This window comes from Canis lupus, chromosome 10 (assembly GCF_048164855.1).
Source record: "Canis lupus baileyi chromosome 10, mCanLup2.hap1, whole genome shotgun sequence".
In the NCBI taxonomy this organism is placed as follows: domain Eukaryota; kingdom Metazoa; phylum Chordata; class Mammalia; order Carnivora; family Canidae; genus Canis; species Canis lupus.
Genome location: NC_132847.1, coordinates 35403678 through 35475766, shown reverse-complemented (window position 1 = coordinate 35475766; position 72089 = coordinate 35403678). Strand labels below are relative to the sequence as shown.

At 38.0% G+C, this 72089-nt stretch overlaps 1 long non-coding RNA gene across 3 annotated transcripts; it reads right to left on the bottom strand.

Moving 5' to 3' along the window:
- Positions 1–35019: 35019 nt before the first annotated feature.
- On the bottom strand, positions 35020–54776 carry LOC140640915 (uncharacterized). 3 transcript variants are annotated; one of them, XR_012037516.1, is made up of 5 exons: positions 54454–54776; positions 50821–50969; positions 49359–49626; positions 40526–40661; positions 38618–39996 (listed from the first exon to the last, which is right to left on the bottom strand). It is a non-coding gene; the product is annotated as an uncharacterized lncRNA (long non-coding RNA). The 3 variants fall into 3 exon arrangements; XR_012037515.1 differs by lacking the exons at positions 38618–39996; positions 50821–50969 and adding an exon at positions 35020–35241; XR_012037514.1 differs by lacking the exon at positions 50821–50969.
- Positions 54777–72089: the final 17313 nt, after the last annotated feature.

The following is a 72089-nucleotide window of genomic DNA, read 5'->3' as shown; positions in this document are numbered from 1 at the left end:
ATGTACGTAAATACATAGAAATGGAAGTAGAAGGACACATTCCAAATTCCTGAGAGACGATACTGTGAGAAGGGTAACTGGAATGAGAGGGTTTTATTTTTTTATTTTTTATTTTTTGAATGAGAGGGTTTTAATGCTACCATGTATACTATGAATGTTTTATAATTAAAGTAAAAATGAATTGATGGAACTTCTAGTTCTGTCCAAGATGGCATTTCAGCAAATGGATTTACCTTGCATCCTAAACAACCAAAAAATGACCAAAATATATGAAACAGTAGTTCCAAGATACTGGACATCAGCAATGAATGATAATAACCCCCGAGGAAAAAAGGAACAAGTGAAATGAACACTATCATTGTCTCACATCACTGCCTTGGAAAGTTTCCAGGATACAGCAGAAGATGGCAAGTTGAGTCTGGTGCACTATTGAGGAGATAGAGCTGAGAGTCTAGGGAGACTTTGAGATAGGAGTCTGCAGGACAGAGTACTGGAGAGGAGAGAGCTGCACAATGACTACTCTAGACATTTAAGATACTTCCCCTCCAGTATTCAGCTAAGCACTGGTAAGTGTAACCACATGAGAAAACTCCCAGTTTGGCAGTAGGATCACACAAAAGATTAGCAATAATTGTGCCCAGCACTCATATAGGACTGAAATAGTGCCTATTCTCGCCAGCCGGAATCTCAAGATTAATGGGGCATTGGGCAGAGTACACATGAGCATCTTGCCTCAATAGTTGGGAATTATCAGCCCCAGATTGACCACTACTTTGATTCCCTCTGACAAATCTTAAAAGCAAAATTCAAAAGGCTGAAGCTGTTTCAAGGAACTTAACCACACTGCAGAACAAAAGCCAGAAATATCTATGAGAATACAAAAATATCCCACACCTCAAGTTGTAAAATTCACAAGATCTAGCCTTTAATCAAATATTACCAGAAATTCAAGGAAGCAGGAAAATATAACCCACAATGAAGAGGAATATCAATTACTCAAATTCAACACAGAACTGACACAGGTATTAGAATTAACAAAGAAATTAAAACAGTAATTATAACTGTATTCCATATATTCAAAAACCATAAGTAGAAACATGAAAATATTTTTAAATACTCAAAGAGAAGTAAGTTTTAGAAATTAAAACTACAATTTGTGATTTTTAAAAATATACGGGAAAGGATCAATGAACCTGGAGATATACAATAGAAACTATCAAAAAAATATCACAGAGGGAAAAAAAAAGAAAGTGAGAATGGTACATCTGTGAGCTGTGGGAAAACTTCACAGTTTAACATATATGGTATTGTTGTCCCTGGAGAAGAGAGTTAGTGACAGAAAAAAAATATTTGAATAAATAATGGCCAAAGTTTTCCAAATATGATAAAAATGATAAATTCATGGATCTAGGAAGATCTACAAATCCCAAGCATAAGAAACATGAACTATATCAAGGCACAATATATCACATTGCTCAAAGCTAGTGGTAAAGATAAAAATCTTAACAGCAACCAGAGGAAATTTTAAGTCAAGTATCAGGGAACAAAGACAAGAATTATATGAGGTTTCTTTTCAGAAACAATGTAAATGAGATAACAGTGGAGCAACGTTTATTAAGTAATGAAAAAAACCCACACACACATCAACCTAGAATTCCATATTTAACAAAAAAATCCTTCAAAAAGGTCAGATAAAGATGTTTTTCAGACTTGACAATATGAAGATTCATGTAAAGGAAGGAAGGAAGGAAGGAAGGAAGGAAGGAAGGAAGGAAGGAAGGAAGGAAGGAAGTCCTTTACACAGAAGGAGAAATTCGGGTCTATACAAAGGAATCAAGAGCACTGGAAATGTAAACTCCATGAGTAAATCTGTATTTTTTTCCTATTATGTCAATCTCTTTATAAAATAATCAACCTTTTACACAAAAATCGAATGAGGATTCATAATATTTAGTATACAAAAACATGTAAAAATAAATATATGACAATAACATGGGAAGGTCAGGAAGGGGGAAATGGAAGTTACTAATATAAGTCTTTTATACATGAGAAGTGGTACCACACCACTTAAAGGATACTGTAATAAATTAAAGATGTATGTTATAATTATAAATGACAAAGTTATAGCAAATTTCTAGCTAATAAGCTACAAAGTAGATATAAAATTATGATAAAAATATTAATAAATTTTTAAAAGGCAGAAGATGAAGAAACCTGGAAGAAAGAACAAATGGAACAAATAGAAAGCAAATAACAAGATAGGATAGTTAACTTTAAACATGTTAGTACTCACATTAATTGTAAATGGTCTAAATACCCCATTTAAAAGGCAGAAATTTTCAGGACAAAAATAGCAAAACAAGATCCAGTTGTATTTTGCCTATAATAAATGTACTTTAAAACAAAGACAAAAATAGGTAAAAGTAAAAGGATGGAAATATACATATATTATGCTAATATTAATTAAATCAAATCTGGAGTAGTTATGTTAATATCAGACAAACCAGATTTCATAACAAAAAATATTATCAGGGATAAAGAAGACAATTTTATAATGATAAATGATACAATCAATCAAGAAAACGTAATTGAAGTCTATTGACCTAATAACAGAGCTTCGACATACATAAAGCCAAAAGTGATAGGACTTCATGAGAATCAGGTAAATCTCCAATTATAGTCAAAGATTTCAGTATTCCTTTCACCATAATGGAGACAACAAATAGAAATTTAGGAAGATCTATATGAATACTATCAACCAAGTCACTTCTTGACATTTATAGTAAACTCCACCCAACAACAGCAGAATATTCATCCTTTTAAAGTGCATGTAAGATACTTACCTATATAAACCATAATTTGTGTTAATAAATTTAAAATAATTCAAGTTATACAAAATAGTTCACTAAACACAATGGAATCAAATTAGAAATCAGAACAGAAAGATATCTGAAAAATCTGCAAATATTTGTAAACTAAAAATAGTTCACAACATTTTTAGTTTATAAAAATAGACTAATATACTACTTACATAATTAAAAATTATTTAAGATATTAAAAAGAAATGAAACTACTAGAGCATCATTAACATTACTCAAACATGTCAGGAGTTAAAAAATAGAAGGAACATAATAGAAAATCAGCTGATAAAGACAATGTTTCCAGTTCACAAAGAATACAGGAAAAAAAAAAGTGAGCAGAAATAATGATAGATAATGTAGCATGTAAATGATTAAGAGCTAAGTCTAAACTTCAAAAAATTGTATTTCTGGAGAAAAAAAATGGTACAAGTCTAGAAACATGTGTTCACATTAAAAGAAAACACTTTCCTGAGTGGACTTTGTTCAACAATTTTGCCAGCCTGTAGGAATGATGCCATTAAAAGCCATGGAAACTATCTATTAAAATCACCTCAAATGATGTAATGGAGGTGTGAAATTGAAACATCATGGCAAATTACTTTTATGACAGAAGATAGTATATACTATTCAGATCACCTCATTCATATACAGCAGAAACCTAGCTATAAGGTTGTTTCTGTTACTATCTTCAAAATGGAGCATGTCTTGATATGCAGGCTTGTGAAAAATAATCATCACTTAAGCTGTGTATTAAAATCTATGTAATAGCCTGTATCAATATTTTTCAAGATATGTATCCTGAGGCAAGGGAAATAAAAGCAAAAATAAATTATTGTGGCTACATCAAAATAAAAAGCTATGCACAGTGAAGGAAACAATCAACAAAACTAAAAAGCAACCTGCTGAATTAGAGAAGATATTTGCAAATGACATATCTAATAAAGGATTAGTATCCAAAATATATAAAAAACTGATGCAATTCAACAGCCAAAACTCCCCAAATAATCTAACTGAAAAATGGGCAGAAAACATGAACAGACATTTCTTCAAAGAAGACATTCTTTCAGATGGCCAACAGACACATGAAAAGATGCTCAACATCACTCATCATCAGGGAAATGTAAATCAAAACCACAATGAGATATTACCTCAAATCTGTCAGAATGGCTAAAATCAAAAATATAAGAAACAACAAGTGCTGGTGAGGATGTGGAGCAAAAGGAACCCTCATGCACTATTGGTGGGAATGCAAACTGGTGTAGTCACTGTGGGAAACAGTATGGAGATACCTTAAAAAGTTAAAAATGGAACTACCTTATGATCCAGTAATTGCACTACTGGATATTTACCCCCCCAAAAATAAAAAAAAAAAAACAGTAATTCAAAGGGATACATGCATTCCTGTGTATAGCAGAATTATTTATAATAGCCAAATTATAGAAACAGCCGAAGTATCCCTTGATTAGATGCGTGAATAAAGATGTGGTGTGTGTGTGTATGTATAATGGAATATAATGGAATATTATTGCACCATATAAAAGAATGAAATCTTGCCATATACAACAACATAGATGGAACTAGAGAGTAAACTGTTAAACAAAATAAGTCAGTCAGGAAAGACAAATATGATTCCATTCATATGTGGAACTTAAGAAACAAAACAAACAAGCAAAGAAAAAATAGAGAAGGACAGCGGGAGAGAGAGAGAGAGAAAGAAAGAAACATGTTTAACTATAGAGAACAAACTGATGGTTACCAGGGGGGAGGTAGGTGGGGGGGAGGTTAAAAAGATGATGGGGATTAAGAAGTGCACTTGTGATGATCATTGGATGATGTATGGAATTACCGAATCACCATATGGTACACTTGAAACTAATATAACAGTGTAAGTTAACTATTCTGGAATTAAAATAAAAAATTTAAAAAGTAAAAAAAACCTCCTATAATAAAATCTGAGTGGTATGTGTAATGTTATTTTGAGTACACAGTAAGAGGACAATAGGAAAACCACTTTGACTAGTCCTTGACTTTCTTGAAAGATTTCAATATTGGCCTCACTTCGAAATTAAAAGAATAAAATGTTAGTCTGACCTAGAGAAGACAGTCACTTCCAAGATTCTGGAAAATGCTCAGTAGAGTTGGCAAAGTGGTGGACAGAGTGCAATGTGCTAGATCTGTGGTTTTCAGTTCGGGGTAATTTTGTCCCCCAGGGTACATTTGGCAAGGTCTGGAGACATTTTTGGCTGTTACCACTCAGGGTGGAGGGGGTTGCTACTGGCATTTACCAGGTAGAAGCCAAGGATACTGCACAGCATTTAGCAGCATATCCACAGGTATGAAAGAAATTAAATATTATAAATGAATGCTATATAAAAATCTATTTGTAATACTAGTTAAGTAAAAATTTTATAATACAAAATAATATGGTGTATTTTTATGGAGGCATTTATACATAATCAAATATAAAACAATATTATATGCAGCCTCAAAATAGGGATTCCCTCCAGGGAATGAGAGAGGGAAGGATGGAGTTGAGACTTTAGCTCCATGTACAATAATTTATTTTTAAAAATAGGATGTGAAACAAATTCAACAGAATGTTACCATCTATGAAATCTGGGTGGTCAGTATTTGGGTGTCTGTTATTTCATGTTCTGACCTTTTTAGAGCATATGAAATGTTTCATAATTCAAAATAGAGAGAAAAATTTTAAATAGCTCTTGTCATAGAGTTTTGGCAATGGTCTTTTAAACAGCTACATAAATTAAATCTGCTGATTTTTCTCAGGCTATTTTTGCAAATAATTCAAATGGATTAATCAGTGATGATTTCTATTTTTAAAAAAGATATTACCTCGTGATTTCACTTTGATAAGCTGTAGTAGGTTAAGCATTTTCTGAGAATACTCATATCCAATAAATGTTACAGATTTAAATTATGAATCCCTTTCAAAAGAGTTGAGGTGTTTGATCTTACTGATTATTGGACCACCAAAACCAGGTATGAGCCAAAAAAAAAAAGAAAAGAAAAGAAAAAAAGAAAAGAAAAGAAAAGAAAAGAAAAGAAAAGAAAAGAAAAGAAAAGAAAGAAAAACAGGTATGAGCCAAGCTCCTAGTCTGTGGCAGTTACCATTAGTACTATCTCTCCTCTCATTAGCCATGTTCCTGCCAAGCCTGCCCTTGCCATCACTCAGGCATGACACTGTGTGAGGACAGAGTTGTCTGCCCCAACAGTCCTGTTGCCAACCCCAGATCTAATCACTAAAATCTTCACTACTGTTCTCAACACCTCTTGGTTAAATAGCTGACCTACATCTGTACTTTGCAGGCGCTCCCCTCTCCTCTTCTCGCTCCAAGTTCTGTCTGCCATTTACGGAAACTATCTAAGGCCTCTTGCTTCTCTCAGTCTGTGGGGATTTTCACCAACCTCAGGCAGACCACATTTTTCCCCTCTTTTTTACCTTCAGCTTTCTTCTCCTTCTTCCTATGAGCCATTCAGTTTAACTCATACCAAATATGCCTAGATTCTCCCCAAAAAGAAGTTTGGGTCAGGATCATGGTTTGAGTTCAATTTTCATTTCTGACTTGCAAAAGCTGTTAATAACTCCTTGGGGGCAAAAAAGCTCAGAATTCAGAGCACAAAGCTTGGCTTTTTTTCCTTGTGAAATCTCAGACATAGTACCCCTTAAATCAGCTTCTACAGCAGCCTGAACAAAAGTCTCAATAGATAATTCTATCATATTTTACATAAATATCACATGATCCCACCTCTTGTATGTAGTTTCTCTCAACTTTCCAGATATAAAATCAAATCCCGTTTTTTAGAAGAATCCTCTGTTACGGTTGCACATTTTGGTTGGGGAGAGCTCTTTGTCTCCTCCACGTTTTTCAACAAACTTGGTTGGGTGCCAGGATGCCAAGATACAAACCATATACCTTCAGTTTTTCAATTCATTTTAGCACACCTTGTGCTTTTAGCATCATTTTTTCTCTAACCTCTGACCTAGCTCTGTCAAAAGACAATTTCAGAGTAGGAAACTCCCTAAAGCCTTCCTCTGAAATGACTGAAGCCAAGAATTAATTGAGTGTTTCTACTATCTCCTTTCTTATTTCCTCGATGAACCTTTTGCACTATGTCCATCTCACTGGTTTTGGCTGGCTTGCTCCCTCCAATTTATTTAAAAAACTGCATATTCTGGGCTTTGCTGTTGCTTGCAGAAAGCCCTTTACATTTTTTTTGGTGGGGTCTGTTTACTGTTAAGTTTGCATTTGACTTCCCATGTTTCCTGGCTCCCTTATTGCTTTCCTAGGGCAGTCTTCTTACTTTTTAAAAGATGCTTTCCTCCAGAATAGTCTCTTGGATATTTAGCAGGAAGTATTAATAAAGCAGGAAGCATTTTATTCCAATGTCTGACTTTTAGATACATGGCCTTTATCTCTCCTGGCCTTCTAGCTTCCAATAGGTAACTGGTATTTTTAGAGGTCAGTAGGGTCTCCATAGGTATTTGGGCAAAAATATATGTCTGTATGTGTGTGTGTGTGTGTGTGTGTGTACATGTATGTGTCTGCATCTCTTCCTTTTATTTTTTTCCCAAAAGAATGCCTAAAGTTTTGTTATTGTTCCCTTTTCTAAAATTAAGTAATCTACTGCTTTTTTTCTTTTTCTTTCCCTCTGAAACATTGAATTCTTTTCTTTTATGATCACCACTGAAAACATGCCATAGCACTTCCCGAAGTAGCTCCTATTCATTTCTTAGAATCTAATCTAGCTGGTGTACTCATTAGTTATCGCTGTACTACAGGCTAACCCCAAACGTGTGGCTTCAAACAGCCAGCATTTAGAAATGTTCATGAGTCCAAGGGTCAGGTGAAAAATTATTCTGGTCTTGGCTGGGCTTACTCATGTATCTGTGATCAACTGTAGGTAGAGTAGGCAACTCTAGGCAGGGCTTTCACATATTTGGAGGTCAGCTGGACATAAGCTGGGGTGGAATGAACCTGGCTGAAACAACTGAACTTTCCTTACATGACCTCTCATTCTCCAGCAGACTGGTCCTAGCTGGAGATGATAGTGACAGAGTTCCAAGAAAATATGGAAATAGAAATTGCCTCTTAAAGTCTAGACTGAGAACTGGCAATTGTCACTTCAGCCACATTCTGTATTGGTCGAAGCAAATCACAAGGCCAGCCCAGATTCCATGAGTAGGGAAATAGACTCTAATTCTTAAAGAAAAAGCTACAAAGCCATGTTATAATAGTTGTAGATACAGAGAGGGAACTAATTGAGCTCGTTTTTATACTTAATCTGCCTGCCACACTTGGTTTCCTTTAATTCTTACTTCTAAACATCAAATAAACCTAAAAATATTTGTTGACCACTTACTATGAGCAAAACACCTCATTAGTCACCAATAGAATCCTATTCCAAAGAAATTTAAAATCTTAGGTAGGATATATGAGGGTGAAAATTAGACACTAATAGTCTTGATTTATGAGTAGACTGTGACATAAAATTTCTTTTTCCAAGTTGATTATTTAAAATCTGGAATATATTTTCCCCTTAGAAATATAAATGGTGATTTGGAATACAGAAAAAGCAATTTTTAAGCCATAATTCATGGTATACAATATAATGCCCAATTAAACTATAAATATTTTAGGAAACGATTATCTTTGGGAGAGGTTTATATTTAAACATTTGAAAACACCAGTAAATTTCTCACCAGCATCCTTCCAACTCTCTAATCTGGGGATAAAATTATAAAATGAATTACTTTGAAGGTAAAAATAAATTGCATTGCAATCTTTATATACTAAGCACTTTTGGATGTATTATCTATTTAATTTTTATAACATCCCACTGAAGACAGCATTAGTATATTCCTTTTAATAGTTGAGAAAATTAAGAATAAATGATGATATGTAACTTGCCTAAGATTACAATGTAGGAAATGATAGTTATGAGTACCCATCTGACTTCAAGGGTCTTGCTCTTCCCACTATTTTGCTCTGCTAAACAAATAATGTTACATATAGTATCTGAAATGAAATGAAACTCAAAGGCTAAAACTGAAGATATCTACCATATGCAAATATCACAGTTTCAGGGATGCCTTGTAAATATGCCACTGAAATGCCATTTTGCCTCCCACATCTGTATTAGAAGATGTGACACTGTCTCAAATGGAATTGGAGGATCAAAGTTATCTTTCAATTGATTCAATGTAAACAGTGTCTAACTTTATCCATTGTGCATCACTCAGACTATCAGAGCAATTGATATAAACATAGAAGTATTGGTGTGGAGGTTTAAAAAAAGAGAGAGAATTGAATAATAAGAATCTGCCAAAGAATGATCAGTTTAAAAATCACCAAGCCTAATAAATATGTTTTCTGGCTACTGGTATGGCATACAGTGCTGCTCAAAGTTTTCCATGGAAAAAAATAAACATTTTTTTATATTCAGACATTTCTTTTTACAACCCAATAGTCTTTCTTAGCCTACTTGCTGAGCTTCTCTAAGAAAATATATTGAAATTATTTTGGTTTTCATGTTACCTTGGAAAGAAGGAGCCCTGACTAGCTAGTACTCCAAATCCTGGAACCTTCTCTCATGGACCTAAATACCTACTTTTTTGTGTGTTTTATTGGCATATCTTAAAAATCCTTGTCTAATCAACTTATGGACTACAAAAGTTTGTTTCTAAGGGCAATTATTTGACCTTGAGATTGAATTGGTTTTGCTGCAACAATATTGTAAGTCAAAGGTCTCAAATTTTAATATCTACAGAAGAACAGGTAATGTATGTAAGTAAGTGAGGCAGAAGTAAGTGTCAAACAATAGAGGGTAATAGGGACAATGGCAAATAGAAGAATACAGGTCTCCATGGAAGGCACTCTAATCCTCAAACAAAATAAGCCTACAGATCAAGTTTCTTGCCAACATGCCATCTTGATTATTAATGCCATGTGATTTGTAGAGTAGACCAAAAAACCTTTCTACTCCTTAGCCATTAAAAAATAGAATAATAATCTTTTACTGAATCTTTAATACTCTAGAATTAAAAGTTCTGATCTTGCAAAGCTGAACTTCATACTCAAAATTAAAATGATCTCAACAAATACTGTCCCTCACAGTTTATGTCTAAGTAGCCTGCAAGCCTTCTATTGTTGGGCACATTAGGTCCATTAAACCTAAATATCAATTTTGGGAGAATATACATCTTTACTATGTACATCTTTACTATTCTTATAATTCATGAACATGGTATGTTTCTTAATTTATTTTTTAAAGATTTTATTTATTTATTTACGAGAGACACAAAGAGAAGGCAGAGACCTAGGCAGAGAGAGAAGCAGGCTCCATGCAACTCAACCACTAAGCCACCTAGGCATCCCTCTTAATTTATATAGATTCCTAATTTCTTTCATCAGAATTTTGTCATCTTTAATATATAAGTCCTGAATATATTTTGTTGAATAAGAGTAGTAAGAGCAGACATTCTTGCTTAATTCCTGATATTATGGGGGAAAGTATTCAATCCTTCACTATTAAGTATAATAATAGCTGTAGAATTTTTGTAGATGCACTTCATCCAGTTGAATAATTTCACCTCTATTTCTTATTTTTTAAGAGTTTTTTAATGAATGGATATTGAACTTTGTCAAATGCTTTTCCTGCATCAATTGATACAATCATGCCATATTTCTTCTTTAGTTTCTTAATATACTGGATGACACTAAATGACTTTTCAAATATAGAACCAGTCTTACATCCCTGGAATAAACCACAGTTGGTCATGGAGCCATATAAGTTTTTTTCACATGTTGTTGAATTCTGCTTATATTTTGTTACAGATTTTTATTCTATAGTCAGGATGGACATTGGCCTGTAATTGTCTTTTTTTTTGTTGTTGTCTGAGTATCATGGTAATACCAGCTTTATGAAATGAATTGGAATGTATACTCATTTTCTGGTGGAGTGTCCTAGTGCACCTGGGCTGCTATAACAAAATACCATAGACTATGCAGCTTATAAGCAACAGGAATTTATTTCTCACAGTTCTGGAGGTTGGAAGTCTGAGATCAGAGTGCCAGGATGGTTCGGTAATTGCCCTCTTTTGCTTGCAGGCTTCTCCATGTATCTCACTTAACAGAACAGGATAAGAAGCTCTGTGGAATCTCTTTTTTTAAAGAACTTTAATTCCAGAGTGCCTGGGTAGCACAGTTGGTTAAGTGGCCGACTCTTGGTTTTAGCTCAGGTCATGATACCAGGGTCCTGAGACCAAGTCCTTCATGGAAGTCCATGCTCAGCAGGGAGTCTGCTTGAGGATTCTCTATCCTCCTCTCCCTCTGCCCCTACCTCCTCACCTCCGTTTGCTCACTTGCTCTCTCTCTCTCTCTCTCAAATGAATAAATAAATCTTTAAAAACAAACAAACATTAATTCCATTTAAGGGCTCAACCCTCATGACTTAATTACCTTCCAAAGGTCCAACCTCCTTACATCACCATATTGGGCATTTGAATTCTAAAGTGAATGTTGGGGATGGGGAACACCAAACATGCAGACTGTAGTAAAGAGACTGTGTAGAATTGGTGCCAATTCTTCTTAAGTTTGGTAAAATTCCCCAGTGAAAGAATTTGGGCTTAGAGATTTCTGTTTGGGGGAATTTTTAAATTATAGGTTTAATATTCATTATAGTTGAAAGATGATTCAAATATGTATTTCATGTTAAATGAGTTTTGGTAACTTATGTTTTCCAAGTAATTGGTATATTTTATCTAAATTGTCAAATTTATACATGTAGATTTGATGTCTGCAGAGTCTGTAGTGTTATCTCTGTTTCATTTCTGATATTGGTAATTTGCATCCTCTCTTTTTTTTCTTTGTTAATCTTGCTAGAGGTTTTCTAATTTTATCAGTCTTTTCAAACAATCAGCTTTGCTTCATTGATTTTTCTCTGTTGTTTCTGTTTTTGATTTCATTGATTTCTGATATTGTCTTTATTATTCCTCCACTTGCTTTGGGGTTATTTTGCTTTCCCTTTTTTTTCTTTTTAAGTTCTTTAGATGAAAGCTTAGATCATTGATTTGAGACTTTTCCTTTTCTCTAATGTATATATTTAATTTCTTTGTCATCACTGCTTTAGCTATGTTTCACAAATTTTGATATGCTGTATTTTCTTTTTTTCATTTAGTTAAATGTATTTTTTAAAACTTCATTTGAGACTTATTTTTGTTCTATGGATTATTTAGATGTGTGTCATTCAGTTTCTAAATGTTTTGGGATTTTCTTATCTTTTTTATTATTGGTTTTCAGTTTAATTCCATTGTGGTTAGGGAATACCTGTTATAAAATATATATTTTTCAAATTCTATTGAGGTTTGTTTTATGTGAATTTTTCTATTTTTACTGTGAATATTTCTTTTCAGTTCTATCAGTATATTTTAGAGTTCAATTCTGTATTTATTTGTTTACTTTTACTGTACTCATAGTTCATCATTTCCCTTTTTTTCTTGGTTTTCTTTGGTTTGAATATTCTTCTTTAGTATCCCATTTTTTGATACATTTGTAGTGTTTGGAGTATATAACTTTTTATGTCTTCTCTTTCTTTGGTGGTTGCTTGTTTTATTAAATAATACATACACAACTTACAGTCAGCTAGTATTGTCATTTTACCCATTCAACTGAAATATAAAAACCTGACCTTTCTTTACCCTCTAGTGGTTACAATATAATTATCTTAACTATTTCCTTTACATACATTTAGAACCACATGATGATGCTATTTTTTTTGTTTTATATATCAAACATAATTTAGAAAACTCAATAGGAAAAGGAAGTCTATTGTATTTACTCATATTTTGCTTATTTTGCACTTTCATTCTTGCCAATATTCCAAGACAACTTCGTGTATCATTTCCTTTCTGCTTAGAGAAATTCCTAATTTTGGGGGGTAGGTCTGCTACCCTAAAAGTGAAAATTATCTTACTTTTTTAATCTGAGAATGTATTGAATCTATCCTCCATTTCTGAAGAATAATTTCATTGTATATAAAATTCTGAGTCAAAGAATGTGCATCACTTCTGGCTTCCATGAGTTCTAATGGAAGCCCGCTGTCATTCAAATAGTTTTTCCTCTATAGATAAAATGTCATTTCTTTCTCACTGCTTTCAATATTTTATTCTTTTGTCTCCATTTTTGTATGTTTAATTCTACTGTTTCTGTGTGTGGAATTTTCTGTTTATCATTTTAGGGATTTATACAGGCTTTTGAGTTCATAGGTTTGTGTCATTTGCTAAATTCAAAAGTTTTAAGCATTTATTCTTCAAGGGACATTTCAGGCCTACTCTCTTTTCTCCATGCAGGAGTCTGATGAAATGAATGCTAGATCTTTGCTATAATTTCACAGGGCCCTGAGACTATTTTTATTTTAAACCTATTTTTCCTCTTTTGTTCGGGCTGCATAATTTCTTTCTTTCTGCATTTCTCAAAAAAGGAATTGGTCCATATAGTATTGTTGAATTGGTGTCTCCATTATGCCATTCATTCTGTTGAGCCCATTCACTAGGTTTTTTTGTTGTTGTTTTTAATTTCAGTTATTGTATTTTTGGGTTAGCAGAGTTGCCTTCCAATCATCTCCTTCTTGACATATTTTTTGTTGTTGTTGTTGTTAAGAGAGAGAGCATACCTGTGTAAGCCAGCAGGGGGTCCGGATGGGGGCGCCATGGGCAGGAGGGCAGGGGTAGAGTGACAGAGCAAATCTTAAGCAGGCTCCACATCCACCCTGGAGCCTGAGGAGGTGGGGCTCCATCTCACGCCCCTGAGATCATAACCTGAGCCAAAATCAAGAGTCAGAGGCTTAACCAGCTGAGCCACCCAGGTGCTCCCCCTCCCTCCTGACATTTAGTTTATTATTTTTCAGTACTTTGGTTTCATATTTATTTTATTCCCCCAAACTACTACTACTTATTATTATTTTATATGGTCACTGCTTATTTAAATTTACTCATGTTTATCATTTTTGTTATATTACTATTATTTCTCGTGTGCCACACTTTGATGATTTTATATTTCTTCTTTCTGAATTAGATGGTAGAGTTGTTCCTTCAGCAAAGGTTTGAGTACAATCCTCTAAGTCTGTATACGAAAATATTTTTATTGAACTCTCTCTCTTGGCCGGGAATACCAGGCTGACAATTATTTGTTCTCAGCTCAATAAAGAAATGACTCTATTGTTATTTGGCTTCTACAGTTGTTGTTGGGAAATCTGTTTCTATAATTTACATTCCTTTGAAAATTATCATTTTACTCTCCTTGCATTGAAAATTTCTTCTTTGTCAGTTATGTTCAGAAATTTTAATAAAATGGTTTTGGGTGTGGATTTGTGTTTATTCCATGTAACTTCCTGCACTTCTTAAATATTAGAATTTTTCCTGTATGATAATTCTTGAAAATTTTCAGTGACTATCACTATTGTTCCACTTACAGACCCCTTTTCCCTCACGCCATTTCTTGCCTGTCTGGTTTTATTCCCTATCTTCAAATGATCGATTCCTACAAGGTACTTTGCTCAATTCCTTAATTTATGACTTTAATAATTTTAATATAGTTACATTGTAATCTTTAAAACCAATTTCCATTAACTGAACTTCTTGGGCATCTGAACTTTATTTCTTTGAATCTTTCAAGTCATATTCAAGTTGATTGGGATCATATGTATGTTGTAATTTAAGAGTGTGGCTTATACCTCGACAACCTGGGCCCAGAGAGTGTCTCTCTGGAGAGCTTTTGTGTTTCATGTTTTGAAGTGTAAATAGATAAAACAAAATCAGCTGGAAGATAATGGCTCCTGAAGTGAGATGGTGGGTACTTAGAGGTTATTATACAATTCCCCCTACATTTGTATATATTTAAATGATACTAAGATAAATAATTTAGCCAGTTCACTTCCTCCTGCAGTCATTGAAATCAATTTGATCTCCTAGGTAGTTTCGGTTTCTGTGTATAGATAGGGATGAGTTGCATTCTTAGGCTAATATACTGCATGATAATGAGAACTCCCTATACCTTTCTTTATTTGCTTATTCAACAAGTCCTCATTAACTGCACTATGCTAAGTGTGAATGACACTGACACAGTCCCTGCCCTTGTAAAGTTTATCTAGTAAGGCCATCAGATTATCACTAAAGACTATATGCCAAGAACAGAGGAAGAGAGTTGGAATGTGAGGGAGCAGTTCAGGCATGCACAGATATCGATTAAGGGAATATTAACTGGAAGACTAGTATGTGTTAAACACTGTGTGAGGTGCTGTCACTTGGATATGTTATTTAGAAGGATCAATGTCTTGCTGAAATGACTAAACAAATTCAGTTCAAGCAATGGGGTAAAATAATTCCGTTTTCACGAACAGAAAACACCCATCTTGGTGTTATTCTTGATCACCACCATCCAGTAGGCACGCTGCTGTGTAGTTTCTGTCACCATGTCCAGTCCTCACAAGACACTGCAAAGTAGGTGTTTTTGAAATGAGAAAACTAACTGAGAGAAGTGACTGAACAAGTTTATGGAGCTGTTAAGTGTATGAGCTAGGATGTGAATTCAGGTCTATGAGCCTCTAAATCATGTTCTTTCCACTACATCATGCTGCCTCCCAAGTAGACAAGTGCCTTCTCCATGGAAATGTGGGATCCTTAACTGCCTAGATATTTTCATATTGTGAGTTAAAGGCCTGCGTGATGTAGGTGCTGGGAAGCATTTAATTCATTATAATAACGGCTTTTTGTCGTTCAAATATTTTTATATTTTTTGATGACTTGCCTTGGTCCCATGTGAAGGAACTTTTGGAAGTGTCCTGCTGGAGTGTCAACATCATTGCTAAATGTTAGGCTCTGAATTTTATGATGTAAATATTTACAGGGTATGTGCCAGATCACCAGGGTAACCAGCCAGTTCTTGTCCTGGTTTTGGAATATTGGGGTCTGAAGACAGAGGAAGAAGGTGGAACAAACTTCCAATGGTTGGTGACAGCATAGTGTGGCTCAGAAGTTTGGCCCCTTTCATGTTCCATGGGTTTACCTTCTTGACCGGAATATGGTTGGTAATGACCGCAATCGTGATGCCCAACACCAGCCTCTCAGAACCTGCAGCTGTAATTTACAACTTTCCTCATGTCAGATGACCGGCTTTGACCTTGCCATGCTTTAATCCTACTGCCCACCTTGGGAGACTAAGGAATAGCCCATTTTTCCTTAGCAGAAAATTAGAAAAATAATCACATATTTGAATGAAAAAAATCAAAACCTCTACCAGTTCAGATCTTTCTCCAAGCAAGAGATTTCTGGAAAAGGAATAATCCACCAGACATTTTTCCAGAAACTCTCACTTCATTATCCCTGTAAAAGAGTTTAAATTGCTGAATTGCCTCCCTCTGTGCTGTGCCTGTTTAATTCTGTCAATGGTGTTATATAGAAATGCCCAGCATCCAAAACTTGAGATTTATTAAAACATAGCTGAAAATAATACAGACCCTTGCCAGTTACCAAAAATAGTTTTTTTTTTTTAATTCTTAGTTTGACCTCTCACAACCCTATAATTTAAACCATTTCAAAAACTTTCAAAAGATATAAGAGCATGGTCTCTTATGCAGATTCCCTCAATTTTTCTTACCTGACACAGTATTTTGTAGAATAACATATTTCCTTAGACTGTCAAATACATAGAGAGGACATTACTTCATTTGGGCTGTTTTCTGTTATTTTAATTAGAAAATTTTTCAATAGTTTTAATGGATATATAATTCCCTCATTGGGATTGTTTTAAAGTCCTTATGTAAGAAAGATACATATAGGGGATGATGTGCTGAATCTATACATTCTCAGAAATTTTCACATAAGCTTCCAGAATAAAAAAGCCTGTAGGTGAGTAGCCCTCATGAAAAAAAAAAAAAAAAAAATCACAGTAAAATCATTTTAAATTTGAGAACGTGCACATTTCTTGATTTGGTTCCACTTCTTCACATCTCAGGGGAAATTCTCTTTTGGTTTCAGTACTTAGTTGAGGCGATTTTCAAAATATTCTATTAAGCTGATTAAGATAATTCACTGCTGCAGGTGTTACCCTTATACAGTGAACTGTTAATAACATAATCATTCACACTTGCAAAGTGATTCAGCATCTGGTTCAAAGCTCCCTCTTCTAGGGGGCCTGATAAGTGCTAGAGAATTATTCTGGGGAAAAATAAGCAATATCACTAATGGTATGCACCACAGTTGTCACAGAATGTTTATTGTTTCCATCCCAACTTCACTGTGTTTAACTGGGGAAGCCCTTGTGAAATGTTGGTGGAGAAGCTGATGAGAAGACATCGCACTTCCATGGTCCCCTTCAGATCACGTATTGTTATTTTGAGCATTAATTAGCAAAATCACAGGCATAGTCAGGAAGAAGGGAGTGGGCATGGAGTTGAAACACACTTCAGAGCAAGACTCAAGGCACCAGTTTACAAGAGGAAGCAAAGAAGATTGTGTCTAATTAGAACTTCAGGGGTAATTTCAAAAGGCCTAGTGTAATTACCTGAGCGGGAAGTTAGCCAGATGGAGGATAACACCTCTAGTTAGGAGAGAAAGTTCTATTTATATTCACGAACTCATTCAACTATAATTTCTAAGTACCCATGAAGGAAAATAAGATTTCTACCTTTCAAAATGTTGTGTTAAGTATATTTCAAGTTTCCGTGAGCCATGTTTTTACTAAAATCTGACATCATTAAACAACAAATGATCTGCTAATCCAATATTAAATCCTGTCTCATTTTGAGATAAAGGTGCAAACTCTGAAATCTCTGTTTTAAGGGGTCTTGCCTTAAAACCTAATGAAAAATATCTAAGAAGTCATCACAGTTTTTTGATGTTTTGATCATTGTGTATGTTAAAGATGGTTTTCAAATTCATTCTTTTCTAAACAATCTTTTGAAATTTAGTTGGTAGAATATTATAACATAAATTATTTGGTAGATTTGGGGAGCCCAGGTGGCTCAGCAGTTTAGTGCCACCTTCAGCCCAGGGAGTGATCCTGGAGACCTGGGATCGAGTCCCACAACGAGCTCCCTGCATGGAGCCTGCTTCTCCCTCTGCTTGTGTCTCTGCCTCTCTCCCTCTCTGTGTCTCTCATGAATAAATAAATAAAATCTTTTAAAAAATAAAATAAATAAATTATTTGGTAGATTTAATTTAAAATTTAAAAATACGCTAATTTCCATTAGTTCATGACAAAAAGAAAATATTATTCTTAAAGAGAAAATTAATGTGAGAGAAGTGATTAGCTCCAATGTTGCATAACAGTGTGGTCAAGATAACTTAGAAACACAATCTATTTTTTTCTGATAGGCACACATGTAGCATCTTCCATGCATATGCTTCCAGAAAAGAAAAGCTTGCTCTGAAATTTAATAGAGCCATGTTGACAAGGAATAAAATGTTAGATTTCTTTATATTCAACATATATGGCACATTTAAATTTATTTCATATGCTAAGCCTAAGAATAGCAAATAATGAATATTTTAATATGCTATGTAGTGTAGCTGCTTGCTGCTTTTATATTCCAGGTGGGAATTATAGAGTCCTCTGCTTTTACTCATGAGCTCCTGAAGATGGTGTGGCCAACCATGATGTGAGTTTAACTACTTTCTCTTGTCAATGATTTTAACCTGACACTAGGTCAAGGCCATGGAACCACACCATTCTCTTTGGAGAAGACAGACATTTGTTTTGTCTACTAGGTCATGCTTATTGTATGGAGCAACTCTACAACATGAATTACCGTCTTCTGCTAGTCGCTGGAAAGTCTGCTCTAATCAGCAATGGTAAACACTGTTGCCCTCGGGGATAAAAAACAGAGAGGAGGAGGAGCCCAGCAGCTGCCTATGCATCCTGCTAACCAGTAGCAGGCATTGGGCCATGCAACAAGGACAAGTGTTGTGGTCAAGAACTTTGAGCAGAAGAACGATAATAGAAACTAGAATGGTCATGGCAAGAAAATGAGAAGGTAAGAAATGAGACAGAGGTATGCTTTCTCCAACCATGTCGTATGGTTTTAGAACTCACAAAAGTGGCATTTCCAGGAAAGACCTTTGTCTTTAGGACTCACTTGGCTGCTGTCTCTCTCTGCCTTAGAGGAGGCTCACTGTGTGGAGAGGGGTGGAAAGGAGCAAAGTTTGCAGAGTCCCAGGCACTACCCAAATTCCCAAGTCTAAGTTATATTTGAGTAGCAAAAGAAGTAGATCTCTGATTCTATGAGTTTCCGTGTGATGCTTGGTTCCCTGGGCTTCTGCTCAGGTGCAAACACCACTTTCAATTACCTGCCGGCAAGCTCTGGCACTTGGCTTCTCAGTTGCCATAGAAAAGGGCATGTGGTGGGCAGGGATGGGAAGGAACCCAAGAAGACAGTCAAAATATTGGCTTTGTGGTCATCTTCTGGCTTCATGAAATCAACTGTTGCATATCTGGTTAGGCAGAATTTAAGTTGCTGTTACTCTGAGACTTAGAATCAAGGAGAATAAGGTTGACATTCTCTTTTTTTCACAGGCTGAGTGTCTTCTTTAAACTGAGCCTCTTTGGCTTACAATTTCTGATTCTAATTATCCTTTCTCTTAACTATTATTAAAGCTTATATTGATCGGCCATAGGGTATGTAATAGCATTTCACTAAAATCAGAGGAAAGACTAGAAGTATTTACTGGAAATCTAATTTGGCTAAAAGCAAAGCATCTGGTGAGTTCCTGACTTCTTTAGCTTAAGATTTCTAGACCCAAGAGGTAGAGAGATTACAATGATCTGAATGTTTAGATCCTCTTTTTGGCGGATTGGGATAATGTGACCATGTAGCCTTTAGTAACTTGATAAATCAGGGAGGGAGAGGCTAAGCATAATGAGATAGGCACACTGATAGAGGAGGAGAGTAGGAATGAAAAAGGCAAAACAAACACACAGAAAAAGGACTACTTCCAGGGGCTAAAAATACCTTGAAAATAGAAGTGGCTGATAACAGTACAAAGATGTCAAAATTTAAACATGCCTGATAACAATAGGGAAAAAAATAGAAGCACATAAAGCAGGACGATTTATTGGAGGCATATGTGTAAAAGGCAACCAGGAAGCCTTCTGACCAGGAAGACTTTAGAAATGACACAAACCTTAAGAGAGTGTCAGAGATGCTAGATTGTAGGATACGCAGAAGCACTGAAAAATTAGGGGGAAAATGTAAAAGAATGCTTTAAAACCAATAAAATTATTTTTCAAGTTGAAACAAGCTTTAGAAGACAAAGAAATTTTATTCTCGATAGTAGGAATAGAGTGTACTTTTGTTTTAAAGATGTGGAAATGGAGCCCCAGAGGCAAAGGTATAACCAAGAGCACAGAGCAGATAAATGGAAGAACTCAGACCACAATGTAGTTCTTCTGAATGTGTGTCCTTTGTTTTCCCCACTGCTCAAACCATGACCTTCTTACCAGGTGACTTATAATATCTCAAGTGCTGCTCTTAGGACTAAATCCCAACTCAAGAAGTACTGCATAAGTGATCCCTGGCTGAGAAGCAGCAGATTTGAAAATAACTTCGCTTTTGGGGCCCCTGGGTGGCTCAGTGGATTAAGTGCCTGCCTTCGCTCAGGCTCAGGTCATGATTCCAGGGTCCTGGGATGGAGCCCCACGTCTAGCTCCTTGCTTAGCGGAGAGTCTACTTCTCCCTCTCCCTCTGCCTGCCCAACCCTTCCCCTCCGCCCCCCGCTCATGCTCTCTTTCTCTCTCTCTCAAATAAATAAATAAAATCTTTAAAGAAAAAAAAAAAAGAAAAAAGAAAAGAACTTAGTTTTTCCCACAGACTTACTAGTCTATTCCTTACTCAATATCGTGTAAACAATCTTTGATGGTACTTGTTCTACTATACTTTGGCTAGACAACTTCAAGAATGCTGTATCATTTACAAGTCATAGTTAAAGCAAAGAGAGGCTATAAACCTCATTCAGAAGAGTCTAGAATTAAGAAGATTTGAAATGATGTCATCTGAGCAAGTTCTAAAGCATGAGTTGCAAATTCAAGTACTTACAGTACCGAGGCTACCAATATAAATAACTGAAATGGGATAGGAGCAGAGAAATATTTCTCTACTGCTAGGGGAAAAAATCAGTGTGAGCCTGATAAACAAAACCTGGCAGTCTACCTCAGAGCACATACTCCAGGAGAGAATGACAGGGCTGTGGCACACCAACCCCAGGCCCATTCTAACAAAGGCAAGTACATCTACCTCCAGCCAATTACTACAGTATAGGAACGCTTACCCAGTGCTATCAGAACTCCTCATTTTTTCAAGGGAAAACCGAAATTTGGGTATTTGTATAAAATTGCCTAATTTTTATGTATTGGCACAATTAATAAATAAGCCAGTAACAACAACAACGACAACAACAGCCACAATCAGTGTGTGCAATGAATATGCCATTTCCAAACTTGATCAGGTCCCGAAGCCAACAATTTACTACCTCTGAACTGAAGGACTTAGGGATGTTTATTCTGAACAAGAGACATTGCTAATGGTAATTTCCATTTTTAAAAAGGGATATTAGGTAACAGAAGGAATCAGTTACTCATTCTACATGCTGAATGCAAACTGACACTTACTATGTGTAGAGGTAGAATCTAAGGAAGAACCTTCTCAGAGAGATGGCCAAGGATGTTCTCCAGAGGCATTGCCTCAGTGAACTGATTCTGTTGCCTATTGAACGACATAATACAATTAAGATGATAATCAGGAGAGATACACAAAACCACAGGAACATTGCCCTGTGTGTATCCAAACCACAACATATCTTTTTCTCAGATAAACATAGAGCTTCAACCACTGGATTTCAAGAAATGTCTAACTTATCTGAAGGAGGTGAAGAAAAGAAAGAGTAAAATGATAAAGGAAATGGGGCTACTCCTTTCTAGGAACAAATATAAAAGATGAAAAATCTTTAGTCAGTAAATAAGATGTGGAGGTGACATGACTATAGATCAGTCCTTAATATGCTAATGTGTAATCTGTATCTCTTAAGGTGTTATGGTGCTCTGACTTCCCTGGACTTATTTGCCCTGGTCCATTGGAACTTCTTGGCTCCCTATGATGTCTAGGGATGTTTATGGGGTTCCTAATTCCATGGAAAATGAATCTTTGGAAGCTTTGCTGTGGCTCATAATTTTGGAATATTTGAATGACAGGAACTCAGAGATCACCTAGTCCAATTTCTCATTTTCTGATGAAGCAACTAAGGCTTTGAAGAATTAAGTGATTTTTATCAGTTTCCCAGATAGAAGCAATGAAACTGGAACTCATTAATTCAACTCCACACCATTTCTTTAGGCCACGCTTCTCAGTCTTTAATCATGGACGAGGGCTCCAGCTGAATGTCAATTTCAAATCAAGGAGGAAGAAGGTGAGCACTCCTTGAGATTAAGAGAGAGAAAGAAAGTAGTAAAAAAATGGCAACTCTACACCAAGAACACTGAGAAACAAACATATAAATATTATTAGTAAAATAAATATTACACCAGGTCCCCGTGCCTGTCTGCCTTCTCAGTATACCTGTCACCGCAGATCTGTTCTAGAGCTAGCTTCTTGTCCAGCCTCATATTAGGTTTAAGTAAATAATAGGACCCCTGAGCTCAGGCAGATGTAAAAGTGTTGAACAGAAAGCATTCTAGTGTTCATATTTCTGCTTAGAAGGAGATCAATTTACAGATTAGAAGTTAAGCAGGAAATGACTCTTCTCATTAAATGGTGTCTTTCAGCATTGCTGTGACTAAAACCACTGATCCCACAGGAAAAAAATGCATGGTCCAGGAAGAAGGCAGACATAGTGTGGACTTAGAGACAGCTATTGCTATGCAACCGCACAGATGTTGTCATTAGCAAATGAAGCAGCTTTGGTCAAAGGAAGTTGGATGTAGGAAAATTTCTCTTATTCATTCGTTCATCAAATACTTATTGAGCATACATTCTGGGTGTGTTAGGGCTACTATAGTGGATTAAGTTCCTGCCCTCATGAAGTTTTCACTCTTGTTGGGAAAAGGGAAAGAACAATGCACAAATATAAATCAAAATATATAATATAAAGTCAAATAATAATAATTGTCAGGAAAAAATAAGTAATGTGAAGCAAGAGGAGACCAGGAAGTATGCAATTTCAGAGGTGATATTTGAACAGAGATCTAAATAAATTAAGGAAATGAAAGAACAAATAAATGGTGGAAGAATTTCTGGGAAAATGTATGCTCTGGAATAGCAGGGAGATCAGGAAAGTAAGCCCACGAGATACCAGCTATTCAGAATGATAGCTAATGATTAGAAAGGCTATATTTTTAGTAAGTTTTTGAATAAAAATGAAAAGTTAGCAATGATAGCCCCAAAGCAGGATGTGAAACTCCAGTTTAACACAGATTATGGAGAAAATTTCATGGAGCAAAACTAAGAGCTGTCAGAACTAAAACTAACTACTCAGGCAACTGGATGGCTCAGTGGTTGAGCATCTGCCTTTAGCTCAGGGCATGATCCTGGGGTCCTGGGATTGAGTCCCACATCAGGCTCCCTGCACAGAGTCTGCTTCTCCCTCTGCCTGTGTCTCTGCCTCTCGCTCTGTGTCTCTCATGAATAAATAAATACAATCTTAAAAAAAAAGCTACTCATCTTTACTACTTGCAGATTACTAACAGCTTATGTGGAAGAGCTGTACATTAATATTATATACACATTTACATATGATAAAAATGATTAGAATTTTAAAACACCATTTGAGTATAATAATTGTGAATAAATTCTTTATCTTCATAACACTGAGGGTAAAGAATTCCTTCAGATACTTTTATTCAGAGATGCCTACACAACCACGGTCATTATCCCAGTGTCTACTTTCATGATCCACTGGAGTGTAGATTGATAAAAATATTCTGGCAAGCTATTAGGGTTTAGTGTATAAAGGCCTTGAAAAAATCCATGCCATTAGACACAATAATCCCACTTCTAGGAACCCATCCTAAGGAAATAAACAAATACAGACAAAGATTTATGTGCAGGGATATTCACAATAGCTCTATTTATAATAGTGAAGAATTAGAAACAACCTAAATGTCCAACAACAGAAATTATGGTGCATCCATATGATGGGATATTTTGCAACCGTTGGAAACTGTGATTTCAGAGATTTTTAATAAGAAGGGGGAATTCTAATGAGCTCAGATAAAATGGGAAAACTTTTGAAAAGTTATGTATATAAAATGTACAAAAGATGTATGTGTCCATACCTATCAAGGAGAAAAAACTGAGAGGATAACTCCAAATAGCTGAGTAGTAGACGGACAGATAGTTTTTACTTTCTTCATGCTATTTTTCTCCAATTTTCCACATTAAGAACCTGTCACTTCTATATACTAAAAAGCAAAGAATGTGAACATTTGACTCTCCTCAGACGGCTCCCCTTGGTGAGGGTCTTTTAAGTCTTCAAGTTGGCTCTAGCAGATAGCATCTTGGTATATTTGTCCTGCTGATGTCTAGGGCCAGAAGTTATACTTATATGTCTTGAGTCTAAGAATTTAGATTCTTTAAAAAAGGATACCTACGTCCCTGCCAAAGTTTTCCACAGTTCATCTTATTGTATTTCCAAGAGATGCTCTTTGAAACAAATATTTCCTTGGTAAAATATATTTGGGAAATGCTACATAGTATATCCTCCTCTTAGAAGCCACATTGCATAGTAAGATATTCAAGTTTCCAAGATGTACTATGATATAGACAATGAAGTGAAGTTGTTTACCCAACATATACCAAACATGATGAGAAAAAGCTTTTTTGTTTGTTTTTTTGTTCATATGCTTTCTTGTAACATTTCTTCAGCACTAGAGTTCCATGGGAAACACTTTATAAAGTACAGGATTACATGATTTTGAGAAAAACAAATGGTCAAAGGACTCTCAAAAATGGAGTGCTTGGGGGAAATGTTTTCAGAATTATTAAGGACTGAAGCCTTTTAAGTTGATAGTAAAAGTACAACCATGATTTAACTTAATGTTTCCATTTTACTTCTGTTAGAAACCTGATTCTCAACAGGATCAAATCATATTGCCTGTTTACTCATAAGCCTGGATATAGACTGAGAATGATTCAGTTTAGTTCTTTGAATTTAATCACTTTGTTTTGGAGGAAGAAACCTCATGATTTGGTTATAGCTTCACTTTTTCTTTGTGCCTGCATATAGAGATAGAACAGCCTAGTAATAATTTAGCATCTATGGATAGAATGAGTGAGTTGAAAAATGTGTTACTGCTATCCATCGCCTTGAATACAGCAAGAAGGACACAAACCTTGCTACGTTTTTGTAATAATTTTATCACTGAAAAAGACCTTAAAGTAGTCTCCTTCAACCCTTGTGTCTTCATAAAGCTGAGCATTTTTTTAAAGATTTGTTTATTGGGGACCTCAGTGACTCGGTGGTTGAGAATCTGCCTTTGGTTCAGGTCATGATCTCGGGGTCTTGGGATCAAGTCCCTACCCCCTCTGCCTATGTCTCTGCCTTTCTCTGTATGTCTCTCATGAATAAATAAATCAAAATCCTTTTTAAAAAAAGATTTTTATTTATTTATTTGAGAGAGGGAGAGCATGAGCGGGGGTATAGAGAGAACGAGAGGAATCCTCAAGTAGACTCCCTTTTGGGCATGGAGCCCAATGCCAGGCTCATCTCAGAACCTGGAGACTGTGACCTGAGCTAAAAGCAAGAGCCAGATGCTTAATGGAGTTAAAGTTGAGCATTTTGAATCTCATATTCAAGGGAAAAGCAAGGATGTTAAGTGACATGTTCAGGGTTACACAGCAATGCTTAGTCTTCATCCAAGATTTCTTGGCTCTTTGCTTCCGGAAAGGAAGCAACGGCAGTGACTATCTGAGCTGACAGACATGACTGGGAGCAGGGCCAGCCACCAACTCCAGCACAACATCTCATTTTCAGTCACTGTGATCCTGTGTCCACCTGTGGGAGCCCAAAGTCACCAAGTCAGCCACTAAAGATGCAGGACTCAAACGTAGCTCTTCAACATCCCCTCTGCTCTGCTGTCCTTGGAACTGGTATTTGAACAATGTTCAGGTTTTTAAATCAAGGTGTACTGTTCTGTCATGAATAGAGTAATTAAAGAAAGCCAGGGTGACCAGGATCTCCCCTACCTATTTGGAGCAGATAAGTCTCCCCATTGCATGAATCAGAGACACTCAGAAACAGGACACACAGCTCTTAGGACTTTGCAGAATCTCCTTCGGCAAGTTACAGCTTCTAAAGAGAAATCTCCCTTCTGCCTTCTTCGTCAGGATGCCTCAATGATTTCTTGAATGGGTTTAGACTTTACAAAAGACAGAAAGAGCCAGAGTCTTTAGGTGCTTCTGTCTTTAAATCTTTCGAAATTCCTTAAGTAGGGAGTTTAAAAGCCCAAATGCTGCCTTAAATTATAAGGAGAGGGGTGCCTGGGTGGCTCAGTTGGTTAAGTGGCTGCCTTTGGCTCAGGTCAGGATCCCACAGTCTTGGGATTGAGCCCATGTAGGGTTCCCTACTCATCAGGGGAGTCTGCTTCTCCTTCTGTCCCTCCCCCACTTCGTGCTCAGTTGCTCACTCTCTCTCTCTCTCTGTCTCTCTCTCTCTCTCAAATGAATAAATAAAATCTTGAAAAAATTATAGGGAGAAAAAGTAGCAATAAAATAAAATAATAATCATTATAGCTACTATTTACTGAGTGTTTTTTGTCAGTCCCTCAAATACTTTTTCACAATTTTATGTAATCCTACCTTATGAAATAGATCTTAGCCCCATCGTATAGATGACAAAAATGAGTCTTAAAGGAGTAATAAGTATCCAGCCCTACCGAGGTCACCCATCTCATGAAGCATCAGTGCCAGAGAGTGAGGCCCCCCATTTAGTCCCCCCTAAACCCACACACTTAATATCGTATTATTAACTTCCAGAACTTCAGAATGGGATCCTCTCTCCTCACAAGCTAAGATGGTAGTATGTTTTGTATCAGTAAAGTTGGTTAGTTCTTAAATTAATGGCATCAATGAAGCCAGATATCAGAGCTCTAGTTCGTGTGTGGGCTTGTTGATTTCTTTCCTCTGGCCACAGAGTGGGTCTCTAATCTCAGCCAGCTGGCCACCACTTAAAATGTGCTGTTAAGAGACTAGATAGCAAAACACTCTAGATGGCTTTGTGAAATCTACCAGAATTACACACACAAAAATGACATAAGGTCAAAGTACTGCTATTGTTGGTCAGTGCCATCATCTCCGCACGAGAAGGACAGGGTTATATAAAATCTCAGAGTTAAGTCCAACACTAAGGAACCCAGAGGGTCAAGCACAGAACTCTGTTTGTTTATGACATGACCTTAGTGGAGTAGCTTGTTTCTTGTGGATATCTGTCCAGATTTCGAAAATTCTGGTTATTACATTTTACCAAATGTGGTTGCAGGCACCAAGCATGCTATGAGGAGATGGCTGGCTCGCCCACTGATGAAAATGGGTTGACTTATTAAAATGTCCACTAACAAATATGTAGGAAATGGGCTTTTTCCCTTTGGTTCGATGAATATTAAATCAGTGTTAGAAATAAGGAAATACTGGTTTCAGCATACAATTAGAGAGTTTAAAAGGTCAGTTTGAGGTGTTTGTAACAAACTGGAGTCAGAGTGAGGCAAATAAGAAACAGAAATTTCCTTTTTATTCAGATAGAGATAAAAAGTACATGGGTAATTGCCTGAAGATTATGCTAGTTTTCAAAATGAAAAAAAAGAAAAAAAGCTTCTCTGATATCACATGGAAATGTAGATGACACTAATAATATAGCACATAACGTTTCTTCTCAAAAACCTTTAAATTTTACAGTTGGTTGTAAAAATATGCACAAATATAATGGAATCAAAGTAGCTTGACACTGTAAACATTTTGCAAGTTTTAACTGGAAAATCCGTTAGCTTAAAATCCTACTTTGAAAAGTACTTAGTCGAAATAATTGCATACCTTGAAGGAACATGGCCATAGGTCCAGAGCCAGCCTCTTTCCTTCTCAAAATTAGTGGGTGATGCTGATTTACACTCAGCCATTGGCCGTGCACAACCTCTAATGACATCTTCACAGCTGTTACAATCTAGTGGTCCAATACACCATGAATTTCAAATACTTTGCCAAAATTACCACTCCATTCGAGCACCTCTTTTTTCATTAAAAGAAAAAGGTTTCGATGAAACGAAGAATGGAATTTTTTGTGTGCGTGCAATGTTGAAAATTAAAAGGAGAAGGACAGAGCACAGAAAGCACTGAGCGCAATTAATCAGATGGCCAAGTTCTTGCCAAGGGCATGAGAACCAAATGCTTTTCTTTACTAAATCTAAATCAACGTTTGTCTGGGGCTATCATTTCATAATTGTACTTCTCATCCTGCCTTAACTTCCTTTTCTTCCCCTTTAAACACCATTCCTCCGTAACTGCTGCTTCCATTCCCCCCAAGGGCCTGCCTCAGCAGGCACAAAAGCTCGCTAATGCTGGGTGAAAGTTGGCACTTCATTCGTCATTCACTCCCCTGAGCCTTTATATTTTTCACCCACAAAGACAGATCTTGGAGATAGATAGAGCCCTATCCTTCCTTAATTTTGAATTTCTTGGCTTTTGTCACTTGAAAACCAGATCCTTCGTGTTATTTAAATGTGACACTCCCCCCTTCCTTGGGGTAAGGGGAAGGGTAAAGAATTTAATGTTATTTTTAACTCAACTATCTTGTTAACCTTGGGGGACATCCCTGGAGCTGAAATCCATTCAAGTAATAATAGATCAGCAACTCATTCCCTGCCGAGAGCTCTCTGCCGAGTCAGTCTGGAAAAACTCTTTAAAAGCACAGTCTCTGCCTGGCGCTTTTCTTTTGGTTTCTGTGGAATTTTTCTTAGTAACAATTTTTAGCTGAAGGGGTTAGCGACAATTGTAAACTAAGGAGTACTGAAAAGGGAGTGTGGTGGGGAGGGCTGTTGGCCGCACTAATTAAAACAAAGCCTGCTTGTGTGAGCTGTGTCCCACCCTCACCCCCCTCCCCTTGGTGCAAAGGGGCAAACAGCACAAGATCCTCTCTCTCAGCACACGGTTTTCCAGTCTGCGGGGACTTATATTTTTAAATACAATTAAAAGTAATGCCCCTTTGTTGATTATACTCGCCTTGCCAAACTTGAGGACCTCCAAAGCTGCCAAACATTTACTTTCAAATTTTGTATGCCAAGCTGCCTTCCAAATGCTGTCAATCTCACAGAGGGCAGGGCAGCCTGTGATTACCAGCTTCCCAAAATTCTAGTAAGCTGCTCCGACGATATTTCACATGGAGGCTGGTTCGGAGACTGAGCAGATCAAGCCAGAATCTGGTGTCACTTTCATCTTTAAGAGGGAGATAGAATTGTTCTTGCTTCCTGATAGAGTGCATGAGCTTGAAAGGGGAGAACACCAAAGCAAACTTCCCAGCTCTGTGTGTGCAAGCAGCAGAGACTGTGTAGTCCAGACCCAATTCAGAAAGACTTGTCAAATGAAAGAGAAATGCACAAACATGTCTGTACTTTGTCCTCTGAATTTTAAAAGCATCTAATGTTACATAGCTCATGTGAACTTTATTTAAAGCACAGCCATTCACCAAGTACTCCCTTTACGGTTTTAGTGGCTGTCCGTCCTCTCTCCTTGCTGTTCACCACTGATTATTTTATAAGCTTTTTTGTAGGGGTGGTGGGGGGCAGTATTTGACTTAACCTTTTAAATGTAGCTTTCTTTCTGACAATACAGGAAGTAGAATGCCAAAGGAAAACTCTGCATGGGGCGGTGGTGGGGGTGCAGGAGACAGGCACACTATTGGAAATAAGTCTTGGGAAGACAGTAAACTAATTTGGGAGTTTGATTTTTCCAATGTGACTATCTATAAAAGCTAAGCGCCAAGTTTTGATTCCTAGGTTTTATGAGGTTGCAGAAGTACAAAACTAATACTTGGCTAGGTGTTTTTTTTTTCTTTTTCTTTTTCTTTTTTTTTTTACTGATGAAAAATGCAGGCATGAAAAACAAGGTGTAGCATCCGTTTTCAATTAAAAAAATAAAAATTTAAACCTCTCCCTCTGGGCCTGGTACTGAGCCAGGTAAGGGAATGGGATGGGTGTAGTCACTGAGAAAGTAGTAAGATGAAAATACCCTCCTGCTTGAAGTAACTTTATATTTCAGAGGGGCTCCCCTGCCTCCATTCCAATAAAGAAAGTTACACTGTACTATCATTTTATTTCAATTTTTCTTTAAAAATTCACTTATTTTAAATTTTACTAATTCCCAAAGGCACTGGATTTGATTTCTATTTTTTTCTGTGCATCTCTGATTTCTGTTCGATCCCACAGGGGTAAATATTTGACATCCAGCCATTCCCAGGGGTGGCAGACCAATGTACCAAACACAGAGTCGTTTCAGTTCACCAAGAGATGAAGTCAGGCTCCAGGGGATAAACAACCGTCCATAAATAACCTCTCAGAAATAGCCTGAGGAACATGTCCTGCAAAGAAATCCTGGCTCAGTACATTCTATTTTGTTTATTTTGCATAAAAGTTTTCTTTGTCTAGATTTGCACCAGCATAAAAGCACTTTCAGCAAATCATGTCGTTAAAACAAAACAAAGCCAAGTTTAAGAAAAAAAAATCCCACCTGAAATTAGTTGCCCCTTGAAATGCCAGGAGAAAACCAACTTACCTGTCATTCTAATGACTGAAGAGTGGTAAGAAGAGGAAAAGGACATGGAGAGCATTCCATGCCAAGTACTAATATTCATAGCCTTTGCCTGAAGCCCAGGGCCTGAATGGCACAGCTAGCTGAACGCATTTTCAATTATCTGGCTCCTAGTGGTAAATCCAACTGTTGTCATTAGTAGGGAGACATGCTTCAAGACTTAATATTTGGCAGAGATGTAACTGACCCATCAGTCCTGCAAAATAGCTTGAGTCACTTTTCAATAATATGGAGGAAATTATCTACTTTAAGATCTTCTTTGGGAACTTATTTTACTGAGATGAATTCAGCAAGGGGAGGGGTGGTAGGGAAGTGTTAGATGGATCTGCACTCTATATTGTGTTCACTTTTGAATGCCGTCATTTAACTCAATTTCACCATTAGTGCCCAAAGAAGTGATTCAATTTATATGTTGGGATGACTTATGTATATAAATCACTTTCAGAGGGTTAATAAAAAGAATACAGACTCCAAAGACCCCATTCCCTACAGGGTGAATTAGTAAGAATAATTTTTATATTAACAATTACCTCCTAGATTTTTAACAGTCAAGTACTTTCATTGCCGTGAATCTTAATCAGTTTTTCTTCTAATTTCTTTGGGTTTCTGTCTTCTTTATTTTATTATCACCACTGTAGGTCAAATTCTTCTCATTTCAGAAATGTATCATTATAACATCCAGCCTCAGGACTGACTTGACTGCCTTCAAGCTCTCCCTGCCACTACATCCCCATCTCCACCTCTGGGTTAATTATCTGAAAATCATGCTTGACATTATGAATTCACCCTGCTTAGAATTTGTGTTGGCACCCACTTCCTAAGGGAGGAAGTCCAACCTCTGGCTTTTCTCCACTCTTTTAATTTCATGTCTACTTTCCTCACTAACCAAACTTGCTAGGGAGCAATCCTTTAAAATCTCTCATGATTCACTGCTTTCACCTTTATTTATACAGTGACCCTGCTTGGAATGTCCCTTCTTCAGTTTGAAGTCTTGAGGTCTACTTTAAGCCCACCCTTATTCCACTATAACCTGTTGTTTTTCTGAAGTGCTATGAAATAATGCATCACTTACTTTGGATTATTGGTTGATCACGCTGACATAGCTCATAACCTTAATTAGATGGCAAATTCCTTGAAGACCAGAACTGGGTCTTCCAAATTTTTGTATTTCCAAGCAGTGTTTGTCCACAATTAGTTTGAAAAAAACAATCCTTTCCTTAGGAATGTTTGAGCTACTTTATTAACATGTGGTTATCAAGAACATTTCTTCATGGAGATAGTTTCAGCTTCCAAAAGAGTGAGGCCATTTTCAGCCTCTCTTAACTGATGGAGGGGATAACCTCTCTAAACAGAACCAGACATGGGATCCTGGGATCCCAGAGTCCTGGGATCGAGTTCTGCATAGGGGCAAAAATCTATGGAAATGAGAAGAAAAAAGACTAGCTATTTTCTCTTGTTCTTAACTCAAGATTCTGTACATCCAAGAAGGGATTCTTACTTATAGGGTTTCAAAAGCATATCTGTCACATAAAGAACTCAACAAGGAAAGAGTCTGTATAATAGATAGCAGACTTCAACAAATTAGCCTTATTATGTAGCCCAGATTGCCTAGATTCTGCTATTAATTTCCTTTTGATATCTTGAAGCTTTTGGTAAAGTCACATTGAATGTTACAGTCTTGTCTTAGCTAACCTACAGAAGTCAAAGGAATGGTCATCATTGTTAGGAGAGAGTTTTTCCCATTGGTGGCCAATATGTTGGTGGCAACAATGGATGGCGAGACAAATCAACCCTAGAAGTATGTTGTACAACTCTCCTCCTCAGCAGGAGAAGACAAAATCAAGAATTCTGAGTTTTACGTGATTTTTCATTTAAGTAAGAAAAGTGGCAAGTAACATTTCTTTTTAAAATTCTTGTTAAAATATGGGCAGCCCCAGTGGCCCAGCAGTTTAGCACCTGCCTTCAGCCCAGGGCATGATCCTGGAGACCCAGGATCGAGTCCCACATTGGGCTCACCCTATGGAGCCTGCTTCTCCCTCTGCCTATGTCTCTGCCTCTCTCTGTGTCTCTCATAACTAAATAAAAATCCTTTAAAAAATAAATTCTTGTTAAAATATGTATGATACTGAAGTTTTCTAAATATTTTTTCATGTATTGATGCGGTTGAAGCAGCTTAAAAATTTATGCTTTATAACAGATATATAGAGAGATGTTTTCATTTTCTATAGCTAGAACTTGTTCAGAAGCTTCTATTTCTACATAGTTGTGGAAAGAAGTTTAAATTTCCCAATCAATGGGATGCCTGGGTGGCTCAGCGGATGAATGTCTGCCTTCAGCTCAGGGTGTGATCCTGGAGTCCTGGGATCAAGTTCCACATAGGGCTGTCTACATGGAGCCTGCTTCTCCCTCTGCCTGTGTCTCTACCTCTCTCTCTTTCTGTGCCTCTCATGAATAAATAAATAAAATCTTAAAAAAAAAAATTAAAGGTGGCTAATTATTTGATTGGGAAATTTTTTTTTAAAGATTTTATTTATTTATTTATTCATGAGAGACACAGAAAGAGAGAGAGGCAGAGACACAGGCAGAGGGAGAAGCAGGCTCCATGCAGGGAGCCCAATGCGGAACTTGATCCCAGGACTGCAAGATCACCCCCTGGGCCAAAGGCAGGTGCACAACTGCTGAGCCACCCAGGCATCCACCTTTAAGTTTTAAGAGAGACTTTTCCATATAATCAGTCTTTTGTGGAAATTCTCAGTTGTTTGGCTTTTCTTCCCCATTTTTTCTTTTCCTTTCTCTTGAGGCAGCATCTGGGCACAGAAGAAATCTTCCATTATATTTTAGACTCAAGAGAATGAGGTGAGCCATTGCTCTGTGATTCCTTACCTTACATTATATAAAAAAAAAAAAATTAATTCAAAAAACGTAATCCTACATGTAAGTACTAAAAATTTTAAAAAATCTATTAAAAAATAGGAGAAAATTCTTTTTGATTTGAGATTAGTCAGAGTTCTTAGAAAAGACCTAAAAAATATAAACTCTTAAATAAAAATATTGATGTATTAAACTTCATCAAAAGTATAAAATCTCACAAAAGACACTGTGAAGAAAATAAATACATAAGTCCCAGACTGGAAGGTAATATATGCAAAGTATTCTGTATCCAGAATAGATCAATAACTATCACAACCAAATAATAAAAAGAAAAACCTTAAAAAAATGAGAAAAGATTGAAAAGACTCTACCAAAGAAGTGATACAGATGTCAACTAAGCATATAAGAAGAACCTTGGGCAGCCCGGGTGGCTCAGCAGTTTAGTGCCACCTTCAGCCCAGAGCCTGATCCTGGAGACCTGGGATCGAGTCCCACGTCAGGCCTCCTGAATGAAGCCTGCTTCTCTCTCTGCCTGTGTCTTTGCATCTCTCTTTCTCTCTCTGTGTCTCTCATGAATAAATACATAAAATCAAAAGAGCTATTTAAAAATAAATAAGAAACTCAACATCAGTAGTCATTAGGGAAATTAAACTTAAAACCACATGAGATATCACTACATACTTTTTAGAATGGCTAAAATCAGAGACAGGCAATACCAAGTGCTGTGAGGATGTGGGGATGCACAATGGGAAAGCTGCTCTGGAGATAGTTTGTCACTTCTTTAAAAGGAAGGAGAGGCTGCCTGCTTCCCTAAGTCTCCATTTCTTGATACTCCTTTAGCGATAGTTGAAGATGGCAATAGGCTTAGAACACTACATTCTGCAATCTCCCTTACTAGTTATCTATGGGACTAAATAGTTGTCAATAAAATGTAAGCAGAAATTGTTGGGTTGGAATTCCAAGGAAGCTCTTTAAATCATAACTTTCAACAGAAGTATAAAGCAAGACACAAATAAGACTCACATATGTAATTTAAATCTTTCAAGTAGCTATATTAAAAAAGTAAGAAGAGGAGCACCTGGGTGGCTTAGTGGGTTGAGCTGTAGGCTTCTGATTTTGGCCTGTGATCTCAGGGTTGTGGGATTGAGCCCTGTGTCTGGCTCCATGCTGCTTGCGATTCTGCTTGGGATTCTCTCTCTACCTCTGCCCTTCCCCCTGTTCATGCTCACTCTCTTTCTCTCTCTCTCTAAAATAAATAAATTAAATAAATAAATAATTTTTAAAAAGTAAGGAGAAACAGGTGAGGTTAACTTTAGCAATATACTTTATCTAACCCAATATATCCAAAATGGCATCATTTCAACACAAAAATCAACAAAACAAAATTATTGAGATAATTTACAAACTACTTTTTATATGAAATCTTCAAATTCTGGTGTGTATTTTACACTTTCAGCACATTTCAGCTCAGACTAGCTATATTTCAACTGTTCAATAGCCTCATGTAGCTGATAGTTACTGTATTAGAGAGCACAGTTTTAGATAGATAAGCATTTTTTTTTACCCTCTGCCTTACTTCCTTCTGAGATGGAATAGATTTGTGTTGGCTGGAGTTTCGGCAGCTTTTCTAGACCATAAATTTTCTTGAAGTTGGACACTGTGGAACAGAAAGGTAAAAGGTATTTGTTTCTGGACATCTATGTAATTGCCTTACTAATCCTTAGGCTGCCAAATTATAGAATTTTTTTTTTACATGGCTGTAATAATATCAAACAGCATAAATTATCCAAAGTCATTCTTAGTAATAAAGAAGGCTACTAGATAATAACAGATGACAGAAAGTGCATTATATTGGTTAAAGGCTTATTTTTAGGAGCTATGTATCTAGTTGCAATCCTGACATTGCCACATACTGATGTGTGAACTTGGGGAAATTACTTAAGCTCTTCTAACTTAATCTCTTTACTCAGCTATAAAATGGAGATAATAATATCTCCCTCTTAGAGTTATTGTAAGGACTCAAAAAAAGTTCATATATGTGACATCCTTAGATTATGTGTGTCACATAGTAATTACTTTGTTAGAGTCAGCTGTCATTACTTCATTAAGAAAATGTAATAATTCTGAACTTGTATGCACCTGATAATGTAAGCTCCAAATATACAAAGCAAAATTGACAACAAAATTATAGAGTGGTTGATAAATCTACAATCCTAGTTCAAGAGTTTGACAGACACATTTCCCAATACCTGACAAATGGAGGAGACAGAAAAATTAAAAAGTACTTAAATGAATGAATGTGATTAATGTGTCTTGGGTAAGCTTCACATTTGATGATTTTTCAAATTTGAATCTATGCTTTCTGAAAACTATTACAAATATGAAAACAAGTCAGTTTAAATAATTTTTATTGGGGAAAAAAGAATGCTATTTTCTTATGTTTACCATGCTATTTATATTTGGGGATAAAACATCTATATGCTTAACTCTAGTTTCCTTCCAGTGAATTCACACACTAAATCTATAAAAATGTGTATTTCAATTTGACATAAATCATTAATTTCATTATTTATTTATCATATAAATATTCAGATTCTGGTTACAAACTCTTAACTTACAGTGTATATCCCTTAGCAAAATAGCATAAGCAAATAGTGGATAATGCTTTCTTTGGAGGTTGATGAATGTTCTCTTCAGTAGGAAGTTTCTAATACAGCTTTTTTTTTTTACCCTAAGCTATTCCCTTAGTCCGTCTTCCAGTAAGACACAGCAGGTGGAAATAAATACAAACGTCCTAAGTGTTAAAACACTTTCAGTGATTCCTATTTATAATATCTCCTTAAAAGTTTGGATATTTTCACCCCAACTTTTTACTATCTTTTTAAAAATTACCTCTGTTTACCTGTTTGTTTCACTGAGATAATTTGTCTCATTTGTGAAGAATCAAATCGAACAGGATGTGTTAAAAAAACAAAAAACAAACAAACAAAAAAAACAGCATTAGCTAAATATTAGACTAGAGCCTGAGAGATGGAAAGAGAAACAGAACTCAGCTCAAATTTACTAAACAATCTCAATCGTACAGAAACCCCAGGCAACTAAAATACCCTCTGGAGAGTAACATTTCATGCTTAGGAAGAAGTTATTTACTTCATGCAGGAAAGTACTTTGCTCCAAAGAGGGGCCCTGGCTCACCATAATATTGGGTTTGGCCTATCATGGGACTAGACCTAAAATATTTTATGTTCTTAATTTATTTTCTCCCACATCTGGATTAAGGATAATTTTTCTAGACCTGAATTATGGAAAATTTCTCTTGTCAAATATATATGCCATATACTTGACTGTAAACATATTGGTCTAATTGCAAAATTTACCACTGGGGAAGCTAATTATTTAAGGTGTGGGTCCAAAGTAGAATTTCTCCACCTTTATGCAAACCACAAACACATATCTCTGGTAACTTGAAGTGCTGAACTCCCCTGCAAGGCAAAGAGGCATTTCCTGCTGGGCCCTCCCAGGGGGAGGCCCAGGCCTTTGGCTGGGGGTTGTTTCCACAGGCTGGAATCTTTTTTCCTGGATGTGGGGGTCTTCTTAAACACAAGGGAGTTGTGGTGGCCCTTTGAGGTTGCACAGGGAATTATTTGAGTGCCTCCTTTCAGTTTCACTCATATCCCTTAGAGTTGTTATAACAAGGAACTCATTCTCTTGTTAAGCGCTTCTTTGGCCATGCCCTAGGCTGGGCTATTGCTGAACTGCCTCCTGTCTATACCCCCCAGGTTTGCTGGAGCCAGGAGAGCAAAAGCGAGGGATTCCCTTTTAGCTTTTTGTGCCAGGCACTTTTATAGCTCTGACTCATTTTTATTTTTCTCCTGGGAAAAAATTAGGACTTTTTATTGTCTCAGAGCACAACTTCTCAAGCTCAAACTTTAATGGCAAAAACAAAAACCAAAATCATGCATATTACTAAAATAGAAATGTTATTGCTTTTATTTTTTAAAAATGTCAATGCCAATGCAGAGAGCAAGTATGAATGCTTATGAAAGAAATTTTTAATTGTACCATATATAGAAAAAAATTTTATATATTCAGTATATATTCTTCAGTCCACAGTGTGTACTAGCCTGTATTAGTCACAAAGACTGTGAAAATAAATAACACTACTTAGTTCTACTCTGAAAATATTCACACTCTCTCCTGGGAAATGTATGCAGCAGGGTGACAGGTATGTAAATATATAATTATAATGCAATGTATATGCTACTGTAGCTCAGAGAAACAGTAAACTCTGACTGCTATGTCTTACAACAATTGCATATGGTAAACAGTATTTGATGTGGGTCTGGAAGGAGCAAGGAGAAAAAGCACTGTTTCTAGAAAGTGGAGACAATATGTAAAAAAAAAAAGGAACAATGACAAAAATAGCAAGGCATGTTTGGGAAATAGATAGTATTTTGGTATGGACAGGAGGCAGTGTTCAACTGATGGAGTAATGCTAAGTGAGTCTGGAAAAGAAAACATTATCCAGGTGATAATGCATGTTAGATGAAATGTTAAGGCTTTGGTATTTTGTTCTTTAAACAATGGAGTTTGCCTTTGAAGTCTTAAAGAAGGAGAGTAATAGGATTTTTTATTGAGCACTTACCATTTGCCACACATTGTTCTAAGTGCTCTAGATAAACTTACTCATATAATCCCCATTAAAACCATACAAGGGAAGGACTACAATTATAGCCACTTTACTGATGACCCTGGACAAGTCATCAATTTCTTCGTATTTTCAAATTGATCTATAGATCCTACACAATCCCAAGCAAAACCACAGCTGTCTCTTTTTATTTAATTTTTAAAAATAAATCAGCAAGCTGATTCTGCATTCATTTAGAAATGTGAAAGTCCTAACATAGACAAAACAACTTTTATAAAAAAAGAACAAAGTGAGAGGACTTATACTACATAATGTCAAGATTTATTGAAGCTATAGTAATAAAGACAATACAATATTTACATTCAGATTGACAAGTAGAATAGAGTCCAAAGCTAAAGCCTCATATATATTCATATATATGGACAACTGTTTTTTGTTTGTTTACAAAGATGCAAATGCTATGCAGTGAGGAAACTATAGTCCATAGTCTTTCCAATAAATAATACTGTAACAGTTGGATATCCATAAGCCAAAAAAAGGGACTTTGATTCATATCTCACACCATATAAAAACTTAATCACATGAATCACTCACTTACATTTTAAACCTAAAACTATAAAACTTCTAGCAGAAAACATAGAAGGAATTCTTTGTGACCACAGATTTGGCAAAGATTTCTTAGATACGATACCGAAGTTATTATCTGTGAAAGAAACACATGATAAGCTGGGCTTCATCAAATTTAAAAACTTCTCTTCAAAAAAATACATTAAAGTAATAAAAAGACAAACCCCAGATTGGGAGAACATATTTGGAAAGCATGTATCTGATAAAGGACTTGTATGCAGAATATATAAAGAATTCAAAAATTCAGTAATGAAAGCACAAACTGCCCAAAAAAGAGATGGCAAAAGATCAGAAGAGATACATCTCCAGAGAGGATATGAAGGTGGTAAATAAGCACATGTGAAGATTTCAACATCATCAGTCAATATGGAAATGCAAGTTAAAACCAAAATGATATACTGTTACATGCTTACTAGAATACCTTAAATTAAAATGTTTGACCACATCAAGTGCTACCAAGGATATGGAGAAACTAGAACTCTCAAACACTGCTGGTGGGAATGAAAATTGGACAGCCATCATTGATTAACATTTTGGTAGTTTCTATGAAGCTAAACACACACCCATCATATTATCCAGCCATTTCTCTACTAAGTATTCACCCAAGAGAAAAAAAAGCATACATCTGCGGCACCTTGGTGGCTCAGTTAGTTAAGTGTCTGCCTTCAGCTCAGGTCTGATCCCAGAATCTCCAGATTGAGCCCCACATTGGACTCCCTACTCAGTGGAGCATCTGCTTCTCTCTCTGCCCCTCATCTCGCTCGTGCTTTCTCTCTCTTGCTCTCTCACTTTCAAATAAATAAATAAAATCTTAAAAAAAAGAAAAGAAAGAAAGCATACATTCATACAAAGACAAGTACATGAATATTCATAGAAGCTTAGAACTGGGCAAAACTCGAAAGGTAAACATGGATAAACAGATCACGGTATCTTTATACAACGGAATGTTGCTCGGTAACAAAAAGGAATAAACTACTGATACACACAACAACACAGACAAATCTTTCAATAATTACTGTGAGTAAAATAAGTCTGATAAAAAGAGTACATAGTCTCTGGTTCCATTTCTATAAAACTCTGAAATGTAGATGCTTCTGCGGTGACAGAAAGCAGATGAGTGGTTCTTAGGGAGGAGAGCTAGAGAGATAAGAGGTAGAGATTACAAAGGGGAACAAGTAAACTTTTGGGATGATGGATGTGTTCATTATCTTGATTGTGGTGATGGTTTCACAGGTGTACACATATGTCAAAGCTGATCAAATTCTACGCTTTGAATATTTGCAGTTTATATTATGTCAATCATACCTCAACGAATCTATTAAAAGAAAAAAATTTAGTGGAAAGATGTCTGAGTCGACTATGTGATTTAACATTAAGCCTGGGGGCAGATCTGTACACGTGAAAGCCACCAGTACAATGAAAAAAGGATCACTAGTTAGTTATTTATATGATTCTTTTATTTGTTCATCCAGCAAATATGTATGAAGTACCTGCGGATGGCAACAGTGCTGGGTAGGCCTATACCTAGACAGATGGCAGAGGAGAAGCTAGAGTCCCCCTGCCCTCTATTGTTTAGTCCACAAAAGCAATATAATAGAAAGGCTGAAAGAACAAACTTCAGAGTAGGAAAATCTCTCCAAGAATTCCCCAAAAGACTTCCACTTACTTTTTCATTGGCCAAGACTGGATCGCAGAGTCAATTTATAAGTTGCAGAGTCAGAAGTCAAATCCAATTCCAGAGATTTTGTTTTACCTTCTCCATTGCCATTCGATATGGAGAAACTCAATGCTAATTAGAAAGGCTGAAACCGAATTGAAAGATATTAACTCTCTTACTAGGGATTTCATGCTGTTGAAAGTCATATCCGTGTACCACGTAAAATCTTCCTTTGTACCACCAGGGTGATATGTACCATCCTGAGAAACACTAGACCAAATGTTCTCTAGACTCTTGTTTGGCACTAATACCTTAAACTCTCATATTCTGGGTTTTGTCCGCGTGAAAGTAGAGGAGAAGTTGTGCCAACTGTAATTGCCTTAGCCTTCTTTATCCTACTGGGAAAGGATAACATGTTTCTGTTGGGTCATGGGATATAATGTAAGGTTCCACAGGGTGCATAATAATTAATCATTGTAGTCGTCACTTTTTTCCTTCTATATGTTCCTGGAGGTTGGTGGTGGATGTGAGGATGTGGGGGACTAGGATGTGGGAGGCAGCAGGAGACTGGTTCAATCCTCCTTTGGTGAGCTCAGTACAATAGAGAAAAACTGCTTGCTGAAAAGGAGTGCCCGCATGGGCAAGTGTGTGAAGCACAGTGGCTCCTTTAAGTTTCTTGGGCAGGATCTTGACTCTTTTTTTCTCTTTCTTTCTTTCTTTCTTTCTTTCTTTCTTTCTTTCTTTCTTTCTTCTTTCTTTCTTTTAGCTTTTATGTGTTTATTGATGAGAGACACAGAGAGAGGCAGAGACATAGGAGAGGGAGAAGCAGGCTCCCTACAGGGAGCCCAATGTAGGACTCCATCCCAGGACCCCAGCTGGAATCACAACCTGAGCCAAAGGCAGACGCTCAACCACTGAGCCACCCAGACGCCCTGATTCCTCTTATCTGGTGTTGGATTAGCCCCAATTTCTAGCATTACTTTCACTGAAGAAGAGTTTCTATCCAGCACCTTACTCAGATCCAAAATTGCCAGTTCTACCATCCAGCAACTTTCAAAGGAGACAAAGTAATTCCAAAGTAGAATGTTTTGGTCTCATGGTGAAGATTCAGAGTTATCTTTGAAAGTTGTATGCAGAGCATGGAAGTGTGATCACTCTGCGTCGTACTCAGCAACACGCATGCATACAACTGTGACAGGCCTGAGTCACCATTTTGTTTTATTCTCAAAGGGGCTATTTCTTAGGGCAGTTTTCTACTCTCTCTCAAGAAGATGAGACTGAGAATTTATCGGGCCTCTCTCCTTCTTCAGATTTGCCTGTTTTCTCCCCAGCAGGTTATATAACAGAAAGAAGGGCTTATTTATTATGTTCAACAAAAAGGTCACATCCATCTTTTCCCCCAAGGCCAACAGCCTGCTTCCCTTATAAGTACAAAATTAAGCAAGGTCACTTAAAATCTGCTCCAGAGTGATGACCAGAACCCATGGCTGCTTCTATTAGTGGTGATAAAAGAGAAAATAAACTCTGGGAGGGCATCTCATTTCATTACAGTTTTACTGGGGATCATATTCCAATTGGCACTTTTTCTTTTCAGTATGGTCTATTATAAATAAACCACACAGAGGCTTCATTTTAATTTTTTTTATTTTAAAATATTGGGCCTTGGGAGGCTGAATACACTTTTCAATGATAATCGCAGTAAGAGAAGCATACCGCACCCATAGTGATTCTACAAATCGAATGCCTAGATACCCTCCTGTAAGAATACAGTTGGGAGAGGTAAGTAAACAGAAGGTAGTCTTTCTGTGTTTCTTGAAACCAACTTTATGAGAACAAAGGTAGTAATTAGGATTCATTTTCTCTCCTCATCAAGACTGTGCTTGGCCCCTCTGCTGAGCCAGCCTTTGCAAGAGATGGCATTTTTAATCAGTGATTGATAGCACCCACAGCTTTCAGGCAGGAGAATGTTCTTAGTGACCTCTTCAGGGTTGAGGTACTGAGTTATGTTTCAAAAACTTGACAGTGCCAAGATGTCTAAGCTTGTGAAGTTTCAAGACCAACATTATCCCGAATTGGTTGATGATTTCAAAATGTAGATTAGCTTTGATGATGGATTGGAAGCTACAGGAAGAAATTATGAAGGAACGGTACTTCTAAGTTAAGAAAAGCCTTTTGAATTTGTTTTTAGAAAACTGACCCAGCTTATTTCATTGTCTAAAATCTTACTTAAATTGACCCCATGGGATTTTCCCTGAGTTTCCCAAGGTTTGTCCTTGACTCCATATATTTTCTGTCTTTGGTTTTTCCTTAGTGTTCCCATATACTTCCACCTCTTAAAATAATCCTTCTATACCAGACTCTAAAATCTCTCTCTTTGGGGGGGTGTCTGGGTGGCTCAGCCGGTTGGGATTCTGACTTTCAGTTTTGGCTCAGGTCATGATCTCATGGGTTGTGAGATCATGGGTCATTGGATGGAGCCATACCTCAGGCTCTGTGCTCATTGAGGGGGTCTGCTTGGATATTTTCTTCTTCTCCCTCTGCCCCTCCCCTGCTCATGCTCACTCTCTCTCAAATAAGTGGATAGATCTTAAAATAATAATAATAAAATCTATCTCTTTGGCAACCACACCATGCCTTTAATTGTCTATTGTTTGCACCATTTGGTGTTGAATACTTTAAACTCAACATACCTAAAACTAACTAAATACCTTGCCTTCCAAATATCCTCCTCTGATATGAGAATATTGTCATATACTCGCCATCCATGCCCCAAATCAAGGACTCACTGCCTTTCCTCATACTGGCAGGACCTATATTTCCTCCCATTGTCAAGGACCACATTTCATCATCCAATCAAGGACAATGTTCTGGAGATTCTGTTTCCTAAATTCTGTCCAAATTTGCCCATCTCCAATCCCACTGCCACCCAGCCTGCCTTTTGCACTGGCATCTAATTTGGCCTGTCTGCCACAACTGTCTCATGTATCCTCTCATCTTGTGCATCATTACAGAAATCACCTTGTTATGTAAAACAGATCTGATTGTGTCACGGCCCTGCTTTGATATTTAATGGTTCCTTGGACCATCCAGCTCTTCCTTCTCATGTATTGTAAATGAGGCTCTTACTGACTTGAGGGAAGGCTCAGAGGCCACCAGGATTAGATCTTCTGTTTCCTGGTTCTCATGCAGGTTGGGTTTTTGCTCTCCATTCTTTATAGAGCTACCCACATTCCAAATAGAGCTACCCACATTCCAACGTTTTTTAAAAACTTTTTTTCATTAGCATAGAACCTCCCAATTAAGTTCATTTATACAATGTGCTCTCCTAAGCACTTTAGATATATTAATTTATTTAAGTTTGAAACAACCTAAAACAAATTTTCCTGAAACTTGAAAGTTGAAATATGCATGAGAGGCACTATATAGAGACACCCTTGAAAACATTTTTACTGCAAGATCTTATCCATCACCTAAGTGAGAGTTCTTAGAAACCCCAAGAGGTTGGGATGATGTCAGGACTTCATTTGAGGGTTCTAAATTCCCTCTACTAATATGTTTGCCGTCCCTTTTTCCATCTGGCAGGCTTTAGCTTATTAACTGTATATTGAGGATACTGAACTCAGTGGGTTATAAATGCAAGGCAGTCATATATTTTCTGAGCACTGCTTTAAAAATAAGGTGGCACGTGATTTGGGGTATGTAATTCGACCTCTGTGTGTCTCCATTTCCCTTCTTAAAGACAGGACAAATAATGTTACCTACCTCACAGAGTTGTTTTAAGACTTAAATGTATTAGTACGTATAAAATGTCTAAAGCAGTACCTGGCATATAGTAAGCACTCAATAAAAGCCATAATTTTTATGCCTCTATCTCCCCCTCCAAACCAAGCTCTTTGAATCCCAAGAGCTTACATAGTGTCTGGCACATTTTGGGTGCCTCCAAAATATTGGCATAATAGTGGAGATGAAGTAATCAAAATAAGGATTCAAGGAACTAAACAGAATTTGAAGTTGATTTGATCACATAATGCCTTTTTTCCTAAGGATTTCAAAATAGCATTCAGACAATACTTGATTCTCCCGGGAGACAATGACTACAGATAATATCTCTATGACAGAATAATTTAGCTGGATTCAATCATGGAGAGATTCAATTACTTTCCTGTGAACTACTAGAAGAATTTGAACAAAGACTTCACTGGTAGACAGTGAGAATTCTAAACACACTAAGATATCAGAATCAACCTTTGCATATTTCCTTTAACTGGTTTTATCCCAAAGACCAAGTTTCAAAGATAATAATTCCACAGAACTCTGAAGGATTTTATAAGATGCTTTTATGTCAGGTGCTTTGGAGAGCAAGTAGATCATGTTACCTACTTCCTAAAGGCATGTTCCAGTTGTATCAGGATGCAAAAACAAAACAAAAACAAACCAGTATTTCTTTTTCTGCATTATACCAAGCAGAACTGCTGAGTAGGTGTGGCTTAATTTGTCACCAAGTAAGTGCCCTCCCTCACTGTTTATCTGAGGGTCAGAAAAACAAAACCAAAATTAAAAAGGAAGAGCAAAATCAATCATCGTTATCTTTTATCTTGCCAAATAGTCAAGTATTTAGCACCATGTAGACTAAACATCTGGGTGATGTTTAAATTTTTCCCCACTTTTTATCCACATTTCTACCCAAAGATTGAACTCTGCATGGAAAGGCGTAACCATTAGCTTACAAAAGCTGAATTAACAGAGTTAATCATCACAGAAAGTATAGTTATTTGTGGAATTAGAGGTGGTCATAGGGGAAGAAAATGAGGAAATCCTAACCAAAGTCAGTGGTTTTGTGGCTGGCTTTTTCTGGATTTATACTAATGAAAAAAGAAATGTGCTTCTGTCCAGAAGATCAATTCCAAAACAAATAAAAACATTGTCACACTAGCCTTAAAGAGATGCCCTCACTTTCAACAAGAGCCTGGGAGGAGGAAGGTCCTTGGAGAATTATCTAGGAGTGGATGACATACAATTTTGTTTGCTAAACATTCTTGACCTTGTGTCCTCTATAAAAAAAATCGTTTCTTTCAGTGCAGCTGAGAAAGCTGTGATTTTGCTGTCTAGTCCATGTAGGCCTGCCTCCTACATCCTGGTGAACACGGGTGTGACTTAATTTCCAAGGATAAAAGCAAAAGGTGGCAGGCTTAGCCATCTCCTATCCCAATGACTCAAATCCATTGCCTCCTGCTTTCTCATGTAGAATCCTCCACCAGGAAAGCCCATCATGTGATTTGTAATTTTTTTTTTTATTTTTTATTTATGATAGGCAGACAGTGAGAGAGAGAGGCAGAGACACAGGCAGAGGGAGAAGCAGGCTCCATGCACCGGGAGCCCGACGTGGGATTCGATCCTGGGTCTCCAGGATCGCGCCCTGGGCCAAAGGCAGGCGCTAAACCACTGCGCCACCCAGGGATCCCCCATCATGTGATTTGAGCTCAAAGTTTTTGAGTGTGTCTAAGGCGCTGCATGTAAAACCTATCTCTGGTCCTGTCTTGTTTTACCCCCTTTGCCTACCCTTTGACTTATTAGGTTCCACACTGCCAGGGCGCCCTATGGTATCAGGAGGCACATTTTGATGTAATCCTACCACTGTTGCCGGAGCTATCTAAGCTAGAGGATTTATTAGTTGTGAACGTTCATTTTTGTTTTTCCTGGTCCACTGCCAGTAAATAAGTCACCCAAACCATGGCTGAGTGTCATTTGATAGGAAAAGGCTGGGATCACAAGGAAGCCTTCTGTCTTTCAACCAAAAAATAAAATAAAATAAAATAAAATAAAATAAAATAAAATAAAATAAAATAAAATAAAATAATAAAAAAAGAAGAAGAAAAAGAAAACGCACCACCACCACTACCACCACCAGCAGCAGCACCACCACCACCACCACCACCACCAACTGCTGAGGTAAGCGGTGTCAAACCCAGCTGCATCAACATGACGGTGGTGAGACGAATGAGAGCTTTCCCTGCTGGATGTGGAGCTAGCCAGCCACCGGCCTGCAGACCCACTGTCACCCCCCGGGGAACAGATGTATTAATGCAAGTGGCAAGGGACAGCCCCGTCCATTTCCATCTTTCCAGCTCACGAACGCGGCTCATCTGAAAGGTGCCTAGAGAAGACAATCTACACCCAGGCACAAATGCACACGCGCATATACACACATGCACACACCCGCACACTTGCACACGCACACGCGTGTTGTTGGGACGCCACTGGAAGAACCTGATGGAATTATGCCGCGCGTGGGTCGGCGCCCCGCAGGCTGGCGTACGGGGCCGGGAGGCCTGCGCGGGCTGGGGCCGGGCCGGGCCTCGGGAGGCCCAGGCGAGGAGGAGGCTGTGGGGGTGGGGGGGGCTCCCGCCCGGCCGCCCGCTCCCTGTGGCTGTTGCCCGGGCGATGGCTGGGGATGGTCGGGAATGCCTGGAGCCGGTATCCTTCTTTTGGACTCCGGGATGCAGCAGAAGGGGGTGGATGGCTTTTCTCTTTCTGTGTCTCCCTTTCATATTCAGCAGATTAGAGCGGCGGGTTGCCGTGGCGACCACGCGGAGGAGGCTGCGCACACCTGCACCGCCGCCCCGCAGCCAGCGGGCACCCGGCGGCCGGGCAGCTCCTGGCGCTCCTGGCGGGGGCCGCGCAGCCACAGCCGCAGCAGCAACAAGGGCGACCGGAGTAAAGGGGGAGGGGAGAGGCCGGAGGAGAAGGAACCCCGGAGGCAGGAGAGGAGGAGAATGCGTTCCCAGCTCAGAAGTGGCAGCGTTGCTCTTTGACCCGAGGGGGCGAGGGATGCGGCAGCCCAGAAACCCTGCCCGGGCGGCCGGCGGAGCTGCTGGGGGGCGGGGGGGACGCGGGGGACAGTCACCCGCGCTCTACAGCCCCCGACTGCACACACCACGGAGGAAGCTTCAGCTCTTACTAAGTAACAGGGGAGATGCCTGCGAGGAAAGTTAGCCTGCGATTATGCAGAGCATCTGCGGTGGGAGAAATACCATTACGTCTTTTCCTTGTAGTTTGCAGAGACCCGGGAGAAGGAGAGGAGGAGGGGGCGTGGGGAGGAAGACCCATGAGCTCCTGAAGTTGGGGAATGCTCTGGCAAGGCTCCAGGTTGCGCTAATGAAGAAGTCAGCTCCACGCAGGGTCCGGGCCTCACCTCTCCCTCGCACACCCCGGGCTCTGCCTTCAGCCTGCCCCTTCCTTTCTCCATCTGCCTCCTCCTCTTCCCGTCCTTCTGTGATTGCCTTCTGCATTGTTGTCTCTGTTTCCATTAACAAAACAGCCCGGCGCATTAGCCTGTCCTAAGCACTCCACAATGACAATATTTACAGAAGGTTAAATAAAATATGTATAGAGAGATGGATAGTGAATATGCAATAGACCTTTTGAACTTAGAGCATGCTGGGTTGGTTTGTTTGTTAAACTAGATTCTCCAGGCTGCTTCAGCTATTTTAATGTCTCTCAAACCATCCACTTAAAGGGAAAGATGATTAGAGAGAAATAGTCTTTAAAAAAATGTTCCCCTCTTTTCCAAGCAATGTGATTAGCAGGCAGTGCGCCTTATGTCTTCCACTCTCCAGTATAACTGAAACCAAGAACATTTCCTTGGGGTGACTGTGTCACAACAGGCCGAGATGAGACGACTTCCCATCAGCACGTTTACAAACCACACTGTACTGTTGTTCCTGAAATCTTTACATAGCCTCATACTGACTCTCACTGAAGGAGTTTTGCAAGATGACCTAATCTTGGAGTATAGCATCTTTCCAAACCCATGTTTATGGGTCTCTACCTTTAATAGAAAGTTTATAAAAGCACTATACTAGGTCAGGGATTGGTAAACTTTCTCTGTGAAGGGCTACATATTTTAAGCATTGTGATCCATACAGTCTCTGTAGCAACAACGAAACTCGGCTATTGTAAGATGAGAAAAACCCCAGACGACATGCAAATCAAAGGCACAGCTATGTTTCATTAAAACTTTATTTACAAAAACAGGCAGCAGGCCCATTGGGTCTGTGCGCCAGTTTGCCAACGCCTGCACTAGATCTCTCCCCTTCTAAGTGCAACATATTGAAAAGGTTAGAATGCTCGCTAACTCTTAGAAAATTTCACTGTTCCGATGCCATCCTTTTCTGTCCGTAATCTTACAGTGATATCTAATAACGGAGAACAAACAAGCAACAGGGTAGTTCAACTGAAGAAAGTCTCCAACCTGCTCACGTTACTAGAATTTCTTGATTCCGTTAAAAAAAATTAAATAACCCTGAATGTAAACTAAGAGTATGTATTTGAGCTGTTACAGTATATGTTTGCCTCGTCTTGTAATGCGCGATCTTTTGGCAAATGAATGGCCAAGCACATTACATTTAGAAAGAGGAGAATTTGTGTTTCTTGATGGTCATGGATTTCAAAGGCCTATTTGGTGCCCAATTTCCTATAGAGTCTTGTGCCAAAATGCCTTTTATCACGGGGAGGCAAGCAGTGCATTTAAACATATTTTGTCGACTGGGCACCATATGTAGAAGTGACAGCCAGAATTCCGTGCCAGTTCTCTTTCAGAGGGGAGGATGGGTCTACAGAGGTTCAAGCATCTTACAATGACTTATGCCTGAGAAGTCAGCAGGTAGGGGGTTGACTCCACGATGCTAAGTTTCTTTCTGAGAATGGTTTCTTTCCTAAATGTGGATTTTAGGAAAATTATTACTGTCTCTGAAATTTATTCTTTATTTTTAGGAGTTGTATATGTCATTCTTGCTATGACTCTGTACACAGACAGCAGAAGGAAGTGGGAACATATGCTCACCTCATTCCAGTGTATGAATTCCAACGTGGATTATAATGTTGAGGCCCCATATGTGGTCTTATTCAAGACTGAAGAGCCCATTCTTTGGGAATTACACTGATATCTGATTAGGAGTTCTGAAAGTTTGCCCTGATGCAAATCCTTGTCTGTAAGTGGTGAAGTTTGTCCAGGAAAAATATTTCTGTTGTCTATCACTGGGCGATAAATGAGGATTGGGAAGGCTGAATCCCAAGCTGAGTAATCATATTCCAAGGCTTTCCCACAAGACCTGGGGGCAAGAAGCAACAAGATGGATCAGAAGACTAAATTTTAATTTTTTATTTTTTTTATTTTTTTTATTTTTTAATTTTTATTTATTTATGATAGTCACAGAGAGAGAGAGAGAGAGAGGCAGAGACACAGGCAGAGGGAGAAGCAGGCTCCATGCACCGGGAGCCTGATGTGGGATTCGATCCCGGGTCTCCAGGATCGTGCCCTGGGCCAAAGGCAGGCGCCAAACCGCTGCGCCACCCAGGGATCCCCTAAATTTTAATTTCTTGAGGAACATCCCAGAAATAGCTATGGTAAGAAACTCGAAGAAAGGCTAAGCTTTGTTTTGGTCTGTCCAGTTTGGGGCTCAGATTATTGTGATTCTTTCCAACCTGATAAAGCCAGAGACACAAAGTTATGTTATTTATTATGATCCAATTTAAATGTATTCCCTTGTTACTGCAGAAAGACCTAGCACTACTTTGTTAGGGACATGAAGGCAGACAAATTAGCCACTCAGTCCATAAGACATGAAAATGAGGATTATCTAGAAGAAAAGGATGTGGTTCCATTTTCTACAAAGAGTAAGTATGCAAAAGGATACAGAATGAATGGGAGATTCAAAAAAAGGGGGAGAGATTCCCCTCCCTCCAGAGGACAGCTTTTGTTGAAATGGAAAGATACAAATGATCAGTCTTGCTCTTCTATTCCATCAGCAGCAAATATAAGGTGAAACTACCAGAATGTCATGCCTGAAAATCCAGTAACAACATTACGCTCTCATTTTGTTTTAATTTGTGTTCAATGCAAAATAAAATAATTCAGGATTAAGATTAAGATTAGACCGGGACAGTGCCCATAATTTCATGTTAAAATGATGAGGAATTTTCACCAGAGTAATAGGATCCATTCCAAGAAGCCATTTCCCGGATGAATTTACATAAACAGAAACTTTTGTTGTTACTGAGAAAGTCAGGTATCAGTAAACTCTCACTCAGGGAAATATCATGGGGCCCTCATGAAACTTAACATTCCCTTTTACTCATTAAGACTGATTGGGGAAGTGACCATCGGGTGCTTTTTTTAGAGCTTTGCTGGGGGGAGAGGTTGTTGCGTGGGAATGTTATAATTTATGGAAATGGATTATAAGAGAAAATACACGGGTTCGAGTTTCTTTCTCTGTGTCCTGCCAGGTTAACTTTGGAGCAGATACCTGGTGAATCTTTGTCTGACAGGAGGGACTGTTTTGGACAAGTGTACTCTGTGATATTCAGATCATCTTCCACCCAGTTCTGCCGCACGGTGAGGCCTTGCCTGCCACGGAGTGTCAGGACGATAACTGCCTCTAATTGCTATTCCCATCTGTTGTAGAGAAGAAATAAATGTTTGTGGGTGGTTTTGTTTTTTTTTTTTTTTTTTTACAAAAGCAGAAAAAAATGATAAATAATATGCCTGGAGAAAAACCACTTCTTTATCAGCCCTAATATCAAATAGTCAAATCAGTGGCAAGGGAATCAATTCAGAGACAAGAAATAGGTTTTTGGTAACTGAGGCTTGACTCTTCAACTTTAGGGCTAACATCAAACTCAGATTAACATCTAATGGAGAACATACTGCTGGGGAGAAGAGAGACAGCAAGTATAGGAAACCACGCTTACTGTTTACCAACAGCGTGCCACGCCAGGCACTCTAACTAATATCTCTAATGCCTATTGGAACCCTGTAAAATAGGTAAAACTACTCCATTTGCAGACGTGGAAACTGAGCCTCAGAGAGCTTACAGAATTTGCCCAAACCTATGGCTGGCAAACAGGAATTCAAGGAAAATCTGTGAATTGGACATCGTTGAGACGGCCTGTCAACAAGAGTAATGATTCCTTAGCTTACGTAAATCTTGTAAGAATGTAACTACCTGCAAAGAAATTTTAAAAACACCATCTCTGACAGCCAATCAGAACTACCATAAAAAACAAAAAAGTTCTAGTTTCATAGATATAGGATTGTAACTGACAATAACAAAAAATATAAATATGTTCCTGGTTCCTTAATTTGCTAATAATCATTACCACATTAATGACCCTACCCCAAGTTGACCATTTTCTGAATTATAGTGACATACATAAATAGACATAAATAGAAAAAAAAAATCATTGTTTTTCAGGGTGAATTCAAGACCAAAAAAACCACACTTTTTTTGGAATTGTATAATTAACGCAAAAGAATATGAAGTCGATATAATGAGTGCCCTGAAAGGGAACGAGAATTCAGTGTGGTTCTATTCAAAATAATGATTGAATTTAAATGATTGTAGTTTATGCTGGAAGGAAGGAAGGACAAACAAATGGACTTAGTGGGTCATACAGAAGACATTGGGAAAAAGTCCACTTTCCTTCATATGGTAAAAATTGTGCATTGAAAGGATATTATCAACAGTCCTTTAAAACTTCAATAAAAGAAGCAATAAACTTTTCCTGAATACTTGATGCCCAGAAATATGAAATTAAAAGTTCTGGAGCCTTTGTTGATTTTCTTGAGAGGGGACAAAAATGGCCACGGGGAATTCAAACTGCCTTATCCTTGAAATGCTAATCACAGCTCAGCGAAGTTTCCTGGGACCTGGGTAGTATATAAAGCACGGCCTGCAAGGTCATAAAATATTGGGAGCAGCTGTGGTGACCTTGTTCATAAGGGCTCCAGGTTCTAAGTCTGGAGTATAGTTCCTGAATATTCCCCTCTGTGGTGAGAAAGTCAAGTAATTGGGGAGATTGATGAAAAGTCCAACTGCTGAAAATATTTGCCTCTCTGCATTTTCCTTCAATTCAGTTTGAGTAACCAGGTATGTATGAAGCATCTTGTCAGGTATAATAAAAAACACTGGAGAAATAAGGTATAGTCTTGCTCCCAGATATCTCAAATAGCCTGGAAGGAGAAAGCAACAAGCATGCCTCTAGAAATTTGCCACCCAAAGGCAAGACCTCTTACCACATGCTTAAATATTTCAAATATGTAAATTATGCTAATAGTGTTTACATTAAATCTGTTCTATCTTCCAGTCTTGAAAACAAAGAGTCCTTTTATTAATCTGGAAGACCAGATTGACATTACAGGTGTTAGATTCCTCAGAGCTCTGCAAGAAACATGGTGGCTTTCAGAGAATGGGACATGGGTTCCCAGTCCTTTCAGGACTCCATCCTGCCTGGGAGCCTCAGGCACTAGCTGACACCCTTGCCTTTAATCATAGGCTCTGCCTACCTACTGTCCTCCACATACACCCTGCAGCCAGTCTCTCCTTGGGCTTCTTGGGCCAGGTATTGGTAGCACATTCCAACTTCTGGAGAGAAAGACCCAAATAAGAGGCTGGCACAGGTCTAAAAGTGGCCTCGGGGAACTCTAGGAAGAAAGTTCTGGAGTTTCAGGTGCCTGGAGTATGGTCTAGACAGGGAGGCATAAGCTACAGGTGAGAATAACCCTTGGAACCTCAGATACCTGCCTTGGTGGAGGGGCACGGCCTGAGGAAAGCCAGAATTGGGCTTTTCCAACATGGTGCCAGAATGGGGGCTGCTCTTGCCAGGATCTGAGGGCAGTATTCACAAGGAAGATGTTAAAATTGGACGAATATAATATGAATTCCTCATAAGTATTATCAAAAGATTTTATTTCAGGTTAGATTTCATTGGATTAGTATTCTTCAAATACTATGGAGAATAAGAAAAAGCAAATGCTAAGCATTTCCGATTACTTATGTTCTTTGACAAAATAAAAACTATGGAAAGGGCTCATTTTAAGTGTACCAACTTTTATAGCTGAATTTGTAGCCACTTACTGGTCTATTAACTCATTTTTAAAATAAATATAAAAATCACTATCATCATGTTATGTTTTTTTTAACCGGAAACTTTTTAACTGGAAATTCCAAAAATTTCATTTTTGGAATCGTCTTCATGTATGAGCCTTCTACATTTTTTTCCATTGTAACTGGCAAAGAAATTTCTTTCAGGAGTCTCTATTTATTTCATTGTGCATTTCTTTTTCTGTTTACCATGACTGTTAATCATTTATTACTTTAGTCTTTACCTAACCAAGCCTTTGATCATTGTGTTCATATTGACTTTCAGGTACATTAGTCACCAAATGGTACAATCACTCTATTGCCCTTGTTTTGAATGACGTCTTTTTTTTCTCTACATTTTTCTGAAAACTCAGTCTTAGCTCCCAACATGGACTTTTCTCTCACCAGTTCCTAATTGTATGGTATATCCTTTTCTGCAACAATACATTGTAAATCAATTAAAGATGAGTTCTATTTTATTCCTTTTTTTCCCAGATATAACTTTTTGTATTAATATATTTAAGGTTCTCTACCTGGAAATGTATTAACCTATGATTTGAGATAAGTTATTCAAAACTTTAAGTAGATTCTTTCAAGTCATTTATTATTTTTGAATCCCAACTGTATAGCTATGCTTTACTAAAAATAGATCTGCAAATTTCATTAATTCTTTGGCATATTCAGGCTCCTTACTAAGTGCATTAAAATGGAAATGAGATGATTTCTCATTTTGTCAACAATTTTCAAAGTGACATTGGATAAGACCCTTCTTACTAATTATAATTTAGTCTCATTAAATTTGAGCCTATCCAGTTCCTAAGTCACTCCCATGTGTAGTATATTACGAACCCAAGGAAGGTAGATTATTGTTGTTCACTAGTTAGCATGGAGTTAGTATATGAGATTTGGCTCCTTAATTTGGAAAAGTAAATTAGTGGAAATACCACGCCAAGTCCAGATTGAAGGTTGGCCTTCAGAGAAAGAAGATAGGTAAGGTGGCAACCTACAGACTCTTACCTCGGTGTGGCTGCTGAACACTCTCTTTTGTTCCCTTAGCAGGTGGCAAAGGAAGATTATTCAACTTAGATCCAGGTCCCAAGTTTCACTTCTAACCCTTAGAAACTTCCAGATTTAAACAAATTACCGACCCTCTTTGGGTCTCAGTATTGATAGTTTATAAAAATAGAATAATATAATATCTTTAAGGTCACTTTTAACTTTTATGATCTATTCCACAATGGTTCTAGAAGGTCTGAAACTTCTCCCCATCAGTTAGTTATGAGTCCCTGAAAGGCTAGACCATGAAGATTGGAGCATTATCTCTAAACGCCCACAGTGAAGACGCGCTGGCCACTTTAAAAGAAGTATGTACTTTCCGCACAGTGACCAGTGACTAGAAGCAGAGAGTAAGTCTGAGAACATAGGAACTTAATGATGTAGAATCAAGGAGAGTGGGCATGGGTAGTGAAGAGGAGAGTGTCAGAGGAAAATACGAAGCCGCTGAAGGCATGTTGGCTAGGGACCTTCCTGTGAACATGGCCTGCCAATCATTGCAGAGCTCTGAGGTCACTAAGTTAATGTGGACTGAGATGTCAGTAGTGCGTGTAACAACGTTATACAGGTCTCTTATCTTTCAATGTGGAAGAGAATTGAATCAAGTACTAGATGGATAATGTCCCCTTGAGACTGCTTGATCCCACACTATCCATCTATAAAGAATCACATCCATCATTAACACTCAAGTCCAAGGCTAACTCCTTCAAGTGTCTTCTCTGATGTCACTGGGCAGAGCTAATGTCCTCTTCCGCCACATGCTGAGGGCATGTTACCACCACTTCTCTGTGTTCTGTCTCATTTGGCATCATGTTAACAGGAGGTGTTCCAGTCTGTGTGTCTCTCTTTCACGTTCCCCACCCCTCACCTGCAACCTTGTGAACACGCCAAGGACAGTAATCCTTCTCTTCTATTTCTAATCCTTTCCAATGTTCTGCTCCCCTCCAGACCTTGCCTGAGGATTCTCTAGAGTCTCGCCGGGAAACCAGAAATTGAATGCCAAGGTGTCTTTTCCTCTACGTTCCTGGTGTTATAATCCAAGTTTGCCTTCGGGCAACGTAAATAGTCCTAATTTGAGGAAGGTTGTCAAGTGAGGGGAAGCAAGAAAAATAGAACGACTAAGAGTTCTCTGTCTTATCTTGCTATACTTGAGTGACAAACTTGGCTCCTAGTTGATAATAATAATTATCATTCTCATGTGTAGTTTTTGTAGGCAGCACCTTAAATGGAGATTTCCATCAAAATCACCAGATAGGTCTTTCGCATCTATGTACCTGCGCCCAATGCTGGTGTTCCTGATTCAGTAGGTTCAGGCATCTGAACACAGAAAGGCTCTCCAGGGATCTGGTGCACAGAACAACTTTAGGTGGGAAGCTCTTATCACTTACAACTCAGGGCTCTGAAACCACAGACTTGAGTGTGACCTCGGGCAAGTCATTTAACTTCTCTGAAGATTACATATATACACATTCACAGCATTTTATGCTTTAATAAATTGTGGCAGAATTTTCATCTGGGTTAGAATGAATGAAAATGCCACTGTATTTCAGAGAGCATACTCTGTGTTTAAAGCCAATATCTGGGCAGCCCGGGTGGCTCAGCAGTTTAGCGCTGCCTTCAGCCCAGGGCATGATCCTGGGGACCCAGGATCGAGTCCCGCATCGGGCTCCCTGCATGGAGCTTGCTTCTCCCTCTGCCTGTGTCTCTGCCTCTCTCTCTCTGTCTCTCATGAATAAATAAATAAAATCTTAAAAAAAGAAAAAAAAAAAAACAGTATCTGGGAACAGGTGCTAGCTTTTTGTGGTTGTTGGTTTTTGTTTTGGTTTGGTTTTGGTTTGGTTTGGTTTGGTTTTGGTTTTACTGAGATATAACCAACATACAACTAGATTTTATTTATAGCCAAAATTTTGATTTGATCTGTTATCTAGCACTACTAATCAGTTTTGGAGTTAAGAAAATAATATGGTTTGTTCAGGTTCAGCTCCCTGACAATCACTGTTTCACACTGTTGTCTCTACCTAGAATTAATCCACCAGCTTTCACATTTTGGGAAATGTTATTTTCTTCCCTCTACCACCCCTCAAGATTGTAAGAGTTATTCTGTAATATTTGTGACTTTGAAGGATGATGTTACTTTATAAGGAGGAATATTTTTCTTTCTGAATCCATTTTAATTTACTTTCTCAAATGTTTCACACTTCCCAAGAACGTTCTTTCCAGTGAGTGTGTGGATGTGTATCAAGAGATGTCTTCTGGCAATTGTGTTAATAGTTAATTTTCTGGTTCCCTGATTTGAAAACATGTTACTTTTTAAAATCGTTTTTCCACACCTTTGTAAGCTTTTCTCTTCTAACCTAGAATGTTCCTGCCTGATCTATCTCAATTCTCCCCATTCTTCAGGTCCCAATTTATATTAAGATCTTCTCTGATCTCTCCTGCTCTTTTCATAGCTACCTTTCATTTTGTCTATGAGTTATTGTCTATGCTGTGTATTTAACACTTACCATATGCTCTGGTGTTTTTTAATATGTTGTTTTAAGAATATATCTTGTCTCCCTAATTCTTTAACCATCACATTAATGGAATCTCTGTGGAATATTCTTGTGCTTCCTCCTTAGTGCCAAGGAGTCTTGCAAATAGCACATGCTATTACCCTCTAAGGAATAATGATTGAAGAGTATTGCTCTTATATATAGTAAATAATTATGCATGGTGTTATTAAAGAAGATATATCAGAGCATTATTTATTTGGGCAGAAACAAAAGATTCCTTCCTACTAATGTTGACCAATGTTTTGGCCTGACATTCTGCTACCAGGGAGAATTACTTCAAGAACTTGATGACTGGAAATACCAGGGTATCTTCCGTTGACATTAGGATTAACATGGTTTATCTCAGTTATTCAGAAATAAGAGAACCAGGTTGCATATTCTTTCCTTTCCTGTAAAAAAAAAAAAAAAAAAAAAAAGACTTTCAAGTCTAGTTCCCAGCATATTATTTCAGTTAGAGTCCAGTAAGATTTACTGGTCTTCCTAGATGTCAAACACCTAGGTCCTGGTTTTGTCCTAATTGGATTTCAACTCTGTCTGTCCAGAGTTGAAGCTTCCCAAGGATTCCTAGAAGCCTATTTCTTATCTACTTCCTCTCCCAAGGTTTCTGGCAGCTTCACACAGTGGCTAGAGCTTCTCATGAAGTTCCTGATATTGTTTCATGCTCCTTTTCAGAAGGCAGGAGAAAGCAAGGGGTCTGAGTGTTATTCAAGGTTCACCATTGCTGAGGTGGGGGTGGGGCTTTGGGCAATGGCTCACTAGGAAGTGAGAGTCTTTCTCACTGAAATGCTATTCAAAGCTTTATCTACTTATAAAGACAAAGACATTGTTCTCCTCAGCCTTGTAATCCTAGCTCCTGTCACTTTGCATACCACATAGTTGGCAACTGATAAGTACTTGTTGAATAAATACAGGAGATGAGATGCTATCTCTTCCAAGAAGCCTTTCCTAGTCCACTGAGTAGAACCGATTACTTCCCTCATTGTGTTCCAATGCACCATGCATCCTCCTTCTCTTATTAAATTTATCTTAGTGAACAGCACTGATTTATATACAGTAGATTTACCTTTCTCAGTGATTCTTTGATAACAAGGCCTGTTTTACATATTTTAGTATTTCCAACACCAAATAAGCATAGTGCTTAAAGAAAAAGCTCTGTGAAATTACTACCTATCTTCTGTAAGGGTATCATCCGTAGCATTATTTACTACATTTCATAGTATCCTTTTAAGAAGATTTTTTCCAGAAATTTCTCTCCATAATTATACCCAGAATATATGTGATTCCCTTAGACAATAGTTTTGCCTTCCATGAACACTATATTTTGTGTCTTTCCAGTAATATTTGGACCTATCCATAGTAAGGATTCAGTGGCAAATGCTTTTGCATTAGTCTTACTCTTGGCTCCTGTAAGTATCAGCATTTTTCGCCTTTGCGTTTCCTGCCTATTTCTGACAGATGCTATTTGTTGTATTTATGTGTCATATAACCTCCCTTGGATCCCTCTTTCAAAGTAAGATGGAATAAAAGTATACACATATAAAATAGTATGTGTACATTAAAGTTACTCATGCAGTCAACAAAATGAAGCCAGAAACCATTGAAAAATCAGAATTAAATACAATACACTGTTCTAAATTTCTTTGACCTGAAGAAGTTATAGTCATTTGAATTTGGGATAGACTGAACATGAGTAATGGATTGGGAGGTGTCAAAACTCATGCAACTCTTTGGATGGTGCCATTCTCTGAATTAAGGAAGAGAGGGGGAAGTCCTGATTTGGGGAGGCACTGACAAAACTTAACAGTAATGCAAATAATAATTATCATAACTCACAGCCCTGGATAGCTTCATGTGGTTCAAGAAGCAGTCTGACACAAATGACAGTTATAATAATGAACGTTTGTATAGGGATCTGAAGTTTATAAAGGCTATTTCCATTTGTTTCTTACAACAAAACAAGCCTGTGAGTTGGCAAGGGCCAATATAATGTTGTTCCTATTCTGCAGATGAGGAAGTTGAGTTTCTGAGAGGCTCAAGGACTTAAAGGGTGTTGTTGAAAGGTGTGGGGTTCTGATTTGCTGTCCTGTGGCCAACCCATTTTATTGCCACTTCTAGGTTGGAAGCACATCATAGCCAGAGTGAGGGGTTGAGGGGTAATGTAGCTTTTTGGTTGTGTGGTAGAGGAAAACAACCACTAAAATAAGCATTATTATTATTTAAAATCTCCCCCATTCTTCAGGCTTTATGACCCCATGATTATTTCCTGTGAGCTGCTGGCAGCGGTGACCTGAAGCTCCAGCTGCCTGATTTATTCAGTGTAACTGTTCCTTAGTCTTCCAGGTGAGAGCTCCATTGAGAAGAAGTTTGATATACCTGAACATTTAACTGGATTCTTTTTTTTTTTTAAGATTGATTGATTGGTTGATTGATTGATTTATGATAGACATAGAGAGAGAGAGAGAGAGAGAGAGAGAGAGAGGCAGAGACACAGGAGGGAGAAGCAGGCTCCATGCCAGGAGCCCAACATGGGACTCAATCCTGGGACTCCAGGATCGCGCCCTGGGCCAAAGGCAGGCACTAAACCGCTGAGCCACCCAGGGATCCCCCATTTAACTGGATTCTTAATTCTAAAATAATCTTAAACAGAAGTAGTAAAAGACATTTCTGACACAATCTGCCTGTTTCTAAGTAAAGTATGAGCAATCAGCATGTGATAGGCATTAAATATTGATTGACTGATTGATTAACATGTAGGTTTCATAGAGAATAGTAATTGATAACCAAGGCTTGGAAATATTGTCAGACTTCTGGGTAGAGCTATTTGTACACACCATGAGCAAATTATAGCTCACAGCACGCATGTATTTGAATACAAAGAGATAACTTTCCAGTTTGATCTCGTGTGTCTCGTGGAGGATAACCAGAAAACCAGAGGCTGGACTCAGGCAGGAGAGGGTTAAGTCCAAGACCACAACATGATTGTACCTTAAGTGTGTGGCCTCTTCCTGAGACTGACATTTCCTGATTTCTCTATCTTAACCACTTTGCTGGATTAAATGCTGAGTAGTAAGCCTTGACACACCTAACTGGTTATTTGTCACAAACCCCAAGTACACGCACCTTCTGATAAAAGATCACAATTATCACAAGATGACCACCACTGTCAAATTGCCCGTGGAGTTCCTTCTCGGTGCTCTGTCTAGTAAGAAAGGTTTTAGATGGGCTCCAGGTCTGAAAAATAGGTAACTAAGACATACTTGCAAGTGCTAGTTCTTGTCCCTAAATCAAAAAAGACCAAGGAGGCATTAGAGAAAACATGACGCTGACTCGGTTTTCAGACAGATTTTCTGGAAATCTGTGACCTCCACCAATCTTCAGGGGAGATAAAAAAAAAAAAGTACCATACATTTCTGACTGTTTGGGCCAGGCTCCCTTAGTCAGTTCTCTATTTTTCTTACCACCCAGAGACTGAAGCATTTGGCATACGTGGGATCCTAGTATTTTGGAGCTGGAAGGGAAGCTCTCCCACCCTGGTTTTATCTGTAGGCTGGATAAAGGTTTGGGATTTAGCAATAGGCTTTGCTAGCTCAGCTTGTGAAAATCACATTCTTTATCAACTCCCCAGATGGTTTAGATCATTAAAAACACAACAAAACAAAACAAAAGCCCTTCGGAGTGTACACTGTGAAGATATTCTCTAATTTCCAAGAAAAATAAATATATGTCGAATTTCTCACAGATTTCTCACACTTTCTCAGTATACAGCCTGAATTGCTGTGCTGAATGGGGAACTTAAAGCCATCGTTTTTGAAACTGCAAAGCCTTGTGCTGAATACTTAACTTCCAGCAGCCCCTTTGCCTTTCTAGCTTGTCCATCAGCCCAACCCTAAGTCAGTATTTATCTATTGGGGCTTAGCTTAAACTGAAAAGTGGATGTCTTTATTCAATGAATTTGGGGCAACTGGCTCTCAATAAGCAACAAAAACAAAAAGGCTGTTTCAAGTCAAAGAGACCTCAAGAAACTATCCCACCATCTGCTGAGGAGAAAGAAATGAGCCTGTGGGCCAATAGCTCTTTATTGAATAGAAGAAATAGTATTGTCGTCTAAATTTTCTGCAACACCCTTTGGATCAAAATATTATAATCGCCGCAAATAGATGCAGCATAAAGATGCGGCCACACTTAATGGATCCTCAAAGGGCCAGACCACTGCTCGCTTGGAACGTGTACTGTCATTTGGAAGTAAAACTGGGGGGCTAAGGGGATTGGGGTTGGAGGGAGAAAGGGAGACCTTACGTTAAGCTGGCATGCACCAGTGGATAAATGGCTGGCATTTGCAGAGCTGCGTTGCAGGGGAGCTTTTAGCAGTTTGCCACTGCCAGCTGATGTCTCTGTGAACATCAGTGCCAAGAAGCCAAAAATGAAAGCAGGTGCAGGGACAGAGGAACTGAGTGTTAGGGAGGGGGGCAGGGAGGGGGTTTTTCAGCAACAGAACTTCTGTTGTTAAAAATTGGTTGCCTTCATTAAAACCTAAACAATGCCTCACTTTAACTCTGCATAACATTTTTAGCCCACTAGAATCCTGCACACACACTTAAGACAAGCCTCTTACATTTATGCACTGGACTAAGAGACTGTTTTTTTGTTTGTCTCTCTCCAAAGCTGTGGATTGTCTGCGAGACTGCTGAACTCTGATTAGAGCAGCTTTCCTTCCGAAGCCAGGAGCATCTGCTTCTGCAAGGGCCCCCTCCCCTCCCCACCCTCTCCAAGTGCCCCTCTTCAGAAAGTCCCACTTCTACAGAACCAGGGCCTGGGAACCAGGGATATTCCTGAACTCGGCCGTCTCTGCGGAGCCCCTGGTGCCAGCTCAACTCTCCGAAATTCTACTTTCCGATGAGAAAGCAGACGGGACACAGTGCTGCCTGCAATTTGCATTCCCTCAAAAGCTCTAGGAGCCCACGACGTTGTTCCTGGAGCCCACCCCAAGTGACAGCAGGGAAAAACAATAGGGGTAGCCCAAAGGAAAAAAAAAAGAAATAAAGGTAAGGGTGCAGGACCAACAGAGGCAAAGGACTAAGGCTTGCCACAGGGCACAGTAAAAATTGAGAATAAAACAGAGACATCTGCCCCCCACCCCCACCCCCTGCCCTGCGCGGCTGAGCCTTCTCTGCATGGACTTCGTCAGCCACTGTCCTCCCACACTGCAGAATGTGAAAGTCATCTTACAGGGAGATAGGACAAAAATACAGATCACACGCAGCCCTCTCACAACTGTGATAGAGGGAGAGGAAACCCTGACAAGAGGAAACAGCAGGCAATCTGTGCTTGGTTGAAAAGACTCTGTGGGTTTTCTTTTCCCCCCTAATGGACATTACTGCAAAGGGAGAAATATAAAGTATGTCGGTTTGTTTTTACAGGCTTTTAGAAAAAAAGAAAGAAAGAAAGAAAGAAAAACCAGAAGTAGCAAGTCCATCTACAAGCCAGATGCTCCACACGAACTAGAAAGAGCTCGATCTCTTAAAATGATGATGCTACAACGTTGGTGTCAACAATTTTAATTATAATTTGAGATGGATGAGTATAGTGCTTCTTGGGGAATGGTAGTGAGAATTAGGTTTGTTCCTGGACCTTACGCTCGGGGAGTTTATAGTCAATCTCCGTTGCTTCTACCACCAAGTGCTACCGTCTTGTCCACCGTGGGTTTGGTTATTATCAGCTTTTAAAACCCAGAAGGAAGTTTATCAGCTTAAATCAGAAACATAGTTGGGGTCACATGCCAAAGAGTCAGTGGATGAAAAGGAACTTAGTTCATAAAGCAAGCAGAGTCGGGCTTTAATCTGAATGCAATATTAGGTTGGGACAATAAGAGACTGCAAAGCTTCGAGAAGTCTGAGGGAAGTGAAATTCTCTAATAGGAAGAAAAAACAAAAAACAAAAAATTGGCCAAGAGTAGGGAGACACATTCCAGGAAAAGAAGAAGAGATAGCTAATAACATAAAACAGCTTTTGAGCTCAGGACTGAAAAAAAAAAAAAAAAAAAAAAAGCAGCATTAAAAAAAAAAAAAAAGCATGTTCAACTACAAAATGTGCAGATTAAAAGATATATGTTCTCAGTATTATTGGGGATTTCAGTGAAATGAGCTCAAATCTTGAAGGGAAATTGAAAAATGTGTACCAAAAACTTTTTAAGTTACAGGAATTTATCTTGCTCAAATGTTGAGAGATGTAATATATTTATGTGTAAAAGAGTCGATTGTGGCAATATTTAAATGTTTAAAAATGGAAATATGCTAATTATCAAAATATAAGAGATTTACTAAGAAAATCATGGAATATACATATACTACATTTTAAAAAAGTATTCTCCCACAAGGGAAACTCTTTGCATATATTTGCTTAGTGAAGAAAAAAAAGAGCTTGTAAAACACCATATATAGGATGATCATAATTACATGTGAAGCATCTATTCCAAAATGTTAACAGTAATTATTCAGAATTTCAGGATCATGTGTGATTTTTTTTCCTTAATTTTTCCCCATATTCCTTATGTTTTTCAAAAATTGTAAAATGAAAGTTTACATATTTTGAACTTTGTGTTGAAGAGTATTCCATATATAGAAAAGTGCACACATAAGAATACAGTTTAATGAGTTTTAATAAATGGATGATATCCATGTAACCAGCACTCTCATCAAGAAACAGAACATCACTAGCCCCAGGACAACATCCCTGCCCCTTCTGGTTTTCTCCCACAGGGATAAAACTCTACCCAACCTCTAACACCTGTAGATGAGTTTTGCCTTTTGTGTATTTTAAACAAAGGAAGCATGCAATATTTGATCATTTCTGTCCAGATTTTTTCATTCAACATTGAAAATATACTGTTTTAGCCAGGAGGTGCTAATAGGAAGTTAAGACCATTCATGCAGGACAGTTTGCTAGATCAGAGTTCTTGTGGTAGTTCCAGGCTCCATACCTATCCACCTCCCCAGTGTGTGCCTTGAATTTGGTATTGGACTTAAACCTGTCAAGATCTTTCAATTGCAAATGTTCTTTCCCTTCTGGAACTCTTCTACTATGTATATCTTCTATTAGGAAATTCATCAGTGCCATATTATTTATTGTTGTACCAACTTTTAATTATCTCCTTCGAGTTTACTTTCTCATGACTAATTCATATTTAACTACCAGTTATTGGATGCCTACTATGCACCAGATACACTATACCTGTAAGATAATATCCTCATTTTATAGAGAAGCTAAGGGATTTCTCCTAGGTCATAAAGCTGAAAGGTGGCAAAACCTGTCCCTACCTTGGTCCTTGGTTGCTATGCCAAATGGACTCTTCACTGCATGCTATTCTCTCATTTGCTCATATTTTATCCCTTTACTGGACTAGAAGGCCCTGGAGAATAATAATAATAATAAACATGTATTTACCTTTCTTTGGATTTTCCCTCCTAGGATAGTGCTTGGCATATAATAAGTATAGTGTGTGGTTACTGAGCATAATAAGTGTGATGACTTTTTATTTGATTTTCTAGCACCACAGGACTCTTTATAAAATATTTTCATTTGGTGATCTGTCATAATGGTTTATAGTGTTAGCCACCAATATGACCTGAAATTCAGATTCTAATCATTTTGTGAAGAAAATGGGCTTGATAACTGGCGTGGCCAACAAATATAAGTAGAAAAGTGGACAAGGTGGGGCACCCGGGTGGCTCAGTTGGTTAAGCGTCTGCCTCTTGATTTCAACTCAGGTCATGATCTCAGGGTTGTGAGATCGAGCCCTGTGTGGGACTCTGTGCTAGGTGTGGAACCTGCTTGGGATTCTCTCTCTCCTTCTCCCTGTGCGCCCGCCCCCCACCCCCCACCTAAAAAAAAAAAGTACCATAAAAGAAGAAAAGTGGAAGGGTAAGCCAGACACAGTATTATAACTAGTGTATCTGATATGAAGAATGAATCATCTTTTAAATATTATCCTCCTACATATGACAAAGTTACCTTATGCAATAACTATGAGATGAATTAAAATAATGATCAGAACATACCTGTAGGGGATCCCTGGGTGGCGCAGCGGTTTAGCGCCTGCCTTTGGCCCAGGGCGCGATCCTGGAGACCTGGGATCGAATCCCACGTCGGGCTCCCGGTGCATGGAGCCTGCTTCTCCCTCTGCCTGTGTCTCTGCCTGTATCTATCTCTCTCTCTCTCACTGTGACTATCATAAATAAAAAAAAAAAAAAAAAAAAAAAGAACATACCTGTAGGAAGAAAAAGAAAATAAATATTTTAATACAAAATTAAAAGTAATAATTTGTATCTTTTTCATTACATTAACAAATATTTTAGAAAAAACTTCTAAACATTTCTATATGGGTCTATTGACCCCTGACCAGGAAAGAACGACAATATTACAGCCTTTTCCTCTAACTTTAAATAGTGCTAATTCATCAATGACTTTGTCAAAATTCATCTTCACATCTTCATGTTTAATATATAGAATAGGCAAACTTGTCCATCTATTTATATGCATATTTAATCCAATAACACATTTTATTAAATTTTAAATTCAATAAGTTTCTTTCACATAAAGTAATATGAAGTAACACATCAAATACCCGATATTACAATACTGTTCATGTCTTTGGTTTCAAATTTCAATTTTCAAATATCTTAAGTCAAATAATTTTAAAGACATGTTCCTATCCTTTGGTCTAAGAATTTTTCTGAACACTAGTTATTGAAGTAACTTAAGATTTATAACTTCATGTTTACAGTCACTGGACTTTCATTCTTTATTTTGTATCTGCTCTGTAAATTCAGGGAAATACAGTACCACAGGGGCTGAAGAGATGAACTTTGCAAAAGCAAGCTCTAAGAATTCCAAACTACTACAAACTTGAGTCAGCCCGTACTATGGCTCACTGTATAACTGAGACTCTTGAATAATTTCCATGGAGAATACAACATTTATAAAGGAATAATTAAAGGATAAGTGCTAATTTAAAGTTTATATACAGGGGCACCTGGGTGGCTCAGTCGGTTATGTATCCAACTCTTGGTTTCGGCTCAGGTCATGATCTCTCAGGGTCCTGAGCTCAAGCCCTGAGGTGGGCTCTGTGCTGGACAGGGAGTCAGCTCAAGGTTCTCTCTCTTCCTCTGCCTCTGCCCCTCCCTCGATCACATTCTCTTTTTCTCTCTAAAATAAATAAGTAAATAAATGAATAAATAAATAAATCTTATTTTTTTAAAGCTTGTATACAGTATTAAAACTCAACAATTGCCTCTAAAACTCATATGTTGAAGTCTTAACCTTCATTACCTCAGAATGTGAGTTGGGTCTTTAGAGAGAGAATTAAATTATGCTAAAGTGAGGTTAGCAGGGTGAACCCTCATCCAATATTACTGAGGTCCTTATAAGAGGAGACAGACATAGATGAGAGATCATGAGAGCACATGTATGTTTGGATGTATGGGTGCAGGCCTAGGGAAGACTGGAAACATGCTCACCACCCTCTAATGGGCAGTAATCCTTCACAAGAGGAGAATAGTGATTTCCATTTTTTACATTCACGCCCTTTCGTGTTGTTGGGATGATCTTTGTGACATGCATGCATTACTTATATAATTTCAAAAGGTAGTAAATAAAAGTGGGATCAATAAATGAGAGTTCTATATAATATAATATGAGTTCTTATTTATTTATTTATTTATTTATTTATTTAAGATTGTATTCATTTATTCATGAGAGACACACATACACAGAGAGAGAGGCAGAGACACAGGCAGAGGGAGAAGCAGGCTCCATGCAGGGAACCCAACATGGGACTCCATCCCAGGTCTCCAGGATCACGCCCCCAGCCAAAGGCGGTGCCAAACCGCTAAGCCACTGGGGCTGCCCTATGACCTCATTTTTAAATTGAAGTTGGAAGACCTGACTATACAAGATACATGACAATCCTGTATGAATTTACAAGGGAGAGAGAGAAACAATGTGCAGACACTGTATGGAGGCAAATGTTTTAAAAATATAAGACTTGGGACGCCAGGGTGGTTCAGTGGTTAAGCATCTGCCTTTGACCCGGAGTGTGGTCCTGTAGTCCCAGGATCGAGTCCCATATTGGGCTCCCTGCATGGAGCCTGCTTCTCCCTTTGCCTGTGTCTCTGCCTCCCTCTCTCTGCGTCTCTCATGAATAAATAAATAAAATCTTAAAAAATAAAAGACTTAAGTACTTTGCTATCCAATGATTGAATAGTCTAGCGCGTTGTTGATATAGGGTGGGAAAAAAAGAAAGTTGAAATCAGCTTAAGTGCCTTACAACAGAGAATTGAATAAGTGAGGAATGATATATCTATACAATTAAATAATATACGACTGTGATAATGAGTGATCCTGAGCTAGCTTTACCCACAGCGCTAAATCTCACAAATATATTGCTGAGAAGTAAGAGCAAGTTGCAAAAGAATATGCACCATATGATACCATTTATGTGAAGTTAAGAAACATGTAACCCAATACTCTGCACTGTTTATGGATATGTATTTATATAACACAATTACTAAGCAATGCATAGGAATGGTGAATACCAAATTTGGGGTACAGATCAGCCTTCAGAAGAAAGGAGAAGGATTAAAGAAAGATACCTAGAGACTTGAACTATATTAGTTATGCTTTATTTCTTATGGTAGATGGTGGGTACATGAATCACATGATTCCTTATGACTTTATGAGTGAAATATTTCCTAGTAATAATCATAATAATATCAATATTAATAGTTACTTAGTACTTACAACAGGCCAGCCAATATGCTAAAGAATTAATGTGTATTAACTGATTTCTTCCTTGCAAAAGCCCTATCAGATGGACACCTATCAAATAGTCAGATGGACTATTTTTACAAAGAAGCCAACCCATCAAAGTCCAAGAAAGTTCGGTGACAAGTCTGAGATCACATCTAGTAAGGAAGGAACAGGGCTGAGAGTTGAGGCCAAGCACCAGTCAATATAGTTGTCTCTTAACTACTTGTAGACATACATGTGAAAACGGTTTTCAAGTGAGGTAATGTCTTGTCTTTTTTTTTTTTTTTTTTTTTTTTAATGTAATGGGTTACCTGGTGAAGTAATGAGCTCCTCAGCTTTGAAAATGTAAACAGAGGCCCAAGTGTAAGATGGCTTGGGCAGCATTACACTGTGGTTTGTGGGAGGTTGGGCTTTGTAAACTGAACTTCCCTTCCAGTGCCAAGTCTCTGACTTTTTAATGTCAGGAAGAGTTTCTGTGGAGGAAAACACAAGGAGCTCTACTTTAGGCATGTGAAGTTGGAGGTAAAAATGTGGCTAGCAAATAGAGATGATGGAATTCAGTTTGTGTTACAGCTAGGAATTTGTTAGCATAATAGTCCAAATATAGACGTGGATGTGATTATCCAAGGAATATGGAGAAAGGAAAAACTGAAAGGCCCACACATGGAACAGAAGACTCTATTTCTGTTTGTCTGTCGATTTCTCTCTCTCTCTCTCCTCTCTCTCCACATGAGCACACACCTCACATACCACACGAATGCACACTCACACACATGCATTTTGTTTTTAAAGTTAATATAAACGATTCTATTTCTCCTTTTCATGTGTGGATGTAATTCTCAAATATGTGCCAAGAAATGAAGAAATTACCCCTTTGAGATAGGTGCTAAACACATTCGGTTTCCAATCCAGCATACCTATCTACCCTCTCCATTGAATCTGAATTAAAATCTGAAGAATTTTCTTAAAAAGACACACACACACACACACACACATGCATGCACACACATCTTGACTACTTTTCCTCATAATACATTGGTACTTTGAAAGAAGTAACTAGGTCCCAAGAGCAAATACTCCCCATTTCAGCCTCTTTATACACATCAATTAAGAAAAAGCATCCTCAACACCATAGCACTTTTTAGAACTAAAAGTCCCTTGAACAATTTATAAAAGTATGCTATTTTTATTAGACGTTAAGACAAAATTTAATTTTACATAGTAAAGCTACTTCTAAGGAAATAGAGACATGTGTCTTTAGAATGCTCACCTTTGTATATTCACAGATTAACCCGCTAGACACAAAGAGGAATTTCTTTTTTTTTTCTCTGAGCTCAAGCAGGTCAGATCAGCTCACAGGCAAATGTATATTTCTCAACAAATGGATTATAACAATTGTCCTAACGTATGCATGTTACTGTATGTGAGAGGAAGTGTTATTTTGATCCAATCCTAGTGGGATTTTGTTTTAGTTCCTCTTTAGTAGGGACGCAGCTGTTCCATCTTCTCTGGGGTTTTGCAGAAGTGGAGTGATTGAAAAGGAGAGCAGATAGAGAAATAAAGTGAGAGGGAGAAGGGAAGCTAATATTTATTAACTCTACCAGGTACTTTGCACTGTACTAGGCTATATGTATGAAATGCTCATGATAGGGGTGGCTTAGGGGCTGTCTGCCTTTGGCTCAAGTCATGATCTTGGGGCCCTGGGATCGAGCCTCACATGGGGCTCCCTGCTCATCACTCTGCTCTCACTCTGCTTCTCCCCTCCCCTCCACTCATGCTCCCTCTGTCTCTCTGAACTAAATAAGTAAAGTCTTTTAAAAAAATACTCATGATAATTTTCCTATTGTTATTATCCCAATTTCCAGATTATACAACTGAGTTTCAGAGGCATTAAGTAAATTTCCTCAAAGTCAAACAGGACACAGACTCAGGTACATCTTGGCTTCAAAGTCCATGGTCTCATTTTTATCACCATGGACAAATAGAGTACTAGAGTGTTTATCCAGCAGAAGTGTCTTCTGTTCTTCTACCTCTTACTTAGTATCTGCAATCAAATCGAAACTGTTCTAAACTGTTGTCTAGTTATCAGTAGATTTTTTAATACCCATTTCACACCTGATCAGAAAAGAGAAATGTTTGGCCACAATTTTCTACCAGCATTTTTTGCATACGTTTCTTTTTGTAATGCTGAACATAATACTTGGAGTCACTGTACTTTACATTTCCAAAATGTAAATTTATTTTATTACTCAGTAAATATGAATCTAATTTGGTTTTACGTAAGTCATTCTCTATTTGTGCCAAATATATTCCATTCTATTATACTTTCACCAATTATTGGTTTGTAAGAATCCTATGAAAAGTTATATTTTTAGTGGTAAACTTCTTTAAATGAGAACTCAAAGGCAGTTGGAGAGTATGTCTTGTTTCCTGCTGTACCTCTGCACCTACAGCGGTGCCTAGCACAAAGGAGATAATCAATAAATTATCACTCCAGTCTGCTACCCCTCAGCACACTCTCATTCTTGTTTTTTCCACTAGCAATCAGTAATGAGAAAAGACATACATGAAATAACACAAGTCTGAGAACACACAAAAGATATAATCAAATTTGTTAGCATCTGCTGTGTTGGGCCTCCTATGTATGTTATACATATAATTTCTGCAACATTTCTGTGATGTTGGTACTGTTACTATCATTATTTATAATTGTCACTTAACAACTAAAAAAAAAAAAACAAGGCTTGAGAGAGTCAGCAAGAATTTTTTTTTTTTAAGGAGGCTCCACACCCAGTGTGGAACCCAGTGGGGTCTTGAACTCAAGACCTTGAGATCAAGATCTGAGCTGAGATCAAGAATCAGACGCTTACCTGACTAAACCACCCAGGTGCCCTAGCAAAGAATTTTTAATTTGAACTCAGAACTCTGGGACTCAAGAGCCCTTGTGTATAACCACAAAATAAAGTACTTCCCTTTAAGGAAATTAGGTAACTGATATATTACTGAAGTCATAGGTGCAGAGCAGGACAATTGACTAAGTGTGAGTCGGTTAACAATGTTAAGGCAAACGACGAATTGCCTTGCAGATGCGTCGGTTTGGACTGAGGAGGATTCACCATTTCTCCTGTTTTCCAGGAGCAGGGAAGGTCTGTTTCCCTAGGGTGCAGGAGCTATGTCTTCTCCCCACATGTCATGGCTCAGGGCCACTTCCCTTTTAGTGCTATTTGTCCCCCCAAAAATCCGTTCAGTCAGGAGACTTATAGTCCATGAGAACCCCTGGCTTGCCCTGCTCACTGGGAATACTAAAGTTGAGTCATGTAGAGTGGTAAGTAGAGAAAGAAGAGATTCTTGTCTTCCTCCTCCTCCTTTTCCTTGCTCTCTGGCCAGCCCACCTCTGCAGAACTAGCTCTGGGCCAGAGAACCACCTGGCACCTGAGGAAAGGGCAGTAAGTAGGAATGGCCGGAGGCGGCCACAGGGTCTGCAGAAGTGAGTGCAAAAGAATCAGCAAACAATCACAAAAGGACATCAAACAAAGAAAGGAAGGACCTGCCACTTGTGGTTTGACATTTTCCCTATGCACATAGTGTTTACATTCAGAATCAGAGTCAAATCATAAATTCCCACCAAGACTTTTATTTGGAACTCTTCCATGGTTCTTCCCACTTCATGGTGCCTTGGATAGAACATCAGCCACCCAAAATACTCAATAGCCCAATGACTAGTTTCCAGCAAAGCCAGTGTCCTTAAAAGGCAAATCACATGTCAAGGGTCTTGAAGAATTTAAAGTGAAGGAGATTGGCCTTATCCATCTGGGGGTATACATACCACATATAAAAATTATTGTTGAATTACCAACTTGCTTAATATTGCTTAAGAAAAATATAATTTAGAGCAAGATTGGAAGAAATTCAAATACCTAGCCACATACTACATGCACTCGAGATAAGTGAAGCACTGTTATTTATTCTTGCCTAATCTAATAAGCAAGGTAGTTTCACTTCTCAGACCTAAATAGAAACCAACATGACCACCTTCCTAGCATCAAAGATTGTCTGGACTGTTCACATTGGCAGTGCTTCAAGCTTGAGGACAGCAGAGCCATTTCAGCCTGTTCTCTGTACTTAGGTGCCAAGAATCCTTTAATTAGCTACTTATTTTAATTACTCTAAATAGAAACTTATCTGTTCTTGTGTCCTCCTAGACCGAAGGACTCAAAGTCCTCATATCACACCCTTAGAGAGAGC